At 35.7% G+C, this 60,948-nt stretch overlaps 3 protein-coding genes across 6 annotated transcripts in view; 2 read left to right on the top strand and 1 right to left on the bottom strand.

Annotated features, from left to right (window-relative positions):
• Positions 1 to 1,152: 1,152 nt before the first annotated feature.
• Positions 1,153 to 37,673, bottom strand: LOC136043912 (IST1 homolog). Its single transcript, XM_065728956.1, has 8 exons — positions 37,577 to 37,673; positions 19,984 to 20,145; positions 17,656 to 17,770; positions 13,746 to 13,878; positions 8,226 to 8,369; positions 6,984 to 7,157; positions 3,932 to 4,123; positions 1,153 to 1,456 (listed from the first exon to the last, which is right to left on the bottom strand). Exons 2-8 carry the CDS (start codon positions 20,135 to 20,137, stop codon positions 1,250 to 1,252), a joined length of 1,119 nt encoding a protein of 372 aa, XP_065585028.1. The 5' UTR covers positions 20,138 to 20,145; positions 37,577 to 37,673; the 3' UTR covers positions 1,153 to 1,249.
• A 9,546-nt stretch (positions 37,674 to 47,219) lies between these two features.
• LOC136043911 (CAAX prenyl protease 1 homolog) overlaps positions 47,220 to 60,948 on the top strand; it is a 73,154-nt gene continuing 59,425 nt past the window's right edge. Inside the window, exon 1 of one of the 4 annotated variants that reach the window (XM_065728952.1) lies at positions 47,220 to 47,373. The gene's annotated coding sequence lies outside the window, so the exon portion shown is untranslated. Of the gene's footprint in view, positions 47,374 to 47,447; positions 47,468 to 60,948 lie in introns of those variants that run through there. The other 3 variants (XM_065728953.1, XM_065728954.1, XM_065728955.1) reach the window with 3 other exon arrangements.
• Positions 52,711 to 54,012, top strand: LOC136035371 (uncharacterized). Its single transcript, XM_065717137.1, has one exon. The coding sequence runs from the start codon at positions 52,711 to 52,713 to the stop codon at positions 54,010 to 54,012; it is 1,302 nt and encodes a 433-aa protein (XP_065573209.1).

Here is a 60,948-nt window from a genome sequence, read left to right as displayed (position 1 = left end):
TTTCGCTATAGATTTATCGATTTGCATTTCGCTTTAGATTTATCGATTTGCATTTCGTTATAAATTTATCGATTGTATCTAAGCCGCATCTCAATTCATATTTTTTGGCTCATTTATAAGATCAATTAGCCTTCAAGAAGGGGATTAAGCATAAACCAATTTAATCAAACATATTGATTAAATTGATTCTGATGAACCTTTTCTAAAGTTTGCCTACCTTCGAAAAAAAAAAAAACATTCACCGAGTAATCTTCAAGAGTTGTTAACTGTGAGAGCAGGGAATTCTATACCGATCAGTCTTATATTTTGATCTCTCATTGTAAATCCGTAGCTAGAAATAGCACGGGCCAATCAGCAATACTTCTAGAAACATTTTTTTTTAAATCCCCACAAAAGTGCGCAGAAATCCAAATGCTTAGGCTTAAAACGAATTATTAGAATGCTTAAGCTTCTCTCTAAAGAAATACCCACATCTCCTAGTTTGAATCTGGGTTGCCTTAAGGTGCTTCCGCTGAAACCGATAACTTGTGATCGGTAAAGGCTACGCTGTTTCAGCATATACGTAGTGGCAATTCTAGACATGGTCAGGGGGAGGGCAGCTGCATCCCCCAGTTCTTCTGAGGTCTGACTTTAAATTACTTTAATTTTATATTTTTACACTCCTATGGTATACCTTGTGCCTCCCTCCCTCCTCCCCCACCCCAACAACGAGACCTAAAACCGCTACTCCATAGAAGTCACGGTCAGTGTTGCGATTCTTCGATCAGCTACTTTCCATAGTAATCCTTATCAAACACTAATTTGGCTGCTGAGTTTCTCGAAAAATTCGCCCACTCAACGTTGTTCCAAGCTTGTTTACCCTCGACCAAAGACAAATAACAGGACGTGGAGCTTCAACAACTTGTTTCAAGAAATGGTATGGCTATTCACTATGTCACCAGACAACAAGGCGCTAAACTTTTGCGTCGACAGTAGCGAAAACATGGCGTTGAAGGAACAACATATATTGAAATAGTCTAATTAACATGTGGAGACGATGGCCTATTTATCTTTCTTTCATATGAGAAAGAAATAGCAGCTTTTCCGAAGAAGTAAAGAAACGTAGCTCAAAGAAAATATAGTAGCAACTCTTAGCTTCATCAACTCCCCAGGTCGGTAAATATGATTGTATTAACTTAAAACAAAGACTGGAAAACAAATTATCACAGGAAAATTAGAAACAAAGAAAACACAAAGCCCAACGCACATCTTAATTCTTCCTTTTCTTTAGATCTTCAAATCGCTTCATAATGGCGTCAAATTCGTCAGGATCATTTTCGTCTTTTTGTTCAGCATCCGCAGCGAAAGAAGGAAGATCGTCCAATGGAACCGAAGGCAAACTAAGCAAATCATCGTCATCAACCTTGGGAGGAAGGACCCCCTTCGTATCTTGTGAAGACGGCTTCTCAATTTTTTGCTTAAAGAAAATCACCCTTTAGAAGTATAACTGGCAAAAAAAAGAGGCTACAAAACACTCCTTTTAATTGTATTTATTTTTCTTTTTGAATTTTAGTTGAACGGTTGGAACTAATTTTATTTGAGCGATAGGAATATATATATATATTTATATTTATATATATATATATATATATATATATATATATATATATATATATATATATATATATATATATACATATATATATATATATATATATATATATACATACATATATATATATATATATATATATATATATATATATATATATATATATATATATTGATTGACATGTAGTCAGTCATAAGGATACTTACGGCTATCCTTAGACATTTCCTCTGGAAAACATTTAACAAATCTGCCTCGGCCTTTCGAAGTTCCCAAGTTTTATAGCCATACTTGATCGCTGTCCAAGGCCGTATGCAGGAGGGGGGATAACGGCTTTGAGTCCCTCCCCCTAAATTTGTGTCCGACTCGTAAAAAAGTAACATAATTGTTTTGTATACATAATAAAAAAATTTGTGTCACCTATCACAAAAACTAAAATAATTAAATAACTAATAAACATCATTCATTTTGACGGAACAAAAATGTTCAATTTCCCATTAGCAGTCACTTGAGAGTTAAAGAATACAATAAAATAAACACTAATCAACTGCATAAAATGTTCTAAGAATTCCTATATGTCATAAAATTATATAAAATGGCAGAATATATAAAATTTTCAAGATTATATACATCATGACATTATAAATTAACCTTATGTTTACATTCGATTAAAAATTACACTGCTGTATACAAAATTTCAAAAGAACTGTAACACCAAGGTAGTCAATTTTCTTATTATTCAATTTGTATATATAACTAAGTATATATATATATATATATATATATATATATATATATATATATATAACCCGTATCAACTTATCACATAAATGAAAAATAATTAATTTTATGAGCTTCATTAAGAAGGAACAAAAGCGCTGAGTTTCAGGCTCAAGGAATGAAACAAAAAAAAACCCGTTAGAATAACCGTTTTCTTGGTTATTGCTTAATTTAATTTTTTCGTCTTTTGTCAAACGTTTTTTTTTTGTTAAACATTACTGCAAATACCCTAACTCGTGTTTCCTCTGTCTTGTTTAGGGACTTTTTTGAGCACTTAGAGCAGCTTGGCGGAGGTCCTTGCCGAAATATTTACTTTGTCTTTTTCCTTCCGTCTTTTTTTTTTTTTTTTTTTTACTGGCCGAAAATCACCCTCGTTTTCTTGGTTATTACTTAATTTAATTTTTTGTCTATTGTCAAACGTTTTTTTGTTAAACATTATTTCAAATACCCTAACTCGTGTTTCCTCTGTCTTGTTTTGGGACTTTTTTTAGCACTTAAGAGCAGCTTGGCGGAGGTCCTTGCCGAAATATTTACTTTGTCTTTTTCCTTCCGTCTTTTTTTTTTTTTTTTTTTTTTACTGGCCGAAAATCACCCTCGTTTTCTTGGTTATTGTTTGATTTAATTTTTTGTCTATTGTCAAACGTTTTTTTCTTAAACATTATTGCAAATACCCTAACTCGTGTTTCCTCTGTCTTGTTTTGGGACTTTTTTTGAGCACTTAGAGCAGCTTGGCGGAGGTCCTTGCCGAAATATCTACTTTGTCATTTCGCTTTCGTTTTTTTAAGTGGCTGAAAATCACACTAGTTTTATGGTTTCATGATTATTTAATTTTTTTTATCGTAAGTCATGTATAGCCAGCCAGCGTGGTCATACAACGCACGCACGTCAATTGACAGACAAAATCTAGAAATCGTGGCTGGGACCCTTTTCCCTCGCATCGGAATATTCAGTCTCTTTTCAAAACGCGTTGGCTCTGTGTACATTAATATGTACATTGTTATCAAGTCAAAGAAAAAAAAAGAATAATATAAAACAAGATTCATATACTATCTTGTTATATAGGAAATTTAGCTGGACAAATAAAGCAAAATGATATAAAAAACATTCTAACTTCTAATTAAAATAAACAATTATAAACGGTCCTAGTTTCCTGTTACTCCTTCTCAGAAGGAAACACTATGAAATTTTGAAAACAACTTTTAAAAAATAAAAAAACACATACTTATATCACTCCAAAAAGTTCTTCACTTTACTTTACCCCTAACACACAAATATATAGCAGAAATTATATATTTTACATGCATTTGGCCATACATCTCTCTTTTCTTCAAATAGAATTAGGTAAAGAAGCAACATCGACGAAATCAATCTACGGAAAAATGCATGTAGAGTATATAGTTTGGGTTATATATAAGTGTACATTAAGGGAGAGGGGGTAAAGCAAAGCGCTTTTGGGAATGACATAAGTATTTTATATATATTTTTTCTTTCGTTTTCAGAATTTTAGTGTTTCCTTCTGAGGAGGAGTACCTGTCAACAAGGATCTAATAAATAAATATTTACCTCTGGATTAGTCCCGGGATGGCTTTTAAATGGAAGGGCATCTTGTTTTGACCTTGCATCAAAGGTTTGGTATGGGGGTGGTTGATCCAACCCAATAGGCCTTTGTGGAGCAGAATTAGGCTGATAATCTACAGATGAACGAGGTGGCTGGTATTTTGACATCTCCGGGGCTGAAGGATCAATATTTGAAATCTGAAATATGCCAATTTCACATTTACCCTATTATGAAGGAAACAAAAATAACTGAATTCCAAATACAGTATATACGGATTTTATAAGCTAATTGTCTTTTTATTATGTTGCAAGAGCAACATTTCTTTTTCTGTAAAGTTTGAAACCTTTTTCACAAGTAGCAGAAGAGAACAAGGAACATTTAAACATATTAAAAATAATACATATAATAATACAAAATAGACCCTCGTGGAACACCGCATCAAATGAGCAATGATTGAGATATTGAGCCGAGAAATCTAATCCTCACCTAATAGGTCGAGGAGACTTAGGAGAAACGACTTATTAAAATAAAGTTGCTAGAACTGTCAAAAAAGAAATGTAAAAATATGTCATTTTTAATTTAATTTCATCAAGAGAGAATCGAAAATAATTTAAAATACAGCGTACATGTATTTAATAAGTTAATTTTCTTTTTATTACAGGAGAGACATTTTGGGTTTGTCCTTTTTTTTCTAGTTGAGATTCATATCTGTATTTCAAAGTAAAAGAAAGAAGAGCAGAAGGCCAGTTCTTGGACCATCGAATCATATTAATGAATACATACAATCTATCTAAATAAACCATTTACTAGGCTACAGCTATCGCTGCAACCATGATATGTCCAGACCTACAGACAAAGTTTATAGACTTACAATACAGCTCAATATGCTCATAATTACCATTTTTCTGATCTAAGTAAAACGTCATTTTGAGGTTTCCCGATTTAGGAACTTTAGTGAAGGAGGAAGGTATAAATTTTATAAATTCAAAGTCGTTGATAAGATCCTAAAATCATTTTTATTTGGACCATCATTAAACAAGAAGAATCAAATAAACTTCAAGTTTGAACTAAGAAAATAAAATTAATATCTCAACGAGTTCTGCACACGCTCAACCTACTTTCATAATTTGTGGTTTCTGCCATGCCTTCACTAGTTATTGACACTGATCGTAAGATCAATATTTAACTAGTAACATTAGTAACATTAGTAACTAGTAACTTAGTAACATTGTTAATGCTCCAGGGAAACAAAGTGATTGCTACAAATTCCTATCAGTAAGTAATAGTAATTCGTTAAAGCGTTATATAGATTTGAGTCGCGTCAGATTCAACCCCTACCGACCCAACAAAAAGAACCAAATTCTAGCACAGAATATCGTTGCAAGAGAAGGATGGAATATATTTTAGTTCTGCAACAGCAGAACTGGCGTAGTTAATGTTTCAAATCGAGAGGAGGGAAGTAAATAGCCTTGACTTTTCTCGGGGAAGGAGGGGTGGTTACAAGGACAGCAATATCTCATCCCGCACCCGCTTGAAAGACATTCGTCAGTTTTTTAAATACAAATTTTGTATCTTGAGATTTAAGGGATTTCTGTCTCTGAAACTGAATAGCCTTTTCTATAATTTTTGATCGCTTTAAATCCATCGCTTGATTTAGCTCCTCCTATGCTTGCTGGCCCATATTATAGCAAATTCCAGATCTAATCACCATAAAACGTGATCCAATCTGATATTTTTTAATAAAAGTGTTAGTCAACACCAGACACTTTAAAAAAGGTTTTGAAATTAAACTAAAAATTAATACTAAAATGGCAGAGAAAGAAAAAAACTTATAAAAATTTTCTGTCAGGAATTGAACCGGAGTAGAACAGTAACAAAATATCCCATGCGCTATGCAGGCTTTCATGGAGACAATTTAAACGTTTTTTCTATTTTTTCCGAATTAACCGTCCCTCCAGTACCCCCATATTCCAATCGGGGAAGCGACTATTTCTAGTTTAATCTGGTCCTGTCCCCGATGCGCCTGCCAACTCTCATCGTCCTAGCTTATCTGGAAGTCCTCGAACTAGCCAAACCCAGACCGACAGACGGACAGAAATTGCGATCACTATATGACACTTGGCAGGCGGGTAAGTGCCATAAAAAGACACTTACATTAAAATACGACCATTAAAACTAAGAAGAAAAGTCCTAGTTGAACTTCGTTGAAGTAAGGATGCTAAGGCTGTTTTAATTTTTTTTTTTTTTTTTTTTTTTTTTTTTTTTTTTTTTTTTTTTTTTTTTTTTTTTTTTTTGATGACCGTATTTTAATGCAAGTTTCTCTTTTATATTTTCATTTGTGCTATTCTGAGGACGACCCTTGGACATAGGTTCAAAATATTCATTTAAAGTTTGGAATTCCACTTACAGATAAAATTCATAGCGTTCTACTTGTATTTTTTGTTTATGATGGAAAGGCAGTGTGGTCTTCGTTGCTATTTATGTTTTTCCAACCAAACATCATAATAATTGACACTAGAAAATTCAGACAGGGAGTAAAAATTTAGAACTTGTCTGCGTGCTACAGCTTACAAACAACAGAACAGGCTACTTTACAGAATGTGCTGCTGATGTACTTACAACAAAATTTGCAGTTATCCTATATAGATCTCACAAATTATAACAGGCATTTTATTTCCAAGAACAAGTATAATTTTCTAGCTGCAAAAAAATGTGCTATTGTTCAAATTCAGCTTGGAAAAGTGATCGGGAGTGAGTGATTCTAGTCACAAATCTAGCATCTTAAGGGACCTAGCAGGTCTGTTTATCAAATAAAATGACATAGTTTAAAACGGAGCCCAAACCATACTTGTTATAGGTTTAAAACAAAAAAGTTCTTTGACAACCCATGCCTTAACAGATAAAATTAAAGTAACAACACAGTACCATTAGAATAATACTTTCACAATTATAACAGCATTAAATAACATAATACAACACCCCATAGCCTATAAAATTACTACAACAGCATAGAAAATGAAAATGATTATAGATTAATGTGTTAGAGGTTCTACTTACATTAGGATAATGAAATGGCTTGTTTTCTGTAGGAGGAAGCATTGGTACTGGCTGACCCATTGACGGCATTTCTGGATAATTAGAAACTTTGAAGCCAGGTTGAGGTGGAGCAGACCATCCTCCTCCTCCTAAATTATTCCTACCTTCAGCAAAATCAATTAGTTCACCGGTATCCTTTAAAATAAACAAGATTTACTAATAAGTAAGTAAGTAAGAGTTGAAAAAGGATATACTAAAGACAAATATTGAAATTTAGGCAAACTTTAGGTGTTTTACATCCCCAAATGGAAAGGATACAAATTCACAAAACAACATAAAATGAAAAATATTGCTTTACAATATGTTATCAAAACAACGATCAATTTTATCTTTGTCAAACCTTAAATCTTCAAACCTTATTTTCGGATGAATTAACAATGCTTCTTGATTAAAAAGGTCACGTTGGTTCTTTACTTTTCCCAATTCAGTACTTGTCACCTTTAATTGCACAGTGGCTTAATCTCTGCTTGACAGTAAGGAACCAAAGGTTCAATACCAGATGCCACAGAGCAAACGCAAAGACCTCTGAAGTCAAAAAGCATAGTTAATCCATAGACCATACTAAGCTTTGGTGGTTTATCTATCCATTTATTTAACAGATTTGTAGAAAAAATATCAAGCTAAGGGGAGGTCACTTACATAACATTGGATTCGTATTCTATGCAGTAGTGTTTAGTATCTCAACACAATACTAATTAACACACCTCGACACATATGCACAACAGCACATATACATAACATACCTCGACACATATGCACAACAGCAAAACAGCAGGAAAAATGCAAATAAACCCAATAAGCAATGAGAAATACAGAAGAAATAGTTTTCCAATAATACTCATGACGACAGACCAATTTTGTTTGGCCCATTCCAGGAAAAACACTCAGATCACAAAAATTAGCTGATCTCTTAGCATTTCACAAAATTTGTGAATTAGCATTTCACAAAATCAGCTAAATTATCTAAAACAAGCCCACAAAAAAATGAGAAAAGTTGAAAATTTGCTGCATGACCCATAAAAACAAAGCGAAGAACTAGAGAATATTGAAAAGAAAATTGCTTAAAAGGAAAAAGATGTTTGAACCTACAAACAAACATTTCTTGCACTTTAAATTTCGTCTCAGGAAAAAATCCTCTTTCACCTCTGAAGGACAGACCTACATGAAGGTTGAAAAACTGTAACCAAAGGAAATGTCACTTACCACGATTTCAGGCTCGTATTCTATACCATAGTGTTTAGCTATCTCGACAAGATATTTTTCAACGATGTGTCTTGGTGGTGCCTGTACACCAAGCTTCTGCTGAAGTTTCGGGGAAATAGTTGCAACAGCGCTATCCCTACAGGCCTGAAAAGAAATACACATATTTTTAGTGTTTAAAGACATTGTTACGTCTCTTTCAAGGCCGTTTTGTTGTAGCTAATCACAGGGCCATCAGCGAGAGGAGACTTTCAGCAGAACATTCAAAAGGTGAAAGAACCTGTTTCTACAATTCTTCTTAAATGGTTAAATCTAACAATAATAATAATTTATTCCTCAGGCCTCTCACTACAAAATTTCCACATAACTGACACATTATTAAAATAAAAATCTTATGGCAGGGCGAAGAGCGGATCGACTGCGGCACGATTGCCATTTAAAGTCGTCCTATTTTGAAAGTCTCGGGATATGGTATGTTTATGTTTAGGCTATTGGAGAAGGCTTCCAGTGATTTCATCTTTTCTACTGGGAATGGTAGTTTGTTCCAGATCCTGATGACCCAGGGTATGAACGAATGATGGTAAGAATTAGATCTTGCAATCTTCATCTTCCCGGGGTCCAATTACAGAATGTGTAATCTTGGGCTGCTTTGGGGAGTTATTTGAAAAAGTTTCCTTACTACATGGTTTTCTTGTAACTATTTGTTTTCAAACTTTTCAAAAACTGAGCTCATGATATTTTGGTATTCAAAACAGGCGCTGGATAAGATCAGAATAGAGGAATAAATATTATGTCAAAATAGGATAGAAAGGTTCAAGTCATCTAGATACATCGAGGTCATTATAGATGAGATGTTGCCATTCCGCAAATACTCAAATTATTTGCATCCGAGGCTTGTCCACAATTTGGGATTCATTTATAAGATTAAAGCACGTGCTTACATTTTCTATTCTTAAATTTGTATCCTTCCCTTATTGAATCCCATCTTAGATATCACCCTATAATTTACCTATAACTTACACCCTAAAAAAAGATTTTCTTAATAACTAATAAATTTCCATCTATCAATTCAAACATAATGGCACCAAGCAGCATAGGAATGCCTAGCTTTGCTTTGAAAGCGTAGTTATCCTTGGGAATCAACATATTGTTAATGTTTGAAGTTTTATCGGTGAAAAGCGCTGTAATAATTAAATTATAATTTTACTTGTAAATTTTCACGATTCAATGTGGCAACACTGACGACAAAGTTAGTAATTTCTGAAGGCTAAATATATGCCAAATTACCATACCACAAAACTAAACTTACTATTACCTACTATTCAAGTTGCCACACAACTAATATTTTTCATAGTTAGGCAAAAGTAATATTCTTCTCATACTGAAGTTAACCAAATGCAGAGGCCACCCGGCTTCAGTTGATATTACAAGGAAATGTTAGCAACATTAGTACTGTGAGAAAGAGTTTGACTCTTTCTCAGAGCTCTACTTTTTTAACAGTAAAAGACTTTAGCGTAAAGAGCGGGACATTGAGGAAGGAACAGCCCCTTTCATATAAGCAGTAATATCTGTTCGTTTTAATATTTAATGTCGCTCCTTACTTTCAGTTAAAAAAAAATGTTTTTTTATTTAATTTCTGAACATTTTTTGAACTAATGCATGTTGTGATTTTGGCTCTCCGCACATGAATAATTAAAACGAAATTTACATATTATTATTATTTTTTTTTGCCAAATGGCTTTCTCATAGTTTTGATCGGACGATTTTGAGAAAAAGAACCAGGGGAGGAGGCCTAGTTACCCCCCAATTTTTTGGTTACTTAAAAGGCGACTAGAACTTTTAATTTTTTACGAACGTTTTTATTAATAAAAAATATACAGAAACTGCGAATTAACTTACGTAATGAACTTCTATATTCGTATGTTTTTATTAAGTATATGAAGGGGTTCGCCCCCTCGCCAATACCTCGCTCTTTACGCTAAAGCTAAAAAATTTTCCAAACTCCTTAAGAATGACCCCTGAACCACAAACCCCGTAGAATAAATAGTTGAAATTACTAAAAATACTTTAGCGTAAAGAGCTAGTTATTAGGAAGAGGCGAACCTCTCATATGCGTAATAATTTATGTTCGTTTTAAGTTTTAATGCTGCTCCTTACTTTCAGTAGAAAAATCTTTTTCATATTTATTTTTTCATTGTTTTTTAAAATAATGCTAGAAAGTCCTGCGCCCCCTTCATGGAAATCCTCTTCCCCTATGACAAATTCCTCCATGGAAAGATCCTCTCACGTAACCCCTTCCCAAAACCCCTCCCTCTCCCAACCAAAAAAAAATCCTCCTGAAAACGTCTGTACACTTCGCAATAACCATTACTATATGTAAACACTGGCCAAAGTTTGTAACTTGTAGCCCCTCCCATGGGGACTGTGGGGGAGTAAGTCGTCCCCAAAGACATAATTATTAGGTTTTTCGACTACGCTGAATAAAATGGCTATCTCAAAATTTTGATTTGGTGATTTTGGAAAAAATGAGCGTGGGAGAGGGCCTAGGAGCCCTCCAATTTTTTGGTCACTTAAAAAGTGCACTAGAACTTTTAGTTTCCGTTAGAATGAGCCCTCTCGCGATATTCTAGGACCACTGGGTCGACACGATCACCGCTGGAAAAAAAAAAAAACAAATAATCACGCATCAGTGATCTGTCTTCTGGCAAAAAATACAAATTCCACATTTTCGTAGCTTTAAACTACTACAGTAGAGTTCTCTGATACGCTGAATCTGATGGTGTGATTTTCCTTAAGATTCAATGACTTTTAGGGGGTGTTTCCCCCTTTTTTCTATAATAAGGCAAATTTTCTCAGGCTCCTAATTTTTGATGGGTAAGACTGAAACTTATGTATTTAAAATCAGCATTAAAATGTGATTCTTTTGATATAACTATTGGTATCAAAATTCCGTTTTTTAGAGTTTCGGTTTCTATTGAGCCGGGTCGCTCCTTATTACAGTTCGTTACCACGAACTGTTTGATCAAAACTCATTAGGATCCGATCACCCACTCGTAAATTAAAAATACCTCATTTTTTAAATTGTTCCTCTCCCTTTAGCCCCCCAGATAGTAAAATCGGGGAAAACGACTGTATCAAGTCAATTTGTGCAGGTCCCTGACACGCCTACCAACTTGCATCGTCCTAGCACGTCCAGAAGCACCGAACTTGCCAAAGCATTGGACCCCCCCCCCTAACTCCCCCAAATCACGTATCTACGAAATTTGCTTATTTTACCCATCAAGTTTCATCCCTATCTCTCCACTCTAAGCGTTTTCCAAAATTTCCGGTCTCCCCCTCCAACTCCTCCCAATGTCGCCAGATCTGGTCGGGGTTTAAAATAACAGCTCTGAAACACGAGATCCTTCTGAAAATCAAATTTCATTTAGATCCGGTCACCCGTTCTTAAAAATACCTTAATTTTTCTAATTTTTCCGAATTCCCCCCCCCCCAACTTCTCCAAAGAGAGCGGATTTAGTCCAATTATGTCAATCAGGTATCTAGGACTTGTGCTTATTCTTCACACCAAGCTTATTCCCGATCTCTCCACTCCAAGCGTTTTCCAAGATTTCCCGTTTCCCCCTCCAACTCCCCCAACATCACCAGATACGATCGGGATTTAAAATAAGAGCTCCTAGACAAGGGATCCTTCTAAATATTAAATTTCATTAAGATCCGACCACCCATTCGTAAGTTAAAAATACCTCATTTTTGTCAATTTTTCCTCTCCCTCTAGCCCCCCCAGGTCAAATCAGGGGAGCAACTGTTATCAAGTCAATTTGTGCAGGTCCCTGACACACCTACCAATTTTCGTCATCCTAGCACGTCCAGAAGCACCGAACTCGCCAAAGCACTGGAAATCCCCCCAGCTCCCCCAAAGAGAGCGGATCCGTTCCAATTATGCCAATCAAGTATCTAGAACTTGTGCTTATTCTTCCCATCAAGTTTCCTTCCGATCTCTTCACTCTAAGCGTTTTCCAAGGTTTCCGGTTTCCAAGATTTCTGCCCCCTTTGTCCCCCCTCCATAAAATCTTTCTAGATATCAAGTTTCATTAAGATTCGGTTACCCATTCGTGAGAATGGTATTCTCCACACCAAGTTTCATCCTGATCTCTCCACTCTAAGCGTTTTCCAAGATTTCCACTCCCCCCAATGACACTGGATCCAGTCGGGATTTAAAATAAGATATCTGAGATACGAGGTTCTTCTAAATATGAAATTTAATTAAGATCCGATCACTCCTTCGTAAGTTAAAAATCCCTCATTTTTTCTAATTTTTCAGAATTAACCCCCCCCCAGCTCCCCCAAAGAGAGCAAATCTGTTCCGGTTATTTCAATCACGTATCTAGGACTTGTGCTTATTTTTCCCACCAAGTTTCATTCCGATCCCTCCACTCTAAGCGTTGTCCGAAATTTTAGGTTTCCCCTTCCAACTCCTCCCAATGTCACCGGATCCGGTCGGGATTTAAAATAAGAGCTCTGAGACACGATATCCTTCTAAATATCAAAGTTCATTAAGATCCAATCACCCATTCGTAAGTTAAAAATACCTCATTTTTTCTAATTTTTCCGATTTAACCGTCCCCATGCCTGCCAAATTTCATCGTCCTAGCTTATTTGGAAGTCCCTAAACTGGCAAAACCGGGACAGACTGACAGACCGACAGAATTTCCGATCGCTATATGTCACTTGGTAAATACCAAGTGTCATAAAAAAAAAACCTTAAAACAAAACACGAAACTAAAATAGGATGACCCTTTCTGAGTAACAGTGAAAGGGTAATGAAATATATAAGCACTTGTTTGAGACTGTTGGTTCAAATCCTGCTGATGAGAGATTTTCCTTTGAATAATTACTTCACTATTTATAATGGTTGAAAAGCTTTTACATTAGCTAGATGTTCCTAAGCAGGTACCTAAAACAACTCTTTTGACATTAAATAAAACACAATCTAAATAAATTAGTCATACCAAATGGATAGCCCTTCAAAAATAATTATAAGGAATATAATATGAAAAAGCAACTCGAGTGTCTGAAAACTGCTCATCTACCCTTGATTATATTACAACAAAGGGTATTTTACGCATTTAGTGGCTTATTACAAAAAAAAGCAGATTCAATACAAAAAGAAGAGAAAAAATTCTAACACACATTCCTAAAAACAAATTGAGAGAAAATCTGTATACATGAATACTCATTCAAATAAAAAGCCAGAATGAAAACTGTTCTACTGCCATTGACTCTATTGCAACAAAGCGATATTTTACGCCATTTCTTAAAAATATAATCTCTCAAGTGCCGAAGGCTACTTGATACAGGACAAACAGCACAGAAACAGACGCGTGGTACCTGACACATAAACACGATTTCTATTGTTTATAAGAAAAACAGAGAAATTGGTGAGTAAACAGAAATAAAGAGAAAAACAAAATAGGAAAAAGAAAGAAAAAAGGGAAAGTAGTAGTAAAAAGTAGCAGGGCATACCTGACCATACTGCTTTCCATATTTCATAGTGAGCTGATCTGCAATAACTTGCAATTCTGCTACATCAGCCTGCATCCTAGGGGCAGCCCAAATAATACTTGATATCGCCTCTGCAAGACCCTCGTCTATTGTCCTAATAAAATTAAAACAAAATAAAAATTTGTACAGGTCCGAAGAGAAGAAGCAGAAACGGGCGAAACCCTAAACAGAATCCTAAACAGACCACGCCCAGAAGAGCCAATTCATATCCCCGAGACATCACGGATACTGCTGGATATCGCCACCGAGCCTCCTACCGAATATGAAATGTTGAAGGCAGTAAAAAAGCTGAAAAATGACAGGTCACCAGGAGACGACCGTATCACAGCAGAAATGCTGAAATGCTCTATGACTACTCTTGTCTCCTATTGGAAAAACTTCTTCAAAGTCATCTGATCAACAGCCAAAGTACCCTCGGACTGGCGCCACAGCACGCTCTTCAAGCTGTTTAAGAAGGGTGACGCCGTCCTATGCAATAACTGGCGCGGCATTAGCCTACTTTCCATCCCTGGTAAACTGCTGTCCCACATTATTCTGGCCCGTATTCAACGCCACCTAGATGAATGTCTTCGCGACAAACAACATGGCTTTTGCCCAAACCACTCCTGTACCAACCTGATTTTCACCTTGCGATTGATCACAAAGGAAAGCTGCGAATGATGCAACAAGCTATGTAACATCTTCATAGATTTCGAAAAAGCCTTCGATTCTTTGGATCGCCAGTCACTTCGGAAGCATCTCCGTTATTCTCCGTGTTCTCCGAACAGTAGTCTCCGTACTACTGTTCACATTGATCCTCGACCATATATTGCAGAGCATCCAGTCAACTAGGCTACGCCTAAATGATCGCCTGCTGAGCGAACTAGATTTTGCGGATGACATTGCAATAGTTGAAACCTGCAAAACACGACTTCAGGAATTACTCTCGAATATCCAACAAAAAGCAGGTGGATTTGGTCTTAAAGTCAATGCCAGTAAAACCAAAGGAATGGCGACAAGCGATTCACCTCTGAAAATTAAATGCGGCGACAACGATGCAGAACAGGTGTCAACTCCAAATACCTTGGCAGTACCATCGAAAATACAGGATCCACAGCCAAAGAAGTCATGGCCCGAATTGTTCAGGCTAACAGCACCTTCAACATGCTTAATAAAGTATGGAGATCAAGTGCTTTTTCTCTCCGTCTCAAACTCCTCCTGTTAAACAGTAACGTCCTGTCTGTACTCTATGCATTGGAGACTTGGCATCTCAACCAAGACCAAGAGAGGAGAAACAAGTCCTTTGAGAATGCTTGAGGCTGCTTGGTATTCACTGGACCCAGAAAGTCACAAATACACATATAGGGAACATCACGGGCCGGCCATCCCTCACCAAAACCATACGAAGACGCAGATAGAGCTACCAAGGTCAAGTACAACGCATGGACGAAACCAGAATTTCCAAGCAAGCATTCTTTTGGCTACCCAAAGGCACCCGCTGCAGAGGACGACCCAAAAACACACTCGTCGTACCTTCAACAGCGACCTGCGTCAACTTCATGCCTCCCTACCACCAGAGTGGAAAGACATTATTGCTGCCGCCAGTTACAGAGACAATTGGAGACTCTTCATGGATGCCTTGGATGCCTCTGGAGGCACAGGAAGATCTAAGGTAAGTCATTTTAAAACAAAATCAACTAGAATGGTCTACTAGAACTATTGTATTACTTTAGTATTTAACTTAAGTATTTAATATAATACTTAAAGTATTTAATTACTATGTATTAAATACTTAAGTATTTTCTATAATAAGCATTGGAAGTCAGGGGAGCTTCAAGCTCTGCCAATGAGAGAAAAAAACAACACTAACTAAAATTGCCCAGAAAAAATCACCCAAATTAGTGCAAAAACTAGTTGTTATGTATTTTTGCTTTTGTACAATTGAAGATAAATAAGAACCATTTCTGCCAGAAGCGAAAACTAGACATGTTTTGTTACATTTGAAATTTACTACTTATTCTGTTATTAACTATTCATAATATAAACTTACTACAAAAAGGTAAAGGATACAGCATTAGACTTTACAGTCCCTACCGGCGGTGCTGATCTCCGTTTCTTGGCCCTTCAGCCAGGAAGTGCAATGGGGGGCTTAACTTACTATAACAATAATAATAATTATATAATATAAACTAATAGTAATATTAATAATAATTACTAACACATTACCTACTTTTTGAAAGCAGAAATAATTTAAAAACATGACAATTCACTTAGTTACCAACAATTACCAGTCGGATCACAGCCTATATAGACACCAGTTGCACAAACATTTTTCAAAAGCTATCGTCATGCATTAATTGGCGCTGCATCAAAACCGGACATTCTTGCAGTTGGAAACTGGATTCCAAAGAGGATTTTTTTCGCATTTATTCCTTTTGCATTTCTTTGCAATAAATGTGAGGCCTCTGCTGATTTCTTCTGATAATTACGCACCCACGATGGTCACAAAATACATTTCTGTAGTCACTCCCAGAATAGAGCCAAGATCTTTCCATGCTGATTGGCTGCGGGAGCACTGGAGGTTAATGCCTAGTCTAAAGCTGTGTGTTGAAATCCTTCTACAGGCAAGGTACAACTCCGCGCAACTGGTGTCTATATAGGCTGTGGGTCGGATTCAAAGGAACTTTGAATTACAATTAAATTTAATCGTTTTTAATTTTCCATATTCTCTTGATTTCTCAAATAAAAAAAAATATGTAAATTGAGAATGTTAGTTAATAGCATCTTGGACTGTGACAGCGTTTAATGAGGGTTTACAGAGCTTAATAGCATATTTGGATGAATGTAATTACTGGCGGGTAATTAAAGTTACGGGCCAGAGGCAACATAGCACGAAAGATGACGAGCCCAGAAAGCCCTCTTCAACATCCATTCTTGAAGGTTGATGCTAATTTAATGCATAAGTATAAAGAAGTTTAGGAACAAATATACCCAAGCTCAAATAAAAGTAGGGGTGACAACTGGAGGGATGGTAGAGGTCTCCTCAAATTTTGAAAATGCCTTTTTAGGGTGTATATTCAGTGATAAGGGCCTTATTTCAGCATAAGAATGTAAAACAAACAAATAAAATACCCCTGCCATTAGTTTTGAAAAATAAATTAAACACACCCCCTTACTGGAAAAACGACAATCCCTGGTAAGGGAGTCGATTTAAAACAAGTAGCATAACCAAAAGCTATTTTCACCAACTTAAACAAAGTGCATGTATCCATTCTATATGATGAAGCAAAGGGATAAAAAACAAAAACATACTTCTTTTGTAAAACATAAAAAGGTGAAGGATGAATTATGTAGATAGAATGAAATTTGCTTAAATCCTCATTCTTTTATTTAGTTTTATTCCTTACTGACGATGATATACAACTAAAATATTTGCTTAGATTTTCTTCTCGGCACAATTTTTACAAAAGGGCCCCATTCTTTTTCTTCTTTTTTGTATGACCTAGATTATATACTAAACATGCATCAATTTTCACCACAATGTAATTTTAATTATCAGAGAGCAACAAACAAACGAAGTTGGTCAGAGTCAATACCTTTAAAAGACCTCTTACCCTTTGACCAGCAACATAATAAGGATTTTTGTTTGGGAGAGGAAATGTATTTTTTCGGGGGGAAAGGGTGGGAGAAAAACTCTAAAAACAAATTAAAAGTTTGTTTATATGCATTTTGTTTATGTTTTCATGAGTCACGCAAAGATTTTTGGGGGCATTCGAAACCCCTAACTCCCTCTGGATATGGATTTGTCTTTGAATTATTATCCTCTACTCCGAAGCCGAGGAAAAAACTCATCTGGAAAAAAATACACTAGAAACACTTAAACACAGCTTACTTCATTTGTTGAATAACTCCAAACCTGGCCAATAGCAAGTCACAGTACATTTCCAGAATTTCCATTGCTTCAACTATGTAGTCTTCTCTAATTATCTGCTCAACTTTTATCCTGGCTAAAAATAAAGTCAAAATAGTACAATCAGAGATAACCACTGCTTGATAACAATTACATAGATAACCAATACTTGAGCCCTCATAATATCTGCTAGTTAATAAACACCAGCTTGTAATGTAATATCAATAATAAATATAAATAAAAAACAATATACATAAATATAACATAATAAACATATAAAATATAAATTGTCACTCCTTGGATCTCTTCTTTCATATAATTGCTATGCTGCTATGAGCATGTTATTACTATACTAATTGGGTAAAATAGTGATGATTTGAAATGTGAGACGACTGATCCTTTACTTACATTAAAAAATACTTACTTTACCTGTTTTTAATTTCTTGATTATATCCTAGATTGTCCTGAAAATAAGGGACCAATGTCATTGACAAACATCCATTTACTACAGTAGGTTTTTGGCTAGATATTAGTCAAATGTAGAAAAACAATATTAGGCCAAAATACACAGCACAACATATTTTGCTGTCATACTTAAAAGTCTACACAAATTAAACTCTATTGCTGTAATAGGCCTTCTTCCAATTGTGTGCAATCCCCTACAATCACTTATGAGAGAAAAGTTGACCCTTTCTCCTGTATTTATCAGCCACTTCTCAATATACACCCCTCAGCCAACAAAAGAGAAAAATTCTCCTGCCCTCCTTCCAATATGCACAAATTCTTAGCTTGACTCATTTTCTTATTTTGATCCTGTTGATTTTACAGGCTTTTGGGATTAAAAATCTTTCTTTCAACTAGTAAATAAAAATAAATTTCTATATGCAGCTCACCTAGATAATCTCTTTCTAAAAGAGCTTAATGATATGTCAGTGAGTATTATTTCTCCTGGAAGACCATTTACCTACAATCACTTATGAGAGAAAAGTTGGCCCTTTCTCTTGTATCTATCAGCCACTTTGAATATACATCCCTCAGGGAAAAAAATACAGAAGAAATTCTCCTGCCCTCCTCCCAATATGCACAAATTCTTAGCTTGACTCACTTTCTTATTTTGATCCTGTTGATGTTACAGGCTTCTTGAATTAAAAAATCTTTTCTTCAACTAGTAAAAAAAAAAAAAAAATTCTATATGCAACTCACCTAGATAATCTCTTTTTAACAGAGTTTAATAATATGTCATTGAGTATTATTTCTCCTGGAAGACCATTTACCAATACAACCATCTTCCCAATGAACCTTTCTGGTATACATTCATACCTAAAGGTTTCTTACCAACTATAGAGTATAAACAAAGTAACATACCCACCAATCCTCCTTTGTGCACTAGTATGTTCTTGTAGAAAACTACTTTAGATGCAAATAACCTAATGCTATTAAGATAACTAATGCGACTCACCTAGATAATCTCTTTCTAAAAGAGCTTAAGAATATCTCAGTGAGTATTATTTCTCCTGGAAGACCATTTACCAATACAACTATTTTTCCAATGAATTTGTCTGGTATACATTCATACCTAAAGGTTTCTTACCAACTGTATTAGTATAAATAAAGCAACATACCCAAAAATCCCCCTTTGTGTACTAGTATATTCTTGTAGAAAACTACCTCAGGTGCCAATAACCAAATGCTATTAAGATCACTAAGAATATGTCATAAGAATACAATTAGATACTACATTACTAAATACATTGATTTTCTAAAAGCCCAAGTGAAGCAATACAAGTTATTGATACCCCAAGAAAGAGAAGATAGGTAAACACAATAAGTGTTTCAATGCAGATGGTATACAATTGTAGAGTAGAATTTTTAGCAGTGATGTCAATTCACAGAAATGTAGGAGGGGGCCCTATATAATTTTTTCCAAACTTTTAGGGTAGTCACACTGATTTTGCTACTTTCTTCAACCATCTCAATAAAATTCTTTTAAAATGGCATTTTTCTGTGAAAATGCCAAAAAGACTATTTTTCAAAATATACAGGGGGAAGAGGTTGCCACCCTCTCCTAATTGAAGCTTTTGACTTCCAAAAAGGACTTGAAGAACAAGATGTCTTATAATGATGGATTTTAGAATAGATAAAGCTTGAGATTGGAAAGTTTTAATGTGATTCTTTAAATGACTATTGTGTGCTTTTATATCAAAATAGATATTCAATATACTCTATGTAAGCATTAAAAAGAGAGAACCCAAAACCCATTCAGCCAGTCACTAGTATTAGCCTATCATAATGTCAATATAAAATAAGTACCTCTGTCAGCACTCTTTGCCTTTAAATAGTCAGCAATTTCTTTCCTGGCCTTCTGTGAAAGCTCTGTCTTCTTCTTTTCTAGCATTTTTAATCTTTTTGTTACCAAATTCAAATTTATTTTCAGCTTGTTATAATTAGGTCCACTGGAAAACATTGTTGCAGCTAAAAAGAAAACAAGTAAAAGATATTGTTCAACCATTACTAAATTATTTATACTAGATAATATTTTAAACTGCTAATCAAAATATAGCAAATATGGTTCAGAAATGGGCTAAATACATTTTATATTCACAATGCAAGAAACTTATGCAAATATGTAAAAATAACTATTCAACTTTGGAGAGTTTAATTAGCCTTTGACTAAGGAAAAACTTGGTTTGAATTGGTGTTAAACAATTTCTGTTGCCACAGATTTCTTGCTTTTCTTTTTATTCCTCTTCCATTAGAGTTCTTTTAAAGTGATTTTGATAGAATGTATTTTCTGGGTAGATGAGAACATTGCCATCAGTTTTTTTATTAACAAATTTACTTTCAGTTATTCTAAATTTTGATTTTTACTACACCATATCTTAAATTCTATTATGTGGATGCAGAAAAATGGCTCCTTGTGGTTTGCCTGCCAGTGTTAACTCCAAAATTTAGTTGAGGACTCTTGGGCATCCCAGTCTAGACACCACTCCTGCTTGTATGAAACCTTGTCTGCACCTTGTATGAATGACTCTAAGGTTTGAAATTGGATGGTTTGACTGCTTAGGGAGGTCCAAAGTGGAGCAACATGGTGGAATAGAAATGGTAGCATTCTTTGTGGTTTGTAGTTTGTTGAGGAATTTTCTGGGAGTTCTCCTTGATTCCCTGGCTAGGTTGATGGGGAGAAGGCTTGGAATGGGATTGCCCTGTGAATGCTTTGATGACATCACCTCTCTGTCTACAGAGGGCAATGACTAGAATTTTTATTGCTGCAAGCTGCTCTTGGTAAGGGATGGTTCTAAGGTTATCATGATATATATTAATTGGCTATATTTGTTTCTTTTTAGGGTTTATTGTTTAGGTAACATTTGAACTAGTAAAGGCTACAAGATGAAACAAAGATGAATGACTTGATGGATAAATAAAAAAATGTCTAAATGTGACAATTTCTGGCAAAATTCTAGGTGAAATACTTATTGTCAGCTTGGAAAGTAGTTGAGTTAAAAGTTAGGTGAATAAAACTCTTAGGAATGGATTCAGCCTTAATTAGCCTATGCTATGAGAAGATCATTTTGAGTATGTAGGGTACTTCTATTCCTGCCTCCTCTCTCCTTTTTGAACCAATAATACTTTAACAGACAAAACCTAAATTTATAAATACTTTAGTACCTGGAAACCACAGCTCCTAACTTAAAAGGTAAATTCCAATAGACCCAGGTCTAGGGGTGTACAGTGCTAGGGGCTGCTGTACTGCCTATTGACAAAAAAGTGATTTTAAAACAACATAAGAATTCTACTGCCACTTACAAACTGTCAGATGTCTCTCAAGAATAGTAGCTGAGAGTTTGGTATTACCTCTCTCTTTCATTACTTTTGGCTCATCTGTTCAGTGTTTCAACTGTCCCATAATTTTTGGGGATTTCCCTGAACATAAAAAAAAATAAATAAAATAAAAAAAAATATAACAAAGCAGCCAAAACACTTGAGCCTAGAAGCATCAAAGCTTTAAATCCAGCCCTGAATATAAACATCATCAAGTGTCCTATTCTTATTCTTTTGTTAGGCATTAAATTGGCTTTTCAGTCAAAACTATTCAGGCCTTTTCCTTTTGACTTTCTATATGAGATGTGTTGTGCTACTACTGGTGGTTGCAAGTTGTTTAACTGAAGATAGCTTGGTTTTGATTATATATCTTGCAGTATTTCTTTTGATTCAAGGAACTGAAAGATCAATGTATGTATTTTGAGTTCAGTATTTTTTGCATAGGTTGAGTCAGCCAGGCTAATGACTGATAGTGGATTTTGTGGTATTTGAAACACCTTAACAATTTATTTTGAAGGATAAGCTATGTAGGCATCAACATAATACATTTGAACAGACAATGAACAGGTCAATTATATCATTATTTATATTGTAATACCTGCAACACAGGGAGGACAGGGGTTAAACCAGTAGAATTTGAGAATTGATAGAAGAAAGCCTGTAGGTTCAATCTATTGGAGCCTGAATGGATTCTGCAGTAAATTTTGGAGTGGAACTTATGAGGGAAAGGAGGTAAATTTCGTTTAATAGTGGTAAGAAGGGCCTCTGATAATCTCTTCTAATATATATCCCTGAGAGGGATTGGTCTCCTACTTGGTTGATCAATACTTGGTAATATTTTTTTTTTTGCAATTTCATCAAACACCTATTACCCAAAACGTCTGAGCAGCTTGGAACACATTGGAAATATATCATTATTTCTATTGAAACAAGTGCATTTGAGAATATAACAATGGAAAGTAAACATGTCTATCAGTAAAATTCTAGTTTAGTGACTTCTTGCTATCTCAGAAAGGGTATTAGGTTAGGAAAATGAAACTTTCAAGGATGGGTCTACAAGCTAAAGTATATCCCAGGAAGGTATTTTAAAGTACCTACCTCCACTCCTTCTCCCTCTGGAGAGCCCTGAAATGTGCCTACATGACAGGTCTATACCTATTGCAATTTTGACAAAACAACATTTTACCTTAATTTTCAGTTACCAGTTGCTTTTTCTCTGCCTTTAGTTCTGAAAATGCAATTCCTGTTATTTGAGTAGAATTCTGAGCCATATCAATGCTTTTTTTTCAAAATTTAGGAAATGTATTTGCATATCTTTAAAACCTTATAAATTGGGATTGAGAAAAGTTGTGAAGCTGAAAACAATTTTGTTGTACTTCATTCAAGCAGAAGACCTTTTTTGTAAGATTTCACTTTTATAACACACATATTTTTGAAGGTCATCAAACGTCAGGGCCCTCTAGAGCAAGAAGAAGTGGAGGTAGGTACTTCAAAATACCTTCCTGGGACATACTTTAGCCTTTAGACCCATCCCTGAAAGTTTCATTTTCCTAACCTAACCCCTTTGTGAGATAGCAAGAAGTCAATCAACAAGAATTTTACTCATATGGTAAAATTCTAGTTAATTGACTTCTTGCTACCTCAGAAAAGGTTTAGGTTAGGAAAATGAAACTTTCAGGGGTGAATCTATAGACTTAAGTATGTCCCAGGAAGGTTTTTTGAAGTACCCACCTTGGTAAAATTCTAGTTAATTGACTTCTTGCTATCTTGGAAAGGGGTTAGGTTATGAAAATGAAACTTTCAGGGATGAATCTACAGACTAAAATATCTCTCAGGAAGGTATTTTGAAGCAACTACCCCCACTCCTTCTCCCTCTAGAAGGCCCTGACCTTTGATGACCTTTAAAAATATGTGTGTTATAAAAGTGAAACCTTGCAAAATAGATCTTCTGCTTAATTAACGTACAACACAATTGTTTTCAGCTTCTTAACTTTGCTTGATTCCATTTTATAAGGTTTTAAAGATATGCAAATACATTTCCTAAATTTAGAAAAAAAACATTGATATGGCTCAAAATTCTACTCAAATAACAGGAATTACAATTTTAGAACTAAAGGCAGAGAAAAAGCAACTAGTAACTGAAAATTCAGGTAAAATGTTGTTCTGTCAAAATTTCAATAGGTATAGACCTGTCATGTAGGCAAATTTCAGGGCCCTCTAGAGGGAGAAGGAGTAAAGGTGGGGGTAAAATTCTAGTTAATTGACTTCTTGATATCTCAGAAAGGGTTTAGATTAGGAAAATGAAACTTTCAGGGATGGGTCTACAGGCTAAAGTATGTCCTGGGAAGGTATTTTAAAGTACCTACCCCACTCCTTCTCCCTCTAGAGGGCCTGAAATTTGTCTACAAGTCAGGTCTATACCTAGCCTAGTGAAATTTTGATAATTGAGCAAAGTTGTGAAGCTGAAAACAATTTTGCTGTACTATAATTAAGCAGAAGATCTATTTTACAAAGTTTCACTTTTATAAACTTACCACTATTTGTAATAATAAATAGGCCTAAATAAAAATAACTCACATATTTTTAAAGGTCATCAAAGGCCAGGGCCCTCTAGAGGGAGAAGGGGTGGAGGTAGGCCTAGTTGCTTCAAAATACCTTCCTTGGATATAGGGTAAGACGACCGGTACTCGGTCACTTTGTTCACTCTTCACACTTTTTGACATTCAATCTACTATAACTACTTTATTATACCACCTAGAAATTTGATTTTTCTACTGTTAGAATTGTCTCTGTTTTTTTTAACAAGTAGGTCATTAATTTGAATAGTTTTGCTTATACAGCGCTACATATTTTTGAATTTAGCAAAAGCTATCAGTTCAGCTAATACTCGTCATATGGTTTCTCCTATTGACAAAGATATTACGCAATAATACAGTATCTAAGTCAGAGCCTTGCTATTTCTCGGTCACTTCCAAAAAACCCGTTTAGACATTCTTTGCTGAGGTCTATGACTCAGGCCCTTTGTCTCGTTATTAGACATTTTAATGTTTTGAAATTTGTTATTTCAAATTGGATTTTCAGAGCGAAAATAGCGGATCCAGGATTTTCTTTGGGGGGATGGGGCACATAATAGGTGCTTTGATAAACTTGCGAACAAAGAAATACCTGCAATTAAAAGGGAATCTTGACAATTATGCGTCATACATAGGCCTAGGTAGTGGAAATGGTCTAAAGTGGTAAGGAGTTTGGCCTTTATTTTAATACAACCGGTTATATTTAATACATTATTTAATACAAACCGTTCAAACTGCTCAATGCATCAGCTCTTTGTCTCAATACATATTAATTTTTAAAAGGTTAATTATTTTTGGATAAATTTGAGAAATATGTTATTTTAAATTGGATTTTTAGAGAAAAAATAGTGGATTCAGGAAATTTTTTTTTGGGGCGGGGGGGCGCATAATAGGCTGCTTGGATAAACAAATTTTTATAAATTTTCTCAAACTCGTAACTTTTGATGGGTAAGTCTAAACTTGATAAAACTTATGTATTTAAAATCAGCATTAAAATGCAATTCTTTTGATGTAACTATTGTTATAAAAATTCAGTTTTTTAGTTTCGGCTACTATTGACCCGGGTCACTCCTTACTACAGTTCGTTACCACGAACTGTTTGATTAGCCATGGTTTGACGTCAGCAACTATTCGATTTTAATTCATTGGATCTCTTGAATTCTCTTGAAATTTTTTCTTGAATTTACTGGTCATTTTGGGATACACATGAAAACAAGAGCTAAGAGCTCATATGGCACTTGTGACAAGGTCGGAAGAGCCAAGAGCTCATATCGCATGAGCTCTAGCAAAAGTCTAAGAATCAATAGATTGTTTTAAAAGGAAAATCAGAGGCTTAATGCCGGTTGGGATTTAAAATAAGAGCTCTGAGTCACGAGGTCCTAAATATCAAAATTCATTAAGATCCTATCACCTACTCGTACATTAAAAATACCTCAATTTTTCTAATTTTTCCCCTCCCTTCAGCCTCCATATGGCCGAATCGGGGAATCAAGGAAATCAAATCAATTTGTACTGTTCCCTGACGCGCCTACCAATTTTCATCGTCCTAGCATGTCCAGAAGCACCAAACTCGCCAAAGCACTGAACCCCACCACCTAACTCCCCCAAAGAGAGTGGATCCAGTCCGGTCACGTCAGTCACGTATCTACGACATTTATAAGCGTTTTCCAAGAATTCCGGTCTCCCCCTAATATCAACAGATTTGGTCAGGATTTGAAATAAGAGCTCTAGGACATGAGTTCCTTCTAAATATCAAATTTCACTAAGATCCAGTTAAAAATACCTCAATTTTTCTAATTTTTCCAAATTAATAATCCCCAGCTCCCCCAAAGAGAACGTATCCGTACCAATTATGTCAATCTCGTATCTATAACTTGTGCATATTCTTTCCACCAAGTTTTATCCTGATCTCTCCGCTTTAACCGTTTTCCAAGATTTCCACCCCCCCCCCCCCCCCCAATGACACTGGATCCGGTCGGGATATAAAATAAGAGAATTTGAGTTTCAAGGTCCTTCTAAATATGAAATTTCATTAAGATACGATCACTCTTTCGTAAGTTAAAAATACCTCATTTTTTCTAATATTTTACAATTAAATCTCCCCCCCCCAACTCCCTCAAAGAGAGCAGATCCGTCCCAGTTATATCAATCCCGTATTTAATACTTGTGCTTATTTTTCCCACCAAGTTTCATCCTGATCCCTCCACTCTAAGCATTTTCAAAGATTTTAGGTTCCGCCCCCCAACTTCCCCTTCCCCGGATCCGGTCAGAATGTGAAATGAGATCTCTGAGACATGATATCCTTCCAAATATAAAATTTCATTAAGATCCGATCACTCCTTCGTAAGTTAAAAATAATTCATTTTTCTAATTTTTCAGAATTAACCTCCCCCCCCGCAGCTCCCCGAAAGAGAGTGGGCCCATTTAGGTTATGTCAATCATGTTTCTAGGACTTGTGCTTATTTTTCCCACCAAGTTTCACCCCAATCCCTCCACACTAAGCGTTTTGCAAGATTTTAAGTTCCCCCCTCAATTCCCCCCAATGTCACCGGATCCAGTCGGGATTTAAAATAAGAGCTCTGAGACACGATATCCTTCTAAACTTCAAATTTCATTAAGATCCGATCACTCCTTCGTAAGTAAAAAATACCTCATTTTTTCTATTTTTTTTTAGAATTAACCCTCCCTCCCAACTCACCCAAACAGAGCAGATCTGTGCCGGTTATGTCAATAACGTATCTTGGAGTTCTGCTTATTTTTCCCACCAAGTTTCATCCCGAACCCTCCACACTAAGCGTGTTCCCAGATTTTAGGTTCCCCCCTCCAACTCCACCGGATCTGGTCAGGATTTAAAATAAGAGCTCTGAGACACAATATCCTTCCAAACATCAAATTTCATTAAGATCCCATCACACGTTCGTAAGTTAAAAATACTTCATTTTTTTCTATTTTTTACGAATTAACCGGCCCCCACTCCCCCCCCCAGATGGTCAAATTGGGAAAACGACTATTTCTAATTTAATCTGGTCTGGTCTCTGATACGTCTGCCAAATATCATCGTCCTAACTTACCTGGAAGTGCCTAAAGTAGCAAAACCACGACAGACCGACAGAATTTGCTATTGCTATATGTCACTTGGTTAATACAAAGTGCCATAAAAATATAGGCTATCAATGATAGCAAGACCGAACCCAGGAACCAGGACTAGGTCCCCTTCCTCTCCCTCCAAAAAATGTTTATCCAACACAAAAAGATGTTTAAAGCATAAAACGTGTGAAATCCAACATTTTATGTATAAAACATTTTATGGTCGGGTGGAGGGGGATACGTGGGAGGATCCTTCTAAGGGGTGGATTTATCACGGGGAAGCGCATTTCCAAAAAGGGGATGCTGGATTTTCCAGCTTTATTTGAAAAAAAAAACATTTTTGGTTACTTTTTAAGTAACCAAAAAATTCGAGGGAAATTAGGCCACCTCCCCCGCCCCTTATTGATCAAAATTGTCCGATCAAAAGTTTGAAAACACAATTTAGCCATACAAAAATAATATGCAAATTTCGTTTTAATTATTCAGTTACGATGAGCCAAAATCAAAATCTACATTAATTCAAATGCGTTCAGAAATTAAATAAAAAAAGTTTGTTTCCGTGAAAGTAAGGAGCGGCATTAAAACTTAAAACGGATAGAAATGACTCCGTATATAAAAGGGGCTGTCCCCTCCTCAACGCCCCGCTCTTTATGCTAAAGTTTTCTATTGTTTTAAAAAGTACAACTGTGACAAAGAGATAAATTTTAGCGTAAGGAGTGGGGGCGTTGATGAGGAGACAGCCCCTTTCATATACTGAACCCATAAAGGAGGATGAAGGGATTAGACCTTCCTGCTCCCCCAAAAAAATTTCTCAAACACAAGAGACGTATTAAAAATACATTTGTTTTTTAAGGATTCTTTTTCCAACCCCTCCCCCCAGCAAGCCTTAAATGGTATTAAAGTTAAAATAAACCAACCCAAGTTTTTTTTTAAACTTTTAATAGACTTCTAAATTGCATTTTGAGATCCGATGACAGGTTATGGTTTTAAACCGACAAGACCGGAAAGATAACGAATAAAGTTTGTACGTAATGTATCAAGAAATAATAAATATTAGGGTGGCATTTCGGGTTTGGTCAAAGCACCTGCTATTGAAAGTTGTGAGAGAATTAATAGTAGATCTGAAAACGCTTTGACTGTGTAATTGTTTTAAATATGGGAAGCAATTAATTTTGGGTTTACTCCCAAAGCAATTAATTTACGTGCACGGAATAGTTCGTACAGTCGAGAAAATACTAGGGAAATTATTGAAGAAAAATTATCGTTAATACAGGAAAGTTAGAGAGATCTGGAGTGCATGTTGATGGGGGATTTTAATGCGAATACCGGTATGGAGGCTGAGATCTTAGATGTGTTGATCCCAGATTTAGGCGATTTTGTCCCAATTTGTTGTAGAATACCACGAAGTAACAAGGATGAAAAAACAAAAATAAATATATGGCGAAGAAAGCTCCTGGCGCTTTGTGGGGAACATGATCTGATGATTACTTGCCTTTCGGGACCAACTCCTAGTGTTGTAGATTATGCGCTAATTAAAACGCAATTTGTACCTGAATCAATTAATATGGGAACATTAGCTTTAGTTAGATCTGATCGTAGAGCTATTAAGCTTCAGCTGAAGGTTGGGCAGTTTCAGGACCGCGTCCCACGAGTAAGAAATTTCTACAATGTGGGGTTTAGAAAAGTAGGTTTAGAAAAACGAATTAGAAATTATTTAACAGATAAGATATTGAGGCATTTAAAAGAGAGCTCTTGGAATCGCATGTAAAAAATAAGTTGAAAGCGTTAGAGGACAATGAAAAAGATGCACATGGTGTAATTATGCAGTTAAGTGAAATAAATGAGCAGTTGTGTAGAGTCGTGTGGCCTGCCAAAAAAATATAAAAAAGAATGAGCCATATTTTGATTTGAATTGCAAGTTAATTAAATTAAAAAAAACTATTTTTTAGTAACTGAAAGTAAGGAGCCACATTAAAAGTTAAAACGAGCAGAAATTAGTCCGTGAATAACAGGGGCTGTTCCCTTCTCAACGCCCCGCTCTTTACGCTAAAGTTTGACTCTTTCTCTCAATTCTGCTTTATTAAACAGTAAAAAACTTTAGCGTAAAGAGCGGGGCGTTGAGAAAGGAACAAACTAGTTTTTTATATTTAATTTCTGAACATTTTTGAATTAATGCATATTTGATTTTGGCTCTCCGCACATAAATTATGAAAATGAAATTTGTATATTAATTCTTTTTTTGGCTAAATGGCTTTCTCTTAGTTTTGATCAGACAATTTTGAGAAATAAGGGGTGGGGGAGGAGGCCTAATTACCCTCCAATTTTTTGGCAACTAGAACTTTTAATTTTTATCGAACATTTTTATTAGTAAAAAATATACGTAACTTAAGAATTAACTTGCATAATGAACTTTTATATTCTTATATTTTTATTCCGTATATGAGGGGGTTTATCCCTTCGTTAATACCTCACTCTTTACACTAAAGCTTAAATTTTGTCCCAACTCTTTAAGAATGACCCCTGAATCAGAAAGGCCGTAAAATAAATAGTTGAAATTACTAAAAATACTTTAGCGTAAAGAGCGAGGTATCTAGGAGGAGATGAACCCCTCATATATGTAATAATCTCTGTTCGTTTTAAGTTTTAATGCTATCCCTTACTTTCAGTTGAAAAAACTTCTTCATATTTATTTTTTCATTGATTTTTTATAATAATACTAGAAAATCCTGCGCCCCCTTCATTGAATTCAACGAATTCAATGAAATACAAAGTGATGAAATAATGCATGCAAAATTCAAAGATGAAAAGTACAATATATGGAAAACAACCGACATTGCTACAAAGTACCCTTTGCTTTTCCTATGTCTTATCTTGTTGAAGCGGCATTTAGTCGTGTTTCTCAAATGTTATCGAAAGATCGCAATAGACTTGACATTGTGAAAAGGGGTGATCTTCGACTATCATTAACATCAATAGAACCAAATATAAATAAACTCGCCGAGAAGAATCGACCACTGGGATCTCATTGAATATTAAATTAAAAAAAAGTTTATTGTAACGGTAAGTAAGGAGCGACATTAAAACTTAAAACGAACCGAAATTACTCCGCATATGAAAGGGCTTTTTCTCCTCAATGCCTCGCTCTTTACGCTGAAGTTTGACCCTTTCTCTTAACTCTACTTTTTAAAACAGTAAGAAACCTTAGCGTAAAGAGCGGGGCGTTGAGGAGGAAAAGTCCCTTTCATATACGGAGTAATTTCTGTTCGTTTTAAGTTTTAATGTCGATCCTTACTTACCGTTACAAAAACTTGTTTTTTTGTATTTAATTTCTGGACGTTTTTGAATTAATGCATTTTTTGATCTTGGCTCTCCGCACATAAATAATTAAAACGAAATTTGCATATTAATTAATTGCAATTAATCGGAAGATTTTAAGAAAAAAGAAGCGAAGGAGAAGGCCTAGTTGCCCTCCAAGTTTTTGACTACTCAAAAAAGCAACTAGAACTTTTAATTTTTTACAAACGTTTTCATTGGTAAAAAATATACGTAACTTACGAATTAACTTACGTAACAAACTTCTATATTCGTATGTTTTAATAGCGTATATGAGGGGGTTCAACACTCGTCGATACCTCGCTCTTTACACTAAAGCTTAGATTGTGTCCCAATTCCTTAAGAATGACCTCTGAAACACAAAGGCCGTAGAATAAATAGTTGAAATTACTAAAAATACTTTAGCGGAAAGAGTGAGGTATAACGAGGTTTTAATGCTGCTCCTTATAGACATATCTGCATGAGCCCCTCAACGAAATACAAAGTGATGAAATAATGCATGCAAAATTCAAAGGTGAAAAGTACAATATATGGAAAACAACCGACATTGCTACAAAGTACCCTTTGCTCTGGGATAAAGCGCAGTTCTACGTTATTGCTTTTCCTACGTCTTATCTTGTTGAAGCGGCATTTAGTCGTGTTTCTCAAATGTTATCAAAAGATCGCAATAGACTTGACATTGTGAAAAGGGGTGATCTTCGACTATCATTAACATCAATATAACCAAATATAAATAAACTCGCCGAGAAGAATCGACCACTGGGATCTCATTGAATATTAAATTAAAAAAAAAAAAGTTTATTGTAACGGTAAGTAAGGAGCGACATTAAAACTTAAAACGAACAGAAATTACTCCGCATATGAAAGGGCTTTTTCTCCTCAATGCCTCGCTCTTTACGCTGAAGTTTGACCCTTTCTCTTAACTCTACTTTTTAAAACAGTAAGAAACCTTAGCGTAAAGAGCGGGGCGTTGAGGAGGAAAAGTCCCTTTCATATACGGAGTAATTTCTGTTCGTTTTAAGTTTTAATGTCGCTCCTTACTTTCATTTCAAAAAACTTATTTTTTTTTATTTAATTTCTGAAAGTTTTGAATTGATGCATGTCTGAATTTGGCTCTCCATACATAAATTATTAAAATATAATTTGCATATTAATTTTTTTTTTTGCTAAATGGCTTTCTCTTAGTTTTGATCAGACGATTTTGAGAAATGAGGGGTGGGGAAGGAGGCCTAGTTGCCCTCCAATTTTTCGGTTACTTAAAAAGGCAACTAGAACTTTTAATTTTTAACGAACGTTTTTATTTGTAAAACATATACGTAACTTAAAAATTAACTTACGTAACAAACTTTTATATTCTTATATTTTTGATTATATATATGAGGGGATTTGTCCCCTCGTTAATACCTCGCTCTTCACACTAAATCTTAAGTTTTGTCCCAATTCTTTAAGAATAACCCCTGAATCAGAAAGGCCGTAGAATAAATAGTTGAAATTACTAAAAATAATTTAGCATAAAGAGCGAAGTATTTATCTCCTCCTAAATACCTCGCTCTTTGTGGTAAAGTATTTTTAGAACCCCTAATATGCGTAATAATCTCTGTTCGTTTTAAGTTTTAATGCTTCTCCTTACTTTCAATTGAAAAAAATTTTCATGTTTATATTTTCATTGCTGTTTTTTTTTAATAGTAATGCTAGAAAATAATGCGCCATTTTCATTGAATTTCTCTTCCCCAATGAAATATTCCTCCAAGGAAAGATCCTCCTATATAGCCCCCTCCCCTGAACCCCACACCCAAACCAAAAAAATTCCCCTGAAAATGTCGGTACACTTCCCAATAACCATTACTGTATGTAAACATTGGTCAAAGTTTGTAACTTGCAGCCCCTCCCCAAAGACGTAGATATGGTAAGTCATCCCCAAAGACATAGTTATTATGGTTTTCGACTATGCGGAACAAAATGGCTATCTCAAAATTTTTATCCGTTGACTTTGGGAGAAAAATGAGCGTGGAAGATTCCCTCCGATTTTTTTTTTGGTTACTTAAAAAGTAACCAAAAATGTTTTTTTTTTTTTTTTAAATAATGCTGTAAAATCCAGCAACTCTTCATGAAAATGCTCTTCCCTGTGGTAAATTCACCCATAGAAACATCCTCTCACGTATCCCACTTCCCCTGACCATAAAATTTTTTATACATTAAACGTTGGATCTCACACGTTTTATACTTTAAACGTCTTTGTGTTGGAGAAATTTTTGGAGGGAGGGGACTGTTTTTCTAACTTGTTTTTCTAAGAAAATTTTTTTTCTAGCTTGTAATTCGATTTCCCGAAAATATTTGTCGCACGTTGGGATCCCTCATGATCTTAAAAAGGATCACAACTTAAGTGAAAACAGATCTTTCTTCAAATATAAGTATGCTACAAGAGTAGCCTATGTTTGAGTTGGAATCGTAGCCTATGCAAAAAAAAAATATGGAAGGAATTAACAGCTAGAATTTTTTTATCAGAATGTTTCAATCCAAAATTTGAGATAGCATCCTGCTTTCTATGGCTGTAATGAGAGAAAGGTTAAGATGGCTAGGGCACGCTTTGTGGAAAAAGGATGAATTATTACCAAATACAGTCCTTTTTGGCTGGCCGTCTAGGGCTAAACAGAAAGCTGGTCATCCGCGGTTGGTGTGGGAGGATTTCATGAAGAAATATGGGGATTCATGGGGAATATGGGGAGGATTTATATATATATATATATATATATATATATATATATATATATATATATATATATATATATATATATATATATATATATATATATATATATATATATATATATATATATAGCAGGCACGTACGCAAGAAATTTTTTTTCGGGGGGGGGAACCTCGAAACAGCAGATATAAAGTAGCAATTTTTTATTTAGTAATGCAAAAAGCACGTATATCGGAAAATACAGATTAACTTTAATTTGTAGTATTGTAGCGGATGGGGGGAAGAAGACTGGAGCCTCAAAAGTACGTTTTAGGCTCAGGTTGTGTTCATAGCGATTTAGAATCAGTGATTAATCTATTATATCCCACTGAAAGGGAAATTTTAGGGTTAACAGTGCGATATGGGTGTTGCAGGGGGTAGTTCTCCTAATGCAAAAACGTAGATTTTAATGAAAAATAATAGTTTCCAAAATTGATCCATAAAAGCTGTACTTTATCCTGAAAAGGGGGGATAAACGCCCTAGTATCAAGGATAATTCTATTTTGCCGTGGAAAGCAAACTCTCTTTACAAAAAAACAACAACAGTACAATTGCTAATTACTTCAAAGAGGGTAAAAAGTTGGACAGAAAACGTATTAATAATTGGGCAGTGACTTGACCGGATAATTGCATGCTGTAAAATCCCCCAAAAAAGGCTTCACAAATGTATCTAATTCTTAATAAACGTCCTATTTTTGCCAGAAATCCCAAGAAACCATTGGGAAATTAAAAATTTTACAAAGTTTCAGGCTAAACAAATGAATTTCAATTAACCTAGGAAATGACAACAAGCTACTGTTGTCGTTTCATGTGCAATTATTTGGTTCCTTGTTGGGTTTAAAATATTCAATAGCATATCACCCGCGAGGCGATTAGTTATCTGATTGTTTCGTACTTAGACAGGGAGATGATTCACAACAGTGCATTTTAATGTCAAAACATCCCAGCTCTCATTGAACCGTCAGATAAATAAATAGGGTAATTAACTTGAGTGAAAACAGATCTTTCTTCAAATATAAGTAGGCTATTTTTGAGGTGGATTCGTAGCCTATGCAAAAAGAATTCTGGAAGGAATCCACAACTAGAATTTTTTTTATCTGAATAGTCCAATCAAAATTTTGAGATAGCATCCTGCTTTCTATGGCTCTAATGAGAGAAAGGTTAAGATGGCTAGGGCACGCTTTGCGGATGAAGGATGACAGATTACCGACGATTGTCCTTTTTGACCAGCGGTCTAGGGCTAAGCAGAAAGCTGGTCATCCACGGTTGGGGTGGGAGGATTTCATAAAGAAAGCTTTAAATGAAATGGGAATTTTCTGGGAGAGTGTAAAGAGGGAAGTTTTGAATATATTGGATTGGAAGAGGACTGAGCTTAGCCGTGTTGGCCTCAGAGGGCTTGGTGCTGCGGTAATTTGTTAGTAGTAGAAGTATTTTTTTGTTCAGAATAGTTGAAAGGCCGAACAATTATACCTTTCGAGATACCACGATCCTTCTGGGAATAGGTCTAAGTTATTAAATTTGCCCGTCGCTTACGTAGCCTATTACAGGGAAGTATACATACATTTTTTGAATGCGGGAGTATTTTCTGCAAGTGAAATTTTTTACGAGGAGAATTTCCCATGGCAGGTAAGTTACTAGGGGGTAAATTTCTCATGACAAAATTTTACACCAGGGGAATTTGCTAGAATTCTTACACGAAGTTTTGCCGTAACACCACGATCCTCCTGGGAATATGTCTAAGTCATACCTTTTGTCTGTTGCTTACGTAGTCTTTTATAGGGAAGTATACATACATTTTATGAGTGGGGGAGATTTTCTGCTAGTAAAATTTTTCACGGGGAGAATTTCCAATGAGAGGAAAGTTTCTAGGGGGTGAAATTTTCAGGAGAAATTTAACACCAAGGGAATTTGCTAGAATTCTTATACGAAGTTTTACCGTAAAAAGCAGGGCGATGAGGGAGGGACAATCCCTTTCATATACAGAATATTTTCTGTTCTTTTGAAGTTGGAAGATATACTATCAACCATAAGTTGTCGAGCCAGCTCTTACTAGGTTTTATTTCTCGTTTAAATCTCTTTAATTGCATCTTCAAGATAGATCATTGGCAGGTGGTGAGAACTCCTTGATGTGGCTGAATTAGCGCATTGGATGTTTCCTAAATTTGTGAAGATACATTTGTTATATGGTTTTAAGATATATTAAATAAAAAAACATTTTTTTTTACTGAAAGTAAGGAGCGACATTAAAACTTAAAACGAACAGAAATTACTCCATATATGAAAGGGGCTGTTCTCTCTTCAATATCCCGCTCTTTACGCTAAAGTTTGACGCTTTCTCTCCACTCCATTTTTTAAAACATTAAAAAGCTTTAGCGTAAAGAGCGGGGTGTTGAAGAGAGAACAGCCCCTTTCATATACAGAGTAATTTCTGTCCGTTTTAAGTTTTAATGTCGCTCCTTACTTTTGGTTAAAAAAAACTTGTTTTTTATTTATTTAATTTCTGAACGTTTTTGAATTACAGCATGTTTTGATTTTGGCTCTCCACACTGGAATAATTAAAACGAAATTTGCCTATATATTTTTTTTTTTTGGCTAAATGTTTTTCTCATAGTTTTGATCGGATAATTTTAGAGAAAAAGGAGCAGAGGAGGCCTAGTTACCCTCCAATTTGCGGCTACTTAAAAAGGCAACTAGAACTTTCAATTATTTACGAACGTTTTTGTAACTTACGAATTAACTTACGTAACGAACTTCTATATTCGTATGTTATTACTACTTATATGAGGGGGTTCGCCCCCTCGTGAATACCTCGCTCTTCATACTAAAGCTTATATTGTGTCCCAATTCCTTAAGAATGGCCCCTGAATCACAAAGACCGTAGAATAAATAGTTGAAAATACTAAAAATACTTTAGCGTAAAGAGCGAGGTATTAGAAGGAAGTGAACCCCTCATATGCGTAATAATTTCTGTTCGTTTTAAGTTTTAATGCTCCTCATTACTTTCAGTTGAAAAGTCCTTCAGTCTTTGTTAAGTTTTACTAATGTCGCATACCGCCAAAAATTATTTAATTAAATTTAGGTTTATCAACGGAATCTGTCCGTATTACTACAAAAGCCAACTGCAAGGCGAAGATCTTCATTTTGTAGTAACAAGGAGGAGAAATTAAAATCATAACTTCTTTTTACTGTCAAAAATTTGTTTTTGAGTCTGTCTTGCTATGGCACTAAGGCAAAGAAATTGATAGGCCTATCATTACTTTTTTGGTAGTCTGTTTTGGTTTTTTGGGTTTGCTTGTTTTGCAAAGAGGGATGGCTTTTACAACACAGCCTAGTAGTTTTTTATCGAATTTGTATAATAGAAAATAAATGCACGAGAAGCGCAAAATTTATTAATTTAAGTTTTTGTGAGAAATGATGGCCACTTTACTGCCTATTTTCATCTAATCAAAGCTCCGCATTATACAACATATCACCTCCTCTGTTCATCTTAAAACATTAAAATAAAGGCCAAACTCTTTAATACTTTAGACTATTTCTCTACCCTACAACGCATAATTGTTGAGGTTCCCTTTATTTTGCGGGCATTTTTTTGTTTGCAAGTTTATCTAAGCAACCTATTATGCCCTCCCCCAAAGAAAATCCTGGATCCACTATTTTCTCTCTGAAAATCGAATTTAAAATAACAAATTTCAAGACATTAAAATGTCTAATAACCAGACAAAGAGCCTGAGTCATAGATCTCAGCAAAGAATATCTAAACAGGTTTTTCGGAAGTGACTCAGAAATAGCAAGTCTCTGACTTGAGAGACCGAGTATTGGGTGCTCAGAGACCGAGTATTGGGCATGTTGCAATCCAATCAAAGATTCTGCCCGGGATTTAGTCTGTGACCGACAACCGGTGGGTTTACCCTACTTTAGTCTATAGATTCATCTCTGAAAGTTTCATTTTCCTAACCTAAACCCTTTCTGAGATAGCAGGAAGTTAATTAACTAGAATTTTACCAAAATATGTGTGTTATAAAAGTGAAACCTTGCAAAAAAAATTTCTGCTTAATTGAAGTACAACAAAATTGTTTTCAGATTCATAACTTTGCTCAGTTCCATTTTAGAAGGTTTTAAAGATATGCAAATACATTTCCTCAAAGTCAATAAACATTGAAGTCAATTAACTGGAATTTTACCGAAAAAGAGTGGAGGTAGTTGCTTCAAATACCTTCCCAGGACATACTTTAGTCCCTAGATTTATCCCTGAAAGTTTCATTTTTCCTAACCTAAACCCTTTCTGAGATAGCAAAAAGTCAATGAACTAGAATTTTATCGTAAACTCATATAAAATAACTCTCACCAAGGTTTTTTTGGTCGGTAGGCAGGACCTGTGAGCTCTTGGGTTCAATTCTTGGAAAGCTAATACGCCAATGGTGAATCAAATTATTAATCTGTTTCTTCCTGAAAATAGTTTTAAAATGATAGTTTATAGAACATAGGTAGCACTGGGATACACAAATTGTTGCTAAGTACAATGCTGGAGCACTGTCTGCATTTTCGTTTCAACTCAGGCGCTCACCATCACCAATGACATCCAGCTGTTCCAGTTCCAAAAATTGTAGGGAGGTATATGGACTAACAACAAGTCCTTTCACCTCTTTGACTCCTTCTCTAGAAAAACTAGCCACTGGAAGCGCTATTCTCCTCCAGTCTTCAAGCAATGAATATATGCAATTATGAACAATAGTACACTGTTATTGATAGTGGGAGCTATAGCATTGAGAAAAATTATATTTGTACTTCTACTATTCACAACCCAAAGTTTTTTGAAACCTACAGGCACTAGGGTGCTCTCTCTTGGCACTTGTGTTTCCACAAAGAGTTTATGATGTCTATTTACGATAATGGGGCAAAATAAATTTGGCACTTTGAAGAAGCTGATGCCAAGAATTTTTCAAAAAAGAAAATGCTGAATTGTGGAAGTAATTTGATTTAACATATGTACATATATCAGAACAGCAGTCAGATTTTTTCCCCCATGGATATTCCCCCTGTATACAAAAATGAGTAGCCACAAAGAGGAGTGGGGTTTGAAGTCCAACAGTGTTGCAAGCTCACCAATTACTTTTGACTATCAAAAAGGTCATTAGAACTTTCATTTTCCTAACAAATGAGCCACCTCCAAAGTTTAAACGACTACCATTTCCATAAGAACCTTATTTCTAGGGTTTTTACCTTATCGCTAGATAAATTTTCCTTCTCTATACTTCATAGATTTACCTTTAATATATTTAGATTTAATATCAAGTTTAATAAGTTCGTTTGAGCAATAAACAGTGAGAAAATTGCTTCATTTGGATTACATTGGTTTTGTTGTACATACTGATAGAGTGCATCTGTGGATACTTAAGCGGGCTAGGTTAGACCTATCTTAATAAGACTTGCTCATAAAATTGCATTTGTTTAATGGTGTCTATTGAAACAACGAACTAATTTTTCAGGCGTTGACATTGTTAGATTTTTACTGATTTCTGTTATTGCAGGTGGTGTTCATTTAGTTTTCTGGGTGGTGTTGTTTACCATTTACATACATATTGTCTGTTTACAGTATTTTGGCAGGTAGATAGCCAAGCACCAATCTGTCTAACTTACAATTAGGAAGTATGACTGAACAAAAGACGGTTTTGAACCCAGTTTCAAATTTTGTATCAAGGTCGATGCTTGATGGATTAAGAGCTGAGACAATTGTCAGAAAGGCTGTGAGTTTGTTCACCCACGACACTCTTTTAAAAGCCAAATAGGTATTACAGGGTGAGCATGCGATCAGTTCTAGATTAATCAAACGCCAAAAGGACTATGATAATATTTTACATCTGTGTAATTTGTTTGCTACAGCGGCTAAAGAGAAACGAGTCATGCCAATATTTGCAATTCATTAAACGAGTAATATACCTGTTATTCTTTATGTGGTTGCTGCTCCTGTTGTCTTGCAATTGAATGAACTCAATCGAAGACTTGACGGGATTATCCAGGCAAAGGCCAACAAACAGAAAGTGTCAGGCCTTACTAGCCCCACATGCACCTCCCAATCAAGTCCCAATCTAACTTCACTGGAACAAAGGAAGCTTTTTGTAGACATCCTATGTCTAGCTGCTGCAAAAGATATTGAATAACTAAAGCGTTCTGATAACGAATTGAAAGTTGTTGTAAGAGGCAAAAATGCTGCCAATTCTATCACTGAAACTAAGAAACAGTCGCAGCAAAATATAACAACCTCAGCGAAGTCTCCATCTTTCATTGCAATCGTTAAAAGTGTTTCACCAGAAATAGATGATTCCTAGCGCATGGTAATTATTCTTAATTGCTCTATAGTACGTCAATGTGGTTGATCTGGGGCATTTAAAGTTTATTTTGAACAGCAACTTCATTTGGAGACATTCCTGAGTGGATTTTTCAAAATAGGCTACAAAAGACTGTCTGCTCAACATTCCATTTTCATGCCAAAAAGTGTTTTAATTGTCATCAAGTCGGTCACAAAGCAGCGGAGTGTAAAAGTGCGAACCTTTGTTCAAGATGCAGTTCTGTCGAGTACATCTCATCACGTGAGAATCCGTGCTCTAAGTCAATATTCTTTGTAATTTGTAAGGTTTGTGGTCACATCAGCTACAGTCTAAACTGTCCGTCCAATCTAAATAGTGAAAAAAAATAATTAGTAATGCACCCACCAGGGATCTCTAATAAACAGTACCGAGATGTGAGATTTGTTTCTTGGAACATAAATGGTAATTTCCTGAATAAAATATCAGTTTTGGAAGGTATGCTACTGAGTAATGATTTAATGTGTATTCAGAAACATTTCCTTACATGTCCTAGTTTTAGTTTATTGTAAAGTAGACACTTCCGTGCTTTTTTCGTTCCCGCAAAGCATGTTCGTTCCCGAAGTTGTCCGTCTCAAGGCTTGTCAACTGTAATTTCAGCTAGTATTCAATTAAGATTGTTTAGTTCTAGTGATACTTTTCTAGAACTGAGGGTTGGATCTTGTGTAGTGATAAATGTGTATTTACCCACCAATTATAAAAATGATGAATCGGAACGATTATTTGTACAAGCCTGTGAGAAATCGCACGCATGTATTAGACAAATTAAAAAACTTAATATCCCTTGTGTTGTTGCTGGGGACTTTAATTGTGATATTAATTTCTCTGAATTAGCAGCATCACTTCGTGCTTCTATCATCTGTGGTATTTTTTCTTGTGCAGCCAAAAACTGAGGTAGCTAACATAACTTTTAGTCTTGCCCCAAAGGCTGGGGGGAGGTGAATTATCAAAACCTGAACCATCGTTATTTGATCTTCAGAGTATTTTGAACTGAATAGTTATCTCAAAATTTTGAGCAGAAGCTTTTTTGGTGGGGGGGGGGGGAGGGTGAAAGCATTTGAAGAAGAAACATTTGCCTTCCACTCACTCTTGACTCTTAAAAAGAAACTAGAACTTCGATTTCAAGTCGAATGAGCATCCTCCAAAGTTTATATGAACACCTTGTCCATAAGAACCTTATACATTCACAACAGGCAACTAGCACAACTTATAGCCCTTGTCCCCAGGGCTGTAAAAAGGGGAATGGCATTTCCAAAGACATAATTACTGGAATTTTAAACTATGCTAAACAAAATAGCTATCTAAAAATTTTGATTGAATGTTTCGAGGAATTATTGGCGTGGTGGGTGATTGCCCTCCAAACACTCGTAACTCTCAAAAGCGCACTAGAGCTTTCAATTTACAATCGAATAAGCTACCTTCGAGTTTTATGTAACAGCTCTTTCTAATTGAAGTGCCTCGGTAAGAATAAAACACACAAAAAAATAATAATAATAAATTATTAATAAATTTGCTAGCTTTTTCTCGGAAATTGGCTCCAAGGTGTAATCTAAGGTGGTTCTCATACATGAGCCACTCACAGTTTAACCCTAAGCCTGAATGATCCCAGGGCAAATAAAAATGTATAGGCTTATTTTCAATAGATGTAAGATATGTATTTAATCCATTTATTTGTATTTGATGCATTTGATCACCTGCATCTTGAACTAAAACATACCCTTTTGAGCAACAAACAGGAATACTATGCTACTACATGTGTACTATAGCATTGCATATGATCCCGGTGCGCGTAATAGTGCAATGAGGGACTTTTAGCTCAGATAGTACACCCCCTATCAGCCTCGTGGAATCTACAAAGGCATCACTACTCTTAGAGCATAGTTCTGAATTGAACCTAATTATCCTGACTTAGTAGAAATTTGGTAAGTAGAACTTACCAAAAGAAATGTTTCCGAATTTATAGGGCTGTTTAAAGATTCTTTTTGGGGAGGGAGGATAGAATATTAGCTATACTAGGATTATTTTGGAAGTGGTTGTCATACCTGAGACCCTCACAGTTTAATTCTAAGTGTGAATAATCCCAGGGCAAATGACAATGCATATGTTTATTTCAGCAGATCTAAGATATACGTTTGATGAATTTATTAGTAAGACTTCAGACTTTTTTATTTCACAAAGCACGCTTTTCAAAAGAAACTAAAACTCACAAATAATACATTTGATTTCCTCAGTTCCAAGAATATGCCATATTTTTTTTTTTTAAACCAGCAGTTGAATTATATTAATAACTAAGTTTTTGCGCAGAGTCCAATTTTATTATAATTCAGTAAAAATAAATCAACACGATAAAATTCAACACAAGGAAGTCTTCAGTGCTCATAATATGTATATTTTTCTTCCTTGTCTTTATTAGATTTTGTTGAACAATAGTCTTAAAAGAAGGGAAGCCAGAAAGAGGAAACTCGTAGAGATTTCTTCCTCGTCCCGGGGCTCCAGGGAAAGGGGACCCAATGGGTGGGTCACAGGCAGGGATCGCCAGCTTTTTTGACCTAACTCAACCAAAAGGACAAAAAGAAATGGGGCTAAACCATTCCTGATAAACAACCCCGAAGGGTTTTCCAGCAATGCAGAAAACTAAAGTAAAGAGGGCAAAAAATGCTCCTAGATCACCAAATAGAAACAGAGATTTTGCTGATTCTGTAAAGTTGATCATCACAAGGATCAGCAAAGTTGGTTGATAAACTCTCAGGGATGAATATGTTGTCCTTTGTATAGAGGCCAAAATTATGGAAGAGAAACCAAACTTGCTCCGGACATCGTCTTGATGAGCTTAGAGCCCCATATAATAAAGGTAAGATGCAAAGATGGTATCATGGGTCAAGGCAATTATCAATATTCTGAAAGAAAGACAATTACTTCTAGCCATGCGAGACATCTGTCTGACAAGAAATATTTCCATTGACCACACAAAGGTAGGCTTACTAGAAAATCTGTTGGGACTGTTGGTGTCTTGAATTCAGTTTCATTCCTCAAGTAGAAAATTGGCCCAAGAAAGGCTCACTTTAAAGAAGAAAAACTTACGAAGATATGGCTGATGATAATAGATAATCGCGGGAGTAGGAAAAGAAAATATACTTTTTCTTGTAAAACTATGAATTCTGCACTTCAAGCAAATTATATCAAACTTTCAAAGGTGGAAAAATACGCACCATTGATATGAAAAGTGAAATTTTGATTAGTAAATTTTGAGATTTCGTCAAAGTTGACACTGTTTATTAAAACCCTATTTTTAAAAAGAAATAATGATTAGTTAATATTGTATTGCGTATACTTAAAACCCTCGTTTTAAATATTTTCTATGTATTTTTATCTCTTTGTTCTTGCTTTATACTTACACCCCTAAATGAACTAGTATTTATTGTTTAATAAATCTTTTACGCATATACAAGTTGTATTTTAATGCTTATTTCCTACTAAGGGATGCCATATAATTAGGAGACATGCTAAATGGTTTGACCAATACAGAGAGTCACAAGGAAAGCATGGCTCCTATTTTTTTACAATAAAAGGCTGAAATCACTCGCTATGGTAGTCAGAAGTACAAAGGCTAAAAAATATGCAGAAAATGATAAATATCATATTTTTCGAAGACGGTGAACATCTTTTATTTTTTTTTTTAATGGTGAGGTGAATTTATAACTTGCTATTTTTGTACCAATATTTATAAAATCCTTTTAACTTCAACATATTTATCACAACTTTAATCCTCACCAGATTTTACATGAATTTATGACCATTTCTACCACCTACCTACGACCTATCTACCTACGACGTATAGTTGTCAAGGTTCCCTTTAAATTGCTGGTATTTCTTTGTTTGCAAGTTTATTGGAGCAACCTATTTTGTGTCCCTCGCAAGGAAAAATCCCGATCCCTGACTTTAGTCCTCCGTAATTTAGCATTATGCAGTATTTATGGCCAATTCTCAAAAATTAAATTTTAAATTTTAATTTCAAGGATTTCATCTTTTTTTAAAAACAAAAATTGAGGTTCGATGATGACTCTCCATTTTTATTGGAGGGTTCTATATTCTACCGCCAAATCCACGGGTCTATCAAAGCTCGAATATTGGTTTGAATTATAGGGTAATTTTTAAACTTTGTTAAACTTGTTGATTTTAAGGTTTTACGTACTAGAGTAACATCAGTTTGTTGTTGCAATGATTTATAATCAAAGAAAACAATTATTTATCCAATAAAGTCTTAATGTTTTGATGTTGTGTATTTTACTTTGATGATTGAAATCTAGCTTTTGTATCCATACTTGAGCAAATATAATAATTTCACAAAATAACTTTCATCATAAACATGTAAAATTTATCCAATGCCAGTGAATTTAGTTCTTGGGGGAGGGGGATTTCCCCACTATTACAGTCGATTTTTTTACTATAGAAACTGAAATCACTGTGTAACACGCAAAACCGTGGGATTTGGGGATTTGGGGACCGTGGATCTGGTGGTTGCGCAATAGGGTATGTTTTTTTTTCAAGATGCAGGAGATCAAATGCATCAAATACAAATAAATGGATTAAAAACATATCTTAGATCTATTGAAAATAAGCCTATACATTCTTATTTGCCCTGGGATCATTCAGGCTTAGGGTTAAACTGTGAGTGGCTCATGTGTGAGAACCACCTCCAAAATACTCCTAGTAAAGCTAGTATTCTACCCCCTTCCCCGACGAATAAGGTTAAATGCTTGCAGGTTTCTGCAATTCACAGAAGTCTACATATTGTGACTGTCCTGAAGATCAATGAGCCAGTAACAACCAGCATTACATCAATATCCTAAAAAAAGTAAGCCTTTTAATTCATTTTGCCAACCAAATACAAGGGTATATAATATTTTTTCTCACCAACGTTAATCTTATTAAAACTATGAAATAGTCAAATTTAATTAACCTATAACACCCTGTTTTGAGATTTGCCGATCGCGGTCTTTTAAGAACCAATCCTCTTAGCCTCTGAGGGGAATTTTATCTCTTATGGTAATTTTAAAGCAGAAACAGACTGAGAGGCATGAAGATACGACAAGGGCCAAGACAAAACGAGGAATAGAATAGAATAGAATAGGTTTTATTTGCACAATCTTTCGTAGTCATAAAACTAAATGGCGCTTGTGCTTACAAAAAAGAAAAAAGGATTAAATCAAACGACAAAAAAAAAAATCAGAAGACAAATAGTTTAAAATCAACAATTGTTATACTTTGATACAAAGAAAGGGATGAATGAGTTGGAAAAACGATTTGTGCGTGAAGGAGGTGCTGCTAATCTGTCAAATTTCTTCAACCTAGTACTTCGATGTTTCACTAAAACTGGTGGTAGTATCGATCTGTATTTATCACTTCTGAGAAGATATTGGCCAAATTCAAGGATCAAACTGAGACGACGCTCTTGAAGAGAGGGAATTTGTAAAGTGGATAATGCTAACTTATATTCGGTAAAAGCATCGCACAATATTACTTTGACTGCTCTTTTTTGTATTGACTCAAGCTGGTCACTTAGGTAAATAGTGTTATTGACTTGTGGGCCCCATACGGGACATGCATACTCTAAAATTGGTCGAATGTAAGTAAGATAGGCTATCCTTAGTTGTGTCACTGAAAAACCAAATCGACGCATTAGTATAAGTGTCCGCATCGCACTATTTGCCTTTTTGATAATTGAATCGACATGGAGGCTGAAAGAGCAGTCGATGCTAAACTTGACACCAAGCACTACTGCCGAAGATTCACTAGGATAAGGAGGAGGAGGGCACACAAAGTCTCTCTTCAGGGGATTAAAGCGAAGGATTTTAGTCTTTCCTTCGTTGATTTGGAGGCTGTTCGCAGTACATTCATCTTTGAAGTTTTTGATTATTTCGTTACAGAATTGGGGGACAGCCTCAGACTTCTCAACAATGTACTTCAGTAGGACTGACAAGTCGTCTACATACTTAAATCTTTCTTCATAGCCGGAAAGGATGAAATTTATCACTGCCAAAAACAGTAGACTAGCGAGCTTAGTACCTTGTGGGGCTCCACATGTAAGCTCGACCCATTCGGAGTCGGTATCTCCTGGGAAAAGACTGTAAACGCACTGATAGCGGGCTTGTAAAAAATTGATCACTAAAAGGAGAATATGTTTTTGCGCACCCATGGTGCGTAGATTTGTGATAGCAACGGAATGGCGAATAAGATCAAAAGCCTTTCGGTAGTCTACGAGGAGAAGGTCGACTATAGCACTTCCTCGGTCGAGCCACTCGACAATGAGATGGTACATCCATACTAAATGAACAGTTGTGCTGCTGCCTCTTAAGCATCCATACTGATACGGGTCTAGATGTGCAGAGACCTGTGACATAAGTTTGCGGTAAATAAACGTTTCTGCAACTTTAGAAAGGTTCGGAGTTATTGATATAGGCCGGAGTTGATCACAAGATTTTGGACACCTTACTTTTGGAATAACGCGAGGATTTGGTCAAGGATTGGAGGTATTTGGTCGTGAAATCTTGAATAAACGTGAGACTATTCTCCATGAAAATATGTACTCACGTATGTCGCATGCTAAATTTAAGATTAGTTGAAAACCGGGGTGGGAGACCCTTCCAAATTATCCCCACTGCCCAGACCTTACCCAAAAAATTTCCATTTGTTTGGACCTTTTAAAGAGGCTGTTCACATAGAACATTTTGATCCAATGAAGAAATTTTAAAATCAGGCACAAAAGAGGATCCAAGAATCAAAAACCAAATAACAGACTTATTTCGCGAGATAAAATTGTCTTACAATTTAAAAAGAAGACGAAAAACAAGTCATTTCAAGAATGGTTGGATAGGAAAAATTAAATAGTTGGATTGAAAATATACATTGTGATCCTTATAATCTAAAATGTGGCTCATCACTATGTTCTTGGCTTCAGTTTATGAAGCCAAGAACAGCAATATACGTCTTGTTCGAATGTCTGAGAGCAGTAAAATATAAAACTGTAGATCCAGAAAACTAAAAGAGTCCAAGTTCTAAGTAGTTTTTGCTTTTTCTATCCTAGACATGTAATTTGACTCAAGATAAACATAACGAAATTTGACTGCGAAATTCCACAGTCTTATTTTACTCCATTTTTCTCCATCACATATGTACAATATTTTCAATTGTAAACAGGGCTCAATTGGCGAAATTACCACCATGTGACAAAATTAAAATGAAGCTGAAATCAAAGGAGGACAAACCAAATCCGTGCGTTCTGGGATTTGGGATAAGAAAATTATAAATAATTTTTTTTTCAATAATGTGCACATCAACCCTCGTAATTTTGTTCTTACCTGTAGGTCGATGGAAGGGACTTTAAAAAAGATACATGTTACGACCTTCAGCTGCTAATCTTTGTCTTGAAGTAAGTTTCTGGCACTTTAAGCCTGAACCTGGTTGGTCCGATTCTTAAATACAATTGGTCAAATTTCTCTACTTTTAAGCTTGATCCAAGACAAGGTTTAGTGTATAAATACTCTGAAATTTGCCTTTAAATAGGAGCAGTGTTAGAGATTGTTTCAAATTCAATAGTGCTACCTTTGATAATTATTGATAGATGCTGCTAGAACTAAGGACTATCTAGAATAGAATAATTTATTTTCTGCAGATTCAGGATAACAGGCAAAACATATGGCAGCTTAGTTTTCTGATATATCATTACTTTACTTTGACAGGCACGTATTGACTAGTAAGCAAATTTCTGATAAAATTATAGGTAAGAAAATCTTTGCTTCCTTGTAAATCACTATGAGCTGTTAGAATAGATTCAGAGCCTAAAGTGGCTTGGGCATACCCTATGCCCTGGGAAGGTAGGGTGGAATATTGGACTTCTAATCACCATTTTAACAGTTAAGCCATCATAAAGAATATATTAAGTAAAATACTAGTTTAGCTACTTTTTGCTATCTTGGGAAGGGTTAGTTTAGGAAAATAAAACTTTCAGAGCTAGGTCTACAGACAAATGTATGCCCAGGGAAGGTATTTTTATTTAACTACTCTCACTCTATCTCCCTCCAGAGAGCCCTGAGCTTTTATGGCCTTAAAAATTTTTGTGTTAATAAAAAAGAAACCTTGAAAAATAGATCTTCTGCTTAAATCAAACACAGCAAAATTGTTTTCAGCTTCACAACTTTGCTTAATCCCAATTTATGAGATTCTAAAGATCCACCAATACATTTCCTAATTTTGAAAAACCTATTGATATGGTCTAAAATTCTAGCCTACTCAAATAACAGGAATTGCATTTTCAGTGGCAAAACCAGAGGAGAAGGAACTATTACTGAAATTTAAGGTAAAACAATGTTTAATCAAAATTTGAATAGATATAGATCTCCTGTAGGTATTTTTCTAAGACTTAAAATCAGAAAAGGTTTAACATGGAAGCTTGGCAATAGGCTACCTTCCCAGAGTATGTTTTTGGTCCTTGATTCATAATTAAAAGTTTCATTTGGTAAAATTCTAGTTAATTCACTTTTTGCTATCTCAGAAAGGGTTTAGGTTAGGAAAATGAAACTTTCAGGGATGGGTCTACAGTCTAAAGTATGTCCTGGGAAGGTATTTTAAAGTACCCACCTCCACTCTTTCTCCCTCTAGAGATCACAGAAATTTGCCTACATGACAGGTCTATAGGCTACCTAATGAAATTTTGACAAAACAACATTTTACCTTAATTTTCAGTTACCAGTCACTTTTTTCTGCCTTTAGTTCTGAAAAATGTCATTCCTATTATTTGAGTAGAACTTTGAGCCATATCAATGTTTTTTTTTTCAAAATTTAGGAAATGTATTTGCATATTAATGGGATTGAAAACGGATGAAAATGGATATTTACTAATATTATATTTGATAATTATATTACTTTGGCAGTAGAGTATCTAAAGCTTTATCTTTTATTCAATTATTGTCATTTCTTTATTTAAGAGGTTTAGCACCTTTGAGATATTGTGAAGTTACTAGACTTATGTCTAAGCTAGATCCACCAGATCCCTATCTAGAGGGGAGCCATGCTAAGCCTAAGAGCAATATTGCCATATCTCCTCCTCAAATCACTAAGCCTGCAAATAATGATAACGATAAAACTGAAAAGGCCAGGACTAGACAGCCATCAAGACCATCTACATCTAGTGATGGCACAATGATTTCTGTGGGTTCACCTCAGTGGTGTGAACCAAACTGTCAAGTACCAGATGATGAGAACCATCTGGCATGGGATGACTTCCAAGTAGTTCAAAAACTCAAGAAAAAGAATAATAAAAAGAGAAAGGTTGACGCCCCCAATCTTTTGATACCAACCGGTGAGTCAACAGCCCCAACCCCTAGTTATGAATTATCCATTCCAATGTTTGCTGTTGTAATCTCACCCGTCCAGAAAAATACCAGTCTCAAACCCCTGAAATTTGAACCAAAAAAACATATTGACTTTTTGAGGATGAACATTTTCAAGAAGTTAAGAAAGGAATTTGATATATTCATTAACAGAAATGGAGAAGCTGAAGTATTTGCCAATGATGCAGCCTGTCTGACCTCTCTGCTGGACTTGACACATATTGGTAATATGGAAGTAACTTGTAAGCCAAAAGAACAACTGATTCAAAAAGAAACTAGACTGGTCATTTATAATATACCCAGTTTATATACAGACAATGACATCCAAGAGGGTCTTACTGATAGTTCCCTTTTATCTTACCCTCTGAAGTCAATAACAAGACTAAAAAAAAGAAATGAAAACAATGAGTTAGTAGCAAGTAACTCTGTTCTTTGTGCATTTGAAGGAGAATATTCACCAGAAAAGTTATTCTTGTTTGGTGGAAGAGTTGCCTTTAGATTCTATGATGAAAAACCTATACAATGCAAACACTGCTTGAAACTAGGGCACACACAAAAATTCTGTCCATTTGCCACTGCTGTTGTTTGTAAAAACTGTACATCAAGGGGTCACTCTGAAAGCAACTGCCATTACCCAACAAAATGTATTAACTGTGGAGGTTCACATCTTTCTGATGACAGAAATGTTTGTGCTAAATACAAACAAAGAAGTCAGATTGTAAAAATAGCACAGGAGAAAAGAATACCAGTACCCATAATTGCTAATGCTATGAGGAAAGAACCTAGTCAGCCTCATATAAACTTTGTCAATACACCTTCCAGGAGACCAACTCCAGTCCAAGAGCTGAGAAGACAACCACAGCAGGCGTGGAAAAAAATTCCTGCAACCAACTTCTATGAGACCTACTCCCTATCAACTAGTGAGCAACCCATAAGTATAACTAGCCCTTCTTTCCCCAGACTTGACCACAAAGTAGGAAGAATTCCTGCAGGTGTATCCCCCTCTCAACCCAAAAGACCTACATTCTTATCTATTAGGGGTAATGGACCTCAAAGAAGCAACATCAAGCCTCCAACACCCACAATCTTAGTTGGTAATCAACTAAGAAACTTGACAAAATTTATTATTACCCAGGAGCTTATTCGATCATCAAATTATGACACACAAATGAAAAATGAACTATGTGAGAAAACACTAGAAAAGCACTTTCCAGAGTCATTGCTGAAAGAAGTTACAGATGAATTTAAGGAACTAATTGCTATTGTTGCAGCCAAAAATATTCAAGTTCCCCAATGATTAGAAAACAACCCCCCCAACTAATTAACAATGTTAGTGATATAGATAAACTGATAGTGCTACAGTGGAACGCTTTTTCACTTAATAATATAAAAATGATGGAACTTTGCTCGTATATTAATAAAGAAAAAGTGGATGTAATTTGTCTCCAAGAAACACATTTAAATAATCTAAAAAAAGTGTCCATACCCGGATACAAATGCTATCGAAAAGATAGAGATTCTGGCAGAAAAGGAGGTGGAGTGCTCATTTTTATAGCTGATAAAATAGTTCACTATCCATTACCATTAAAGCAACATGACCATGAAATAGATGTGGTAGGAGTATCAATCACTTTAAGCTCAGGAGACACTTTAACAATTAAATCTATGTATAACCCAAAGGGGGATACTGATATAATATTTTATCAACAGAAGCAGAGGGTCACAACTCCTTTATTTTTGGTGACCTAAACGCTCATAGCAATCATTGGGAAGATATTGAACAATCAAACCGAGCTGGGAAAAATGTTGAAAGATTACTGTTAGAAAATAACCATATAGCAGTTCTAACACCATATAATTTGCCAACTTATTACAATATAAAAAATAAAAAATTTTCAACCATTGATATTCAACTAGGTCCTGCTGCTGCTGTTGACCAGGTTTCAATAAGTAGAGTAACAGATCTACAAAGTGACCACTGCGCTATTAAGACTACAATCTCTAATATGTCTCACCAAACCAAACCTGGAAAAAGGAAGTTTATCAACAAGAAAGGTAATTGGCCAATGTTCAAGCAAATCCTGCAAGAAGCCAATTATAATTTACTTGAAGATTTTTCCCAAATTGATGATAAAGTAAAAATGCTTAACAAAATTATGATGGAAGCTGCTTACAAAGCAATTCCCAAGACAAGCCCCAACATTTGGACTCCAACTGGCAATAAGAGAATTAAAAATTGGTGGAATGAACTATGCTCTACTGCAGTGGAAGCTAAGAATGTAGCAAAAAAGGCATTTCAAAGACATCCATCAATGAGCACTGCAATTGAATATAAACGTAGCTCAGCAAAAGTAAAAAAAACATGTTTACAGGCCAAAAGAGAGGCATGGGAAAAATTTATGACTAACATAGATCATCAAACTGCAGTATCTAAGATTCACCAATACGTAAGCAAGATGAACGGCAAGAGAATGACACTTGATGATCGCAAATATGAAATAAAACACCAGGGTCAACTAATAACTTCTGATTTCCTAAAAGCTGATATTTTTGCAAACACATTCATGAAGAAACCTCTAGACACTGTTTTGCCAAATCCACCTGTATGTGTCCTCCCTTCTGTAGCACAACACAAGAAGTCGTTAATGTTACCCTTTTCTTTATCTGAGTTACAGACAGCTATTGAAAGATGCAACTTAAATTCAGCCCCAGGATATGATGAGATACACATCAAATGGTTGATTGAAACACCTGACATTTTTCGAGCTAAGCTCCTGGAAGTATGTAACAACGCATGGAGAGAAGGGAAATTTCCTACCCCCTGGAAAATTGCACTTATTTACCCAATCCTCAAACCTGGAAAACCACCAGAAGATCCTATATCTTACAGACCAATATCAGTTCTCCCCACAATGGGCAAAATATTTGAGCGAATGATTTTAAGGAGATTAGAATGGTTTGCAGAGGTAAATCAAATAATACCCCAATCTCAGACAGGTTTTAGAAAGAGTCATAGTGCAATGGACAACATAACTAGAATAGAAACAGATATGACAGATGCTTTACAGGAGGGCGAAGTTGGTATTGCTGTATTGTTTGATTGGACAGATGCATATGGGAATGTAAAACGTAAAAAGTTACAAGAAATTATGCATAATAAAAATTTTCCACCTCTGGCGATCTCAATTATAATGAATTTATTATGTGATCGTTCCTTTCAAGTACAGATTAATGAAATACTATCTGTAAGAAAACAAGTTGAAGATGGTCTCCCACAAGGAACTGTCATAAGCCCTCTTTTATTTACACTATATATTTCTGAACTAAAACTTAGAAGCCAGTCAAAACATGGAGAATTTGCTGAGGATCTCCTTGTGTGGAACAGACATAAGAACATAACTTTACTCCAAAACATCATTCAGGAAGATATATATGATGTGTGCCTGTTTTCTAAAGCTTTTGGACTGCCCATTTCTATACCAAAAACAAAAGCAATTGTGTTCCATAAACGACAAGTAACCCTTCCGAAACCCTTAAGGATAGAGGAGAGTGAGATAGTCTATGAGCCGTCAGTTCGGCTACTGGGCATGATTCTTGATTCTCGTTTAAAATGGCAACCATATTTAATGATGTTAAGAATGACAATTTTAAAACGGCTAACCATCCTCAAACGACTTGCAGGATCTAAATGGGGATCTTCACCCAAGTTAATTATTGACTTTTAAAAAATGTATATTCGGTCTAAATTGGAATATGGCATACAATTTCTTACAAATATTCCGGTTACTTTGTTCAATACCCTTGAGACACTCCAAAATTCAGCCATCAGAATTGCTTTGGGGCTCCACAAACATACTGCAGTGGTTAAGCTCAAAGAACTTTCTGGACTAACTGCTCTGAAAGACAGGGCTACTATGCAGAGAAACTGCTACTTCACAAAAATACAAACATATGGCAAAATCCATGCAGTTTTTCCCTCCACTTTTGGAAATCCTGCTAAGCCCCAACACCTACTATCTTCTTTTAGCCAGTATCTAAAAGATTACCCAAATTGGAAAAATGAACAGGCGGATAGTTACCCTTTTCCAAATTCTCCATCATGGGAAATGGTGGCTCCTGAATGTCATCTTCAGTTAGTTTCTAAAGACAAGTCACATTATTCAGATCAGTATGTCTGTCAACTTTTTGCTAATAAGATATCCTCACACTTTCCTGAACATATTCTAGCTTTCACGGATGGTTCAGTAAAAGGATCAAGAGCAGGAGCAGGGGTGTGTATTCCTCATGTTTCCTTGAATATATCAGCAACTCTTCCATCACACACTTCAATTCTGTCAGCAGAGTTATTTGCTATACATAAAGCACTTGAAACTATGGCCAGACTAAACCTTTCGTCAAAGAATGTGTTAATCCTTACAGATTCAAATTCTGCAATTCAATTAATAAGAAAAATAAATTATGAGGCTGCAGATTCAGATTTAAAATTAATAAGAGATGATCTACAAAGATTAAATAAATATGGTATTTTTGTTTGCTTCCAGCATATTCCTAGTCATAAAGGACTGATTCATAACGTGACTGCTGATAGGCTAGCAAATGAAGCTGCAAATATTGACCCCCAACCAGAATCAAAATTGGGGAACCTACGAGATATTATGAAACGCCATTGTCAAATAAAATGTCTACCATTTCGAAATTCCCCATTTCGTTCTAGAGAAGACACAGTGTGGTACTATAGACTGAAATCAGGATATCTTTTTCTGAATTCTGTCCGATTTCAATGGAATTTGTATCATTCTCCACTATGCAGGTGGTGTTTAACAACAGAGGAAACTCCCCAACACATATTTTTTGATTGCCAAATACTTGCACCCGAAACTAATAAGATTAAGATAATTTGTAAAAAATTAAAGATTGAAGAAATGTTTGACTCCATCATTAGTTTTCAACTACCTCCTAATACTGAAAGGCCGATCTATAGGGTGATGATCCAAATTATGAAAAAGACAATGGAAAACGAGCTAATTTAGTAATGAAGATCTACTGTGCAGAAGAGAGCAAGAGTGAGTAGGAAGAGCCGTATTGGTACCGGCCGGCCTCTTGGCCTTAAACTGCTGGGGACAGGTAGCTCAAGTACTCGCACTTCCCACAAACCAAACAGAAGAGAAGAGAGGACGAAAAAGAAGGATTGCTAGTGCCATCTTGAAGTCAAAGGGGTGAAAGGACTGTATGCAGTCTGTATACCCTCATACAATTTATGGAATGGAATATTTTTAGAACCTTATAAAATGGAATTGAGCAAAGTTATGAAGCTGAAAACAATTTTGTTGTGCTTCAATTAAGCAGAAGATCTATTTTGAAAGGTTTCACTTTTATAACACACATATTTTTAAAGGTCATCAAAGGTCAGGGCCCTCTAGAGGGAGAAGCAGAGGAGGTAGTTGCTTCAAAATACCTTCCCAGGACATACTCTAGTCTATAGATTTATCCCTGAAAGTTTTATTTTTCTAACCTAAACCCTTTCTGAGATAGCAAGAAGTCAATTAACTAGAATTTTACCATTTCATTTTCCTAACCTAACCTCTTTCCAAGATAGCAAAAAGTAGCTAAATTAGAATTTTACCCTATATTGTATGGTAACACTACAGAGTTATGGCTCCTAAAACAAACATAATAAAACAGAAAAAGTAATATGTTGCCATTATGTTTTCTCTTTTATGCTAATTATGATGTTTATAGGATAAGTATTTAGTCATTGGCCTATTCTGAAGGAAAATTGTTAGTAAAATAATCTTTCTACCATTAGATTCCTTTTTTATATTTCCAAGTACCATTATTGCTTTTCTGATAATGCACCCCCCCCCCTCTGATAGCCCTAATAATATAGGCTTTTAAAATAAGAGCTGGCCAAAAACCCATCTTGACTTTCTGAAAGGCTAAAGAACAGAAGTTGTTCCTGAAAAGAAGTTTTTTACTGTAGCCTAAGCCTATTTCTCTGCAGTGTTGATTCTTGTGATGATGCCATTCTTCTTTGTTACAAGGGATAATATTAGGGATCCCTGCTCTGGATCCTTGATTTTCTTTATCTGGTATCTCACTGTCTCAGTTATTTGATGACTTTGGTAACCATATTCTTTCTTCCTCTACACTTGTTTTGAGTAGAGTTTCTCAGAGAAGTGTTTTGGCTCCTACATTATTTAATATCTTCATCAGCAATGCTCCTTCTATTATCAACAATGAATCAACTCTATGCTGATGACCTGAAGCTTCTTGGACAAGCCTTGTCCTATGAAGATCAGTCCCTTCTACAAAATAATTTTGGACTACTTGGTCAATAGGCTGAAACTTGGCTTCTTGAATTCAATGTTGCCAAGTACTATATCATTTACTTTCACAAAATGAATCCTTGTTGCTCTTATTTTTTCTTAGGGTACCCACTCTCCTCAGTAAATAATGAGCAAGATCTTAGTGCAGCTATTGATAATGAACTAAAATTCAGCACTGATGCTAAAAGGTCTGGTGCTGGTGCTAGTTCAACTATGGGACTGATTAAGCATACTCTTTTCACTTGTTCCCCTAAAGTCATCAGTCTTCTATGTAAGGGACTTGGGCATCCCAAGCTTGGAGTTGGAATGTCTCTAGCCTCCCCTTATTTTGAAAAAGACATAAAAGTTCTTGATGATGTGCAGAGACATTCTACTGATCTGATATCTGGCATATAAGCTTTTTTTATCCTACTAGACTATCAAATCTGAATCTCCCTACACATGTTTACAGAAGAGGATGCCAGTCTAGCCTATAAGTTAATGAGAGTAGTACTCTTCTAGCACTGTTCCCTACTGTTGTTCCTAATTCAAGAACTAGAAGTCATCACCTGGAAATTATCAAGCAGTCTACTATATCCATAGTCTGCACTCAGTTCTTTTCCTCACAAATTTTCAACAGTTGGAACAAACTATCTAAAGAAACACTTACTGCTAAATCCATTGCTGTTTTCAAATGATGGCTGGATGCTCAGTGGTTTTCCAGAGAGTTTAAACTCAACTGGGATGCTTCTGATCATCCAACTACACCTGGTCACTAAAGAACTCTGCAAACAACTAAATCATCATATTGGAGTTCTACAAGGAGAAATCCTTAGATTGCTCTGTAGAAGTTAATTTCCATCTTTTATTATAACCCAAGCACCTATAGTATAAAACACAATAAGCAAAGCAAGGCACATAGGATAGTATTAACCCTTACAAGGGGAAAGCACATGCAGGCTAAGTGGGTAATGCTACATCTTTCTTCTTCTTGATTAAGCTGTCTATATGAGGGGGGAGTGATAAAGTTGGGTTTAAATTACTCACAAATTCCTCTCTCTGATGGGTTTCACTGTTCTTCTATAGCATGTTTGATAAGATATCATGATAAGAGTTTCAGACCATGGTTTTGGGCTAGTTTGGAGAGTGCTGGTTGTGTGAATTGGGTTTATTACTGCATTATCGCATGGGGACATTTGATTGGAGTTCATGGTTCACATGGATGAGAGGAGTGATGTGTTGGTGCTATGGCAGGAGGTAAAGCACTTGGTTTGGAGACAGTGGTGATCTTATCCTAGGCAATTTGTATCTGCTTTTCTACAGTCACTTTTTTCAACAATTCATTGGGACCTGGATTACTACTCCTTGGGTACTGAACTGCTGATATCACTTCAGGTAGTGAGGTATAGGGCTGGGATGTATGAATCCAGTTTCTTCTTAGTAAGGACTTGGTTGCTGTTCTTACAAGGTATGACCTTAGATTTTTGCTGCATAACACAACTTCTGCTTTGGTCCATTCCCCACATGCCTTTTCTTGTGTGGAAACCTTATCCCCTGCATGAAGTTTTGGCAGTTCTTTAGTCACAGAAGGTTTTTTTTAGCCCACCTGGCGTTTTATTTGGTTTTCTGTGATTACCTTTTGAGGAACAGTTTTTTTCTCAGATGTTGGTATGTGCAAGGCATAACTGATTGAAGTTGATGGCTTATTACCAGATGAGTAGAGGAAGAAAACCCATCTACCAGGGTATTCTAGTAGTCTAGAATACCAATGTAAGGATTGCTTTCACTATCACAAAAGAATTCTCTTGCATGTTTTGACTGCTTTCTCTATGAGCCTGTTTGATCTTGGGTACATGGGACTTGAGGTTTTGTGCTCTATTCCTTATGGTTTTGTGAAAACTTCTATTTCATGTGATGATAGCTTGGGTCCATTGTCTGATGTCATCAACTGTAGTATACCATGATGGGCAAAGTGGGTCTTTAGCTTCTGAATGACCTTCCCTGAAGTTATGCATGGTAGCTTATCTATTTCAAATTAGCAGCTGTAATAGTCAGCAGTGATCAGGCATTGTTGCTTGTTCCACTCAAGCAAGTCAATTGCTATATGCTGCCATGATAAAATGGGAATGCTGGCATTTGTCAGGGGTTCTTTTGTGTTGTTTAGAACAAACTTTGTGCAGGTTTCACATTTTGAATTGTTACAGGGGGGGGGGGGTTGGTTGAATAAAATTTGTGGGAAGTTGGTGTGTGTTTTACTTAAGGGTGGATTGTTGCTATGAGGTACTTGGGATTTTTCTAGGTCTTGGAAGCTTAATGTTGATATCAGATGTGGGAGCTAAATTGCTAACAGAATAAGAAGGCTCTGTAGACAATCCCCAGTAACCTGGGAGACAGAATTATCTCAGTGATGTTTGAGTCTCCTAAACAGTATAGATTCCCTTGGGACCATGCCTGAAGACTAGAGGAACTGTACCTGATGCCCTAGTACATAGACGAAATGATTAAAGACAATAATTTTAATTTCGTACTTACATACAACTTTGGATAAGGCAACTTCAATAATCTATAGCATGAAAGGGTGCACATGAACACTAGAACTCAATTATTGAATTGATTGCCCTAGCTGCTTGCGTTGCGCTAATATAAGTCTAAGACTGGATTTCTAAAACAAGAACTCAGCATAAGTCTATGTATGATTGGCTCACATGTTTCTCTAGAAAGATTGTTTGCAAAATTGTCCCAGTAATTATATTTAGCATTAATTATTGTTCTTCTGTTTTGAGTAGGTGCTTCTTTTTGAGTAGGCCTAACTGTTCTTCTTCTTCATTAGAAAGCACTTTGACTCCATCATTTAGTGTCCTTCTGGCTTCAAAGTTGGTTCATTCTCCTCCATGACATTGAATTTATGCTCTTCCAAGGGGTAATGAAAACTATTTGGGCTTTTTCATAAGGGCCAAAGAAGGGAAATGTAGGGCCCTGCTACCTTTCTTACACAATTTAAGAGTAAATAATTGGCAGGTACCTCTATGGCTCTTCAAACAGGAACCTTGTCTTCTTGTGCTTGTCAACCTTCTTACCATTTTCAGTACATATTTTATAGAATATTGAGACTTTGAAAGAATTCAGTAATCATCTTGAAGATCCATCTCTCTTGCTGGGCTGGGAAGTCTGCTTCTAGCAACAGCTTAATATCTTCCTGAAATCCCAACTTCTTGGTGTGTTTCTTTTTTTTTTTATTTTGCTTGGAAGAGATTGTTCCTAACCTGGGACATTCAAACAGGAGAGGCTGAATAGTTTTGATTGTTGATGTGGATTGGCAACAGAAAGGGCTTGGGTGTTTTTTCTGCAAGTGTTCTTCCTTCCTGAGAATCATTGCTTGGCTCTTAATCCTCAGAAACGCCAAGTTATCCCTGTAGTCTTTAAATATGAGCTTCAACAGTCTAGAGTGAAGTATTTTGCTATTTCTATGTCTCTATGCATCCCTAAAAGTGATAGATACAGATTTTTGGCTCATTCAAGAAGACCTCTGGATTGCTTTGTTTGCCAGTTTGTCAACCTCCTCATTAAAACGTATTCCCTGGTGGCTGGGGACTGGTTGGAAAGCTAGTTCTACCCCCTCCTTGACATGGGCTATTATTAAATCTTGCAACTAATTGACATCTCTGTCAGAAACTTCAAAATGGATTTTCTTGATAATTTGTAGAGATGATTGGGAGTCTGAAAATACAACTGCCTTTTTCCTGGGAGGAGGGATTGCATAGACCACCTTCAGAGCCTTGTATATTGCAGCTATTTCAGCCATGAGGACAGATGAGCTGTCAGGGAGCAGTTTAAAAATGTGGAGGTTTAGCTAGGGAATGACTACAGCAGCAGTTGCCTTACCTGCTTGTACAGGGCCATCTGAATAAATTTTCAGGAACTCATGGAACTTTGTTACTCTAATTTTTTGGAATTCTGTTTGAGTTATTACTGGAGGGATATTTTGCTTCTTTTCCACAATTAGATGGGGGCATACATTTACAGGAATTACCCTTCATGCTGGAGGAAAGACCAATACCAAACAGGTTTTTGTATTCTCAACTTGATGAAATTTAGTTTTGAGTAACAATAGGTCCCTGGAATTGTAAATATAGATATCATTTAAAATGGTTTGAAATGCAGATAACAGTGGAAGAAAACATGATATTCTGATTAATTGAAATATGCTGCATATTATACAGTAATGGTTCATTGTATTAATTTTTTTGTCAGTTTTGTTTATTCTAAGGCTATATCTAGGATTGTCAGGGGGCTGGGGTAGGGGAGAGTGCTTTGTCAGAAATGCAAATTTGAAGTCAATTCTGTTACTTTTTCTGTCTTCTCCCTTACAATTCCAAATATGATAATTTTTTCATCTGTACAACCAAGTTGAAGTTTTTAAATAGATTCTAAAATGGCATTTAATTCCAACTATCTAGCAGTCTAGATATGTATAGATTGTTTTTCTATGTAATCTGCTCAGAAATGCAAGGGGCAGAGAGATTAGCATGAAAGCAACTTCTCAGGGTGTATTTCAGACACTGGACTTAATTCATGAAAGCTTTATTTATAAAACCCAGTTTCTTTCTAAGATAGCAGAAGGTTCCATTAACTAAAACAGAATAGGCCACATTTGAGAAAGATACATTTTAATCAGAATATTTTGTTCAGGACCTTGCTCTCTCCAAAAACTGGAGATTTGTCTCTACCCCAAGGGTTTTGAAAACTGCACCATGTACCTATAAATCTACCTGGATCTGTCCATTAATGGTTATGGTTGTGTAGGCTTGATCCTTCCTATTGTCCTGGTTGACTGCATAGAGATATAAGTCTGATTCTTCACTTGGATCAGAGCTAGATGGGATCAGAGCGCCTGTTTTATATGCACTATGCTGATCTTCAACAGCATTCACTCTTGCTTTTGCAAACCCTGGCAAAATGGTTGACTTTTTTGTATTTTGTGCAAAACTTCCCTTTTACAGGGCAAACATGATGCTTATTCAATTGCCCACCACAAAAATAGCGCTCTGGATTTTTGACTACTGGCTTCTTCCAGTTTCATGATACAGAATTATTTCTTGCTTTGTTTCTTGTGTCTCTTCAAGTGGTTTTAGTTGTGCTTGGGTTGTTTCATATGTTTGGCACGTTTTTATGGCCCTTTCAAGCATTAGTTGGTCACCTTCTGCTTACAATGTCTCACAGATTTTGTATTCTTTACATCTCATTCAATCTTGTCCCAAATCATTTCACTCTGCTCAGTGAGGCCACAGGATTTGGCAAAAGTGTTGAGTTTGGTAATGATTTTGTCCATATTTTCTGTTTTCAGTTGTTGTCTTTTCTGAAGCACTTAAGCTACTGTGAAAAAACTTGGTTGCGTTTTGATGCAGCATAATCTTTAAACTTTTTAATATATGCTGTTATTTAAATCCACTTCTGCTACTGGCACATCAAATGTTTTGAATGTTTCCAATCCTCTATCTCCAACCCAGATAAGGAGATAAGGACATTGCACTTCTTCAGTCTTTTCTGCTAAAGTTCCATGGAACATAAGTATAGCATGGTCACTCACTTTCCAAATTGTGTGCATCCCAATTGATTCAAGGCTGTTGGCCATCCATTTTATGTTTTTTACTTCTGACACCA

The sequence above is a fragment of the Artemia franciscana genome, chromosome 2 (genome assembly GCF_032884065.1).
Source record: "Artemia franciscana chromosome 2, ASM3288406v1, whole genome shotgun sequence".
NCBI classification, from domain to species: Eukaryota; Metazoa; Arthropoda; class Branchiopoda; order Anostraca; family Artemiidae; genus Artemia; species Artemia franciscana.
The sequence above is the reverse complement of the archived record's forward strand: the minus strand, read 5'-3'. Positions and strand labels throughout refer to the sequence as shown.

What these genes read in the sequence shown, in the direction of transcription:
- LOC136043912 (XM_065728956.1), bottom strand. Translation starts at nt 20,137, where the DNA reads ATGTTTTCCAGTGGACCTAATTATAACAAGCTGAAAATAAATTTGAAT. An exon ending in GGAGTTATTCAACAAATGAA is followed by an intron (nt 13,879 to 17,655) that starts GTAAGCTGTGTT and finishes TAATTTTATTAG; the next exon opens with GACAATAGACGAGGGTCTTG. An exon ending in ATCCCGGGACTAATCCAGAG is followed by an intron (nt 1,457 to 3,931) that starts GTAAATATTTAT and finishes ATTTTCTTTAAG; the next exon opens with CAAAAAATTGAGAAGCCGTC.
- LOC136035371 (XM_065717137.1), top strand. Translation starts at nt 52,711, where the DNA reads ATGTATATTCGGTCTAAATTGGAATATGGCATACAATTTCTTACAAAT.